Consider the following 62,482-nt stretch of genomic DNA (forward strand, 5'->3'; position numbering starts at 1 on the left):
GAACTGTTGATTAGTGAGAGTAGTGGTGGGAGCTTGTGAGATGATTATAAAGTGTTGTGGCTGCAGAATGTTTGGTGTTCCTATCACCCCTGCAGTGAGAGCCAGCTTGAGGAGAGGACAGTCCCTCTGTCCCCCTCACCAGGTGCTAGTGATGGCATTTACATACGTTCCTTTCTTATACAGACAGTGGCTGTGCTACACAGGCTCTGTGGACAAATCAGTGTGAAAGAGTAACACTACTGAGAATGGCTTATTTGGCCAGGTGGGCAAAATCAGCTGCTCCTGTGTGAGCAGTCTCAAGCATGCCCAGTGTGCCCACAGCTCCCAGGATCTTTCCTGGCAAACCCTTAGACCCATCCCTGGCCATGGCAGCGAGCACACCTCTGAGTAATGCCTGAGCATGGTCAGAGCAGTGAGGGTGGCTTGCTTGCAGCAGCCCTGCTTGGGAGGATGAGACAATTTGTCAGCATAGATGTAAGCCACTCAGTGCCAGTTGGCCCCTGCACCTGGGAGCGTTCCTAGGCACATCTGATTTATTATTATAAATAATCATACCAATAATAATTCACAAATAAATTGTGAATACCGCTGTGGGATACCTTGGCAGTGTGTGCATGGTACTATGTGGCCCAAACCTATATGAATATGAAAACATCATTTTTTCCTTTAAAAATATGAGTACCTGCTCATATATTGGAGGGGTGGGGAATCAGCCCTCTACTAGTCTGGCTGAGGAGGCCATTCCCTGCTATGAGAGCACCTGGCAGGAGATGGTTCAGCTGTGCACTGATCTGCTGCTTAATGGATGCAGAACCCGTTTTAGGCAAAATGAAAGCGAAATGGACACTACCTGCAACCCAGCTGAGGTGCCAGGAAGCCTGGTGCTCTTCAAAGTAGTGGAGTGGGAGTTAAATGGCACAATATTTACAAGGGTAATGCAAAGAGCTTTCACTGGCATAGGCTTAGAGCACCCTCAGTTTCCAGGCCTGGCACAGGCAACTAAAGAGCTCATCTGTCATCACTGGGAGCAGTCCAGAAGAGGTAGGCATTGAAAGGGCTTTGTGTGCCTGGAGCTTTGTGTGGCAAGCGGCAGTGCACAGTGAGACAGGGTAAGGAAATGTGATGCTGCATTACTTTGTCACATCCGTGCCAACTGGCAACTGCTTTACGCAGTTTTGAAATCTGTTAAAAGTTTGGGTGAGCCTGCCTGTTTCTTGTGTTTCCTTATGTACTTATCTGCCAGCGGAGTGTGGAACTATATGGTCTTCATTAAAGCAAGTAAAGGCTGAAATGAAACAAAGAATGAAACAACTTTGTTAAGAACTAAGTAGACAGCAAGCAAATTTTGCAAATGTCAGCAAAGTGCCAGTGATGGTGCCTGTGGAGAGGATGCCAGCCCCGTGCATCCCTCTCAGTGATGGGGTTACATGTTCCCAGTATTTCTGCTCTTCCCCTCACTGTTGCAGTGGGCAGAAGAGGAAGAAGCCCAAGCCCCTGCCAGTGCCACTGTCCTGATGGACCCCTGCCCACCACAGCATTTTCCAGGGGGGTTCTCAGGTTGGAGTGCAATAGTAAAGAAAAGGTGGTAGAGCTGGAGAGATCTGCGGCTCAGTCCCCTCTGCTCATGCTTCCTCTCCCTTCAGTTACACATGTGGTGCTCTGATACCACCTTACCCTCTCTGGCCATCAACAACCTGTCCCTGACTCCTCTAGCTCCTAGCTCACGGAGGTTGCTGAGCTCAGACTCAACCTCTACATTCCTGTAGTTTCTTTGTTTTCTTCCACTCCCCTGGTGGTTGAGGTCCTCTTCCCCAAAGTCCTCAGTAGCTGTTGTAGCCTAGGAAAAGTGCAGATCCTGTTTTACAGCAAAGGAATCACAGCATTTTCTTTGTCCTGGAAAAGTAATACATGAAAATACGTTTTCATAATCTTTCCTACAGCAAGATCACAGCTAGATACTTGTGGCAGTTCACTAAGCCTATATTTCTTGTTTCAATGTGTGTCTATCAGAAGTGTTTGTCACCTAAGTTATCTGACAGCAAAAACAATAGCAATGGTTTGAGAATTCATTTATATTTATAAAAATTAAGAAAATAATTTTTAGCTTGGCACAAGGCCTGGGCAAAATTCAAACATGACCTCTTCTAGCAGTTATGATCTTCATATCATAGTGCATCCAGGTTTTAATTTATTAGTAGGTGCTAAGTGTGAAAAAGCAATATTTTTTCAGCTCTCACATAAAAGTGTTTCTGTGCTAAAAAGCCTTTTGTCATTTGGTGGTGGAGCAACAAATCAGTGGATGAAGACCAACTGCAAGTTACAAGAGGGGGTAAAAGGGTAAAAATTGCAATGACATCAGGCTTCATCAGCCAAGAAGAAGAAGAAGAAGAACAACAACAACAACAACAACAACAAGGAAAAAAAAAAGGCAAATATAAACAGGGTACTGAAGAGTGGGACAGAAGCCTGTTCACAAAAGTTCTGTCTTGTGTTTTACCCCCATGTTCAGGGGGCACACAGAGGGACCAGGTACCCCTCCAGTGACTTTTCCAGTGAGCACAGTCAACAGAGTTTGTAACAGTGACCACCCAGGACCCTATCAGGATGCTGGTAATAATGTCCTAAGCTCAGTGAATGCTGTGCATAGACAGAATACAGATACACAGATACAGAGTCACTTCTGCTGTCTGCCATTTTAAGTACTGAAAAGGCAGTATTTCATTAAAGACCAGTAGAAAAAAAAAAAAAAATCCCTAGCTGCAGGCTTGGATAATAGTTCTCCATCTGGGATTGCTCTAGCTAGTGATGGCAGAGGAAGAGATTTCTTCCCTTGACTGAGACAAAAGCCATCCCATTGCAAACAGAAGCTACCAAAATCATTTCAATCACTGCTCATGGGATATTACATGGAATATTTCTTCAGGCAACATTGACTTGGCATCAGCTGTGACTCCAGTGCTGATAACGTTCCTGCCTTCTCTGCTTTGTTCTTAAATTTTATCCAAATGGTCCAGAAGACTGGGATCCAATCCTGCTTCCTCTGCTGCCTGAGCTTTAAGGCTGCTGCTAGTCTCATCCTCAGCAAGAAGTGCAGGTAGGCTGCAACAGCCATGAAATATGGCTGTGGGGCCCATGCTGGATGAAGCCTTTGGCAACCTTATGTTAGGGAAATTATCCCTGATGTCTTAGCTTGCAGGCAGCCTGAAATAGCAGCCTGGAACAAAGTCATGTTTATGGACAGATGGTATAATGCAGAGTGGGTAAAAGCCAAACAAAAGCCTATGGTAACATTACAAATAACCCAATGTGGACAGGGAAACCTCAGTCAAAATGCTTTTACAAGATTTTAGGTCTATTTTCCCACACAGCATCTCTCTGCTTTGCCACCTTTCTAGGCCTACCACACCTGTGCATTCAGCTGCAAGGGCTCTGAGGGAAGCTTTTTTTGTGTGGAGTGAAAGGCACTTGCAGAATTCCTTACATCATGGATGTGCACAAATGCCTCCTGTCCAGCAGGCTGTTTCTACCACAGGGAGGGGGGAACAAGGTGCCTAGTTAGTCACACACAAATATAATTAAATCACTGACCACAGGAAAAAAAGACCTATTTCTCAATGGGACATGGGGAGCAGTGACAGTTTTAAGGAACTTGAACTGATAAGAACTTATTGTAGGCTACATAAGCAACATAAGCATCAATCTGACCGTAGCCCATGTGGCATGCTTTGTCCTAGGACACCAAGGGCAGCCTTGGAATGCCACAGGAACACCACTTGGGTTTATGAGTTTTCATTAAAGCAGAGGGGGAACATAACTACTCGTATGGATGAGTCTGATTCTCTTCTGCTTACCTAAGCTTAGGTAAGAAGCTGTCCTTTGGGAGAAAAAACAGGATTGCAATAGTACATGTGAGAACTTAAGAATCAGACTTGTCAATCAGAGCTTTCACTGCATGGGTAGTACAGTGGTACAGTCAGTAATGGATATAAGCTGGCATATGACCAGGATTTCTCAGTTTGTCTAAGAGAACCTCATTGTCATTTTGACCAGAATGTATCACTGCAATGTTGTTAACTGTGCCAGAACAGCTCTGTGCATGGCTTAGGATTCCTGAGTAAAACTGGCTCTGCTTCTGTGCAATGAGTATATTTCCCTGATCAATTTACACTTAAGCATGGAAAATCAGGAAAAGTGGTAATAGTATTTTTCTGGCTGGTTGTAGCTAATGCTTTCTCTGCTTTTCACTTATGGCCTTATGGGAAGAATGGTTTTGCTAACTATTGAGGGGAAGAGAGGAAAGGTACAGAACAGCTGGGTTTAATGAGCTGGAACAAATCTAAGTATCAAAGCAGTGTGTACACTTGTCATGCAAAAAGGAGTGACACGTATATAAATGACAAGGAATTTAAATCAAGATTTCAGTTACAGAGTTTACAACTGGCATTATACCCCAAAAAGACTCAAAACTTGGTGTCTTAAATTCTGTCATTTAACACAAACAAATCCAAAGCAATTCAAGTTATGGGGTATAAACTGTCAATCTATATTTTAATATATGGTGAACTTTTCATTTTGGACTATGCCATGGTTTACTTTTACAGCTATCTGTTCCTCTTCTTTTGAATTTTACATCAGGTTATCTGGATGTTTCCAAGGCAAATTCCTAGAGTGCCAGTTGAGCAATCATTTATTCTTTTGAAGACTACTCCAGAGGTGATGCATTAACATTTTTGAGTCTTTGTGCAGCATATATGTGCAGCTGGAAAGGAAAAAAAATCTTAAATCCATTGAAGAGAAATGTTCGTAGAAAGAGAAGAGAAATGATAGTTTTATAATTTCAGTAAAAGCATTAAAATAAATCATATGTTAAGAGGATCTCCATACTTCAACACTAATTCAGTCTTAAATGACAGGATCTGTTATTGGGAATACAGACTTTTCTCTGTGGGATTAAAGATGTCGATTTATATTTATGCAAATAAATTAAACTGCTTAATTTTAGACTGAGATTAACTATTTTTCATGCTGGTAGCTTGACAGTTTCTAGTATTTTAATGAGACTGGGATGAAATCATGATGGAAAAAAATTCAATCTGTAATTTATTCTTTAAATCAATGCAACCTGTTAGTACTAGGGTTAGAAATTTAATAAAACATAATGATTATTAAAGTGGCTTAGAGGAAATTAAGTGTCCCAGAAAAGGTGTTGCTTTTGCAATGATGACAATATCTGTGTTTAAAATTTGAAAGAGCTTTTCCTAATTACCCATGAAAAATTACTATTTCATTTTTATGGATTCAGTCCATAAAAGTCTCCCCCTACCATCCAACAGCCTCCTGGAGACATGTGGGCAGCAAGCGCCACTAGCAACTGTCCCCAGGCCAGTGAGATCACATAACTCCAGAGGGGATTCAGCCTCAGAGAACTTGGCTGGTCCATTTTGTCAGGTGGCTGGTGCTCAACTGATGCTTGTAAGGTGTCTCCTGCCAAAAACTCCGCCCAGCAGATGGTAACAGCTGGGTTATTCCTGACTTTGGAAAACCACAGAAGGAACCCCTATCAAGGGCCTATTGTGTGATCCCAATGGCTGAGAGGGCTTTTGTTGTAGTTTACTCAGGGTGTTTGGGAGGACACGGGTTGAATGACCTGCCTTAGCACAGCAGAATATTGGTCTGGATCCTGGGATACAGGAAACATCCCAGTGATTCTAACGGAACCTGACCTTTGTGAATGTGAAATATATTCCTTCCAATAAATGAAGTCTCTTCTTACTGCTGATGTTAAAAATATTTGAGACACTGGATATTTTTAATTGCTGTAAGAGAGGCCATTGAGACACTGTAAGGATATATAAGGAAAAGCAGAGGAGTTCCTGACTCTCTGTGGTAGTCTTTTTATTAATGTGTGGACCTATGCCACACAATGCTCCATAAAACAGATGACTATGTAAATTACTTATCTCGCTCCATATGTAGATTGCAAATGATCAGTTGAAGCTAAAATCATACAAAAATATGTTTCAATTATGTGTATAAATAAATCACATTTCCTTTTTTCCCCCCTTTTCTAGCAACAGTCTTATTTTACTCGTATTATGCTGTCAATTAATTTTTAACTCTCCAGAGGGTTCTCTGGAGCCTCATTAGCAGGTCTGTAATGGCTCATCGAGTATTTTCAAGTCCTGGTTGACATCAAATACTTAAGAATCCAAATATAAGTCAAAGAGTATTTTCCTGACTGCAACTTGAGCACCAGTTAGAGCTGTAGCACATGCTAGTTTCTGCACACTTTAAAAAATTCTAGTTAAAAAGAGTTGACTTCAACTTTTTATCTTTATTCAGAGATAAATTACCACACACTAAATCACAGTTGTTTAAAGCAGATAAGGAAGGAAAAGGTTCTGCAGGCAGAGAGATTTGTGCTATCTCATGTTAACATCAAAATAGCAAGATCTTGAATTTTTGGGGCAGTTCCACTGCTTACATACAACAGTCAAAGCACAGCTCTTATGCGACATTTTAAACTCACTATCCCTTAGAAATGAGGTTCTGGTGTTCCTGTTGTCTTCACGTGGGGCCTCTCTGCCTGTAATCCCCCATCTTTTTAGACTGAATGCAGTGCCCCGTTGGAAGCACATGGTACAGATAATTATTTAAATCCATATGACTTTAATGGAGATAAGCAGCAGGATGGGAGGTACAAGCTGCTCTTGGCCTTACTACAGGAATGACTTGACCATGAAGAGTGTAACTGTATTGCTAATTTAGAGAGCCCACACAAAGACATGTTATATCTGCCTCAAGTGCAGAAAATACTTGGATAGATGCTTTCATATCTTCTTAGACATGAGGAAGTTAATACCATTAGCTCTGCTGCTCAAAGAACTACTTGCTTAGCTGTGCTTAATACCAAAGATCCACCTGTGACTGAGTGACTAAGGCAGATGGATGTAACACACCAGCAGGCAAAGATCTATCTCTAAACCCAGGGCCTTCAAGTGTCAGTGTGAGACCTGATTTTCACAGTTCAGGCCAAGAACAATTTTGTTGCATCTTGGAGAAGGCCACAGCTTTTCTCCAGCAGTAAGCACCTCACTAAAAACCTCATAACAAAACGCATATAGGTAAATAGAGGGGAAAAGTAGGTGCAGATTTTGCTGTAGCTGTTATGACTGTAAATCACGAAGAACGTATTTCATGTGCACAACAGACTGGCATGGCTGCACAGAGGAGTAACAAAATCATCTTGAATTTATTCACTAATATTAACATCTGCCAATTAATGCTTTGTTACTGTCCAGATCCTAGATGATTCTGCCCAGTACATCCCTGCTGTAATGCCAGCAAGTTCCAAATTCAGCTGTGGCCAGGCAGCCACACCAGGCAAAGGACTGACGAGTCTGTCATATGAGGAAAATCAGAAATGGGTTTGCTCAGCCTTGAGGAAAGACCACACGAGGACACCTTATCACTATCATTCAGTAATTAAAAGGCAGTTACAAAAAAGATAAGAGACTCCATTCTTTTACAATGAGTCACATGCAAAAGATGAGGCGTGATGGGTACAAGTTACTACTAGAGAGCTTTTGACTGGAAATAAATTTTTTCACAATGAGAGCAATCGGCCATTGGCATAATCTCCATGGGGAAGCTGTGGATTCCCCAACACTGAACAGTTTTAAGATCCAGCTGGACAGGGTGCTGGGCCATCTTGGCTAGCCCATCCAGCCAAAAAAGGCTGGATAAGATGATTCTTGAGGTCCTTTCCAACATGGTATTCTATGAGTTTATGAAATAAATGAAAGCCACAAATACTGTGGGATCCCTCTTTTGCACTTGTTCATTCCAGGAGTCAAGGATTAAGGGAGCAGAGCTGAAGTAAAGCTGCTGTACTTAACAGCCCCTGATAAACCTATTCTTCTTATTTTTTCCTAATCCTGTTTTAAAGTAGTTCATAACTTGGAGCTCGCTTTTATGGCTCCTTCCCGTGAAACTTGAAAAGAGCCCCACACATTTCTACCTGCCTGCAGAGAAATTTGGAGAGTGTATTTCAAAGCTGTTGTTTCACAAGCATCTATGTAACTGAAATATTGCATTCATAGCTACGTCACCCAGCTGGAGAATACCTTGGAAAAAATCTGATCAATTATAACAAAATCTTATCATTCAAATTTCAACACTCTAGCTCTAAATAATTTGTCACATAAATTTAAGGAAATGTGAACAATCAATTAACAGAAAATAGCCAATTACATTCAGCTAGTCACATGAGTTTCTTTAGATGTGGTCCATCCAAACATGGATCAATCTCTTGAAGTTTTTCTTGTGGGAGCTGGAAAGATTTAAACCATGTATTTTTACCTTTGTCTACAGAAACTTTCCCCTCCAGACACTACCAGTACACTGCCACTGTCATTCTGGTTTTAAATACTGACATGGAACAAATAAACACTACTCCTGTTCTGTGTGTGCCTTGCAGCACAAATTTCTGTTTTGTATCATCTAAGGTCCTCCAAAACTATTTCAGTGTTCCACTTTTACCTTTTTGTTTCAGTGCTCCACCTTTACCTTTTGTTACCTAGCAGTCTTGTAGTGTGCAGGAAATGATAAATTGCTCTAGTTTCAAGTGGAGAACATCTGTGTTTGTTTCCTGGGGGATAGCAAAGCTGATATTATTTCCCTCTCTGTGTGAAGCTGCTGTGTGCTTCTTCCAAACAGCTGAAGTAGCCACTGGAGTGATCCACATTTAAGTAACCTGGGAGTCTAATTATCTAAGGAACATTCATTTGTGCAAATTAAAGGAAGGAAGAAAAATTATCAGATTTATTTTTACCATTGTTATTATTATTATTATTATTATTATTATTATTATTATTATTATTATTATTATTATTATTATTATTATTATGCACTGTGCAGTGGAAAAAAAAAACATACTGTTTCCACCTACAGTGCTCCATCAAATTATTTGGTTGTTTAGCTAATCCAAAGAGTACAAAAGCCCTTTGTTATAACAACAACAACAAAAACCTGCTGGATAAGAGCCGAAGGAAGAAGGCTGTGAATTGTTAAGCTGTGAATGTGGACACGTTTTAGGACGGGAGCTGCTTCACTCTGGTTAAGGACTGCTATCCCAGGGCAAGGCAGCACTTCCCAGGCACATCAGGACATTTCTGCACCTTTGCCCCAAGATAACTTCTCATGGTGGCAACCAACAACACTGAGATCTTTTTGGGAGTAATCCAATGAGGAAAGATGTGTTTCTTATCTCCATGCCCTTAAAGCCTACTCACTACTCCCACTGCATTGAATCTCTTTTGTTGCTAGATCTGAAAAGGCTGAAGGAGTCTGAAGTGTGTTTCTTATGATGGGGTAGTTAAAACCATTATTCTTTCTGTTGAATCTGTATCATGATCGCTCCTTTCCTAACACCCATGTAATTGCTTTGTATCTCCCAACTATGCTTTAATATGCCACATATAAATAATGAAACATCATGCAGTTGAAGTTCGCCTCTAAATTTTTTTGAACTGGCTTGTATTGAAATATTCATAGCTTTTAGTCAGCAGGACAAACCCATATCTGGCACAGTAAAACCCTGTAGTAACTCTCTTGGCATGTCCCAAGAGAGCCTTTGGCTAGGAGTTGTCTTGCAGGTGAAGCCCACACTGCTCCAGAGCTTCACACAACTCGTACCATAGTGAGTTATTTTGCATAGCAATGGCCACAATGGCCAACTAGGCCAGCTCATGGAGGGAAAACCCAAACAGATTAAAGATGGGCTCCTGTTGGAGCTGGAGAGATCTTACTTTAACATAACTGAGTATGAAATTCACCCTGGCAGGCAAGAAGGAATTAATAGATTTTATGTCTAACTGGGGAGGCACAGTAGGCAAGTGATAAACTGAGGTAATTTGACAGCAAGTTCAGCCATTCTGACATCACCCGGCAGTTAAATACTAGCAATACTCTTAGGATGACTTGTCAATCACTGACTTGACTAAAGCCTGACTCATGGGCTGATACCATTTTTTAACTTTTGTTCTGCTCCTTAGGTTGGAGCAGGAGAAAGTAAATCATATTGCCAGAAAATCCACCAAATCTAGTTGCATCCCTCAGTTAAAATTACTTATTGCTGATCTTTCTTTCTCCCATAAAAAAGATTTTAAAAGCAAACTATCAATTATTTTCTGACTACAGTAATGACATTAAAACATATTCTCTCTCCCTTTTAAATTGAGTATGCTGATCTCTACTCACAAAAAAACCCACACACTCCAAAGAAAAACTGAAAAATACATTTTAAAAAAAGGTGAAATATTCTTTCATTTCCTCTTTTGCAGATCTTGGCAAATAGATGTCTAATGGGATCGAATTCTGTTTGGTTTCCTAATACCTGAATCTTGAAAACCTTACTAAAGAGAGCCATGATTTTTGCGATATCAGTCCAAACTTATTCCCACATACAATTAATTAAATTAAAATATTTGCTATGCTTACAGAATCCGGGGATATAAGTGCACTTCTTAAGACATCCTTTGGAGGTACTTTGGGATATCCAAGTCATTTGCACAGGCTAGCAGATATGACATTGGGCTTAGGGGAAAACCTGGACCTTCCCACAACATGGGCAGCTGGAGAGCAGACAGAATGCACCCAACTCTCTTAAATAACAGTAAGCACACATAGAAAGATAGCTGAATCCTGTCCATGAGTGCAAAAGTCTATCAGGTTTTTATTCACTTGGATCCTTTTGAAACTCTGGATAAGTTCAGCAGAAAGAGAAATTAACCCATTCATAAAAATTTAAGCAGAGAGAGAGAGATGTCACTGTGATCAGTGAGTTTTCTCCTGCCATCATTCATTTTTCACCAAAGAAATCCAAAGGCAAGAATGATTCCAGGCTGTAAGAAACAGGGAAGTTAGGAGGCAGCGGGGAAGTCCTGCATCCTTATAACACACAGAACTTGTTGTAGTTTAAGTCATAGAAGACTTTCTGGAGTTCTGTCAGCCAGTGTTCTTCAAAGCAAAACAGCAGCAGAAGAAGAAAGAAATATTGCAAAGAAACAGAATGTGGGGTCCTTTTAACATACATTTTCTCATCGCTGTCACACATGCTTAGGAGAGGAAGAAAAGAAATCAGGGTAGCCCAAGTCTTACAAACAGGATGATAATGTAGAAAAAAGCAGAGACTTGGACAGACAGGACCAATTAAGCAATCTATACCTGCCAGAAAAAATATATCCTTACAACTGCAATGATTGCAATACAAGCACACAAAAGACTGATTCTTTCTTCTTCAAATGCAAATAAGACTTGGAGCACATTGTGGCATGTGGCACACACGTCTGGGAAATGAAAGGCATCTGATATTTGCTTAGCTTCCAACAAGAGAGTAGCATTTTGGCACAGACAAAGTAGCATAGAAAAGCAGGTGTGAGGTATGAATTTCACATTACCTTCTTCTATTGCCAACATTACTTGCTCTGTTACTTCAGTTGGAGTCTCATGTTTAGAAGACCAAAAAATGACATTGTGAAACAGCCAAGAGAAGAATTACACAAGCTCTGGTTGTTAAGTTGTGCACCAGTTTGAGAAAATGCTTTCTGGAAAATCCATTAAAGCAAATCTGATATGACTTCCTAGCTGTAACATACAATTGTGCTCCACACAGTGTTGGCACAATTAGACACAGTCACCATTTCTGTGGCACTCAGCTTTTTTTAAAGGAATTCATACTAAATTCATATTAGTTAGGAGGCTATTCTGGCATTAAAGACAGCTTACTTAGTTGTAGTCAGAAATTCCAACAAGAATTTTGGTCCAGTGTCACCTGGATAAATTTAATGGCAACAAACCTTTGATTCTGAGCACAGGTTTTGCCGTGGTCAGTACCGTCCCAGAAACAAGCACAGAGACAGGTTAATATGCCTAAATGTTTAATATGCAGGGAGTATTTTGGGGAAGATTTTGGATTTATCTCTGCTCCCTTATTTGCACAGAAAAATCACTCCCTGAGCACTGGAAACAGAAGGAAAGCAATGGACCCAAATGCTCTTGCTGAACAAAATGGTGACCGTATGAATCCCATGGATTGAGAGGCTCATCCAGGGAGTCACTTCCCCATGGAAGGTTGGGAGTTTATTCCTCACTTCTCTTTTCTGCACCAGCACTAACTTTTACAATGAATCAGCAGTTTTCAAGCAACTTCTTCATTTTGATTCTCTGACTGATACAACACATAAATGTTTTAAAATGCACTTATTTAACTGAGACATCTCTTTATTTAATGTCACCTGAGTGAGCTGAATTGAATTGAATGAGCTGAAAAAGAATAACTTTGTCAGGTCACTGCATCCCTTGTTTCTCTGGAATGGTTACCAAAAAAAAAAACCAAACAAAACATGAGCCTTTTCAGCCAAGGTTTCAAGCACTGGCTGACCAGAGCTGCTCAGACCATACCAAGTTCCTAAAGGGGCAGATAGAAAGGGGCAGATATCAATCCTTTATGGATTGATACCAACCAAAGGGTTGCATATCCCTTTTCTATTTCATCGAGATGTTATGGGTTTTCATGCATACTCTTGTGCTGTGCAAATCCTATGGAAAAGCAGACTAGCACTGCTTCATGTTTGACTACTTTTCCTGATGGAAAATTTTCATAAATACATACAACATTGTCATTCCCATGGCATTTTGCCTTATGGCATTTCCTGATTTTTGCTCCAAGATCTTGATCATTCCCAAGTCATGTGGAGCCAGTAATGCATATATTCAAAATGGATGTTGATAGAAGGAGCATTTTTATGCAAGGCTGTGCACTGTCACTCAAAGATTAGTATTTTAGTAAAGCTATTGGTGGCTTCATCAAATTTCTGGTGAGGATCAGAACCCTAATCAGACACTTCTCTCTGTAAAATGAAATTTTAGCAACACAGAGAATGGAGAATGGTTTAGTTACATTTCCTTGAGTACAGCTTCCTTCTGGCCCCATTTGTGTTTGTGAGGCTCCTTCAACCACAGGCCCTTCCTCAGACTTGCCCTCCCCACATTTCTAGGACGAGAAGGCAGTTTCCTAGAAGGCATCTAATTTCTTTAGACAGAGAAAAAGATGAATGTTTGTAGTTACTAACTGCAAGGATTTACAACAAGTTTGGAAACTGCTGGCTGCTTAGATTGTGGGTGGTTCTTTAGGGACTCTTTAGCCACCTGCAGCCCTCAAGCTGTTCAAGTGTAATTTGTTATGCTGGGGCTGCATTGGTGAGCTGAGGGAGGCTGTTCTACCATGGGGCCAGCTTGAATATTTAGAAGCAGGGGTATCCATGGGAGACTTCTGAAGCCAACATTGCTGGCTTGCAAAGTAGCAATGGGATGCCCTGGGAAATTACTGTCATCACACTCCCACAATCCCTGGACATTTGAAGTATGTGGACTCTGTGTAGGGTTAGAAAGCTGAGTAACAGTTCCTTCACTTGTATTTTTCTATTTTGTGACTCACTTTAGGCCTCTTGGAGGTGCTCTAAGAGGGAGAAAGAGATTGAGTCATAACCCAGTTTCCAGAAACCTTAGCAACATGACACAGTCAGAACCTCAGGTATAAGCATAGTGGGGAAAAAAACCCCTGACAGCTATGATATTGCTAAAGATAATTAGTTTTTACTGAGGAATTGTAGCACTAAAGAGTAAAAAATTGCATTATTGACATAAGTGCAGTGAAAAATCTGGTAGAGAAGCAATATCTGAAAGCAATATAAGTAATTTTCCCAGAACCTGGTCTTCTAGAAGAATGATTTTACCCATTGAGCTATTGCACAATCTATAAACAGATGAGAATACTCTGACAGGGGAGAAGGAAGGTGTACAACATAAAGCAAAAATTCACTAGTAAGTCCTGTGACATACTTGAGTACATTCCCTTGGGGCACACAATGCATGGGTGAGACAACACAGATAGGAAAGGTCAGAAATTGTGGACACAAATCACAAGAAGGAATAAAGAAATCTCCACTCATGGAACACTTTAATGAGATGAAACCTCCCTTCACATCTTTAGAGTTAATAGGTATTGACTATGTCCCAAAAGCCTGCAGAGAGGGGGAGACAGGAGGAGCTTATTTAGACAGTGGGAAGCACAGAGGATTTAAAATTCAAATGTGTCACTACCAAACAGAACATATCAATGACTGAAATAGATTATGTATATATTTGTCTAAGACTGGGAGAAGAAACCTGCTTGATTACAGACATGTAGATGGAAGCCCTACAAAAGGCAGAGCAGTGCTGTTGGCTATTGCAGGCAGCACAGGGTGCAGCAACAGAGACCTTTGGCTCATCACCGCTGCTCCACAGGAGCTGTCTGCTGTCATAAATGTGTTTGGTGAGAAGCCACAGGCAGTTGCCTCTTTGCTGTGTGCTGCTGCCTCTCTCAAATGCTGTGCTCCTTTCTGTGCAGCCATGGCAAAAGCATCACTCTTATTAGTCTGGACAATGGAGTGTCTGTGGAGACAAATCAGTTCTGTGCCTGCAGCACGGGAGCAGGCTAAGACATCACCTGCACTTTAGTACTGCTGATAAACTCAGCTGCTGCTGCACAAGGGATACAAGGATAGACTGTGCCCCCCAAACCTCACTTTGTTGCTGTACCTCTACAGAGCTGATGTATTTTGCCAGAAAAAGGTTCCTTGGAAACTGATGTTTTATCCTTTGCTTGATGATATGGATTAGCTGGGAGGGATTACAGTAAATGAATGTATTCTCTCATTACAGACATGATGGAAATTGAATAAAATATCTGAATTCACAGCTTCTCCTCCTTCCTTTTGAAGGGGTTAATTCTTAAACATTTGTTTGTACCTCTACAGAGCTCTAGAGCTTGGCATGGTCATACCAGTCACAAATGTTTGATTTCTAAGTTTCTCAATGGGGCATTGATAAGAGACACATTTTCTTACTGCTAGAAATTATTTTTGGAAAATAAATTATATTTTATATATTTTTCTATATTTCAGATATTAAATATTCTTTCTATCTTATATATTTACATATAGTTATTAATCTCTTTTTTTTTACACACTGCCCATTCATCAAGATAAAGGAAAAACAGCATAAATATAAATGCATTGGAAATAATTCTAGTTTAGTAGTTTTGATCCATCAGGATATTTTTTACCCATCAGTACTACAGAGATAAATGTGACTGACTTTAGTGAAATTTGATCCAACAATTTCAATAGGTGAACAACAGTATTATATGCACAAAACTAAACACAAGTGTTTGAAATCTCTGGCTTGCACATTCTCTGTTTAATATGTCACACAAGAAATTGGGTAAAAGTAAGAAGTGAATTGGTTATCCTAAGGTCCTGAGATGCTTAAGTTAATTAATGTAGTTCAAGAGGGATGAAATGTGGATATACTGTCAGTAATTCAAGACTGGGCAAAAATTGTGATGATTTCTTCTGGTTTGAGTGATACAGAGCCAAATCTTTGATATTTTTGAAACATTAGGAATCTCTGTCTGGAAAATCTGACCATTTGGAACTAGCCTAGTAACCAATACTCTGCGATCTCTTATCATCAGGGCTGAAGAGTGACCACTTACACTGTGCTGATCAGCCTTTACTGATCTGTAAAGATCAGTAACACTGGGTCCTCACAGTGTCCAAGGGGAGATTGAGACTCCTTGACCCTGACTGGAACTCTGCCAAGAGTAAGAATTATTATCTTTTTAAAATAATACTTCATGAAGCCATAGGCCACGGAAGACTAAGGGCCCCTAGGCCAAAAATCATTGCTTTGAGAAATGATACTTGCTTCATTCCTGTATTAACTGGTAATATATGCCTGAATAAAACTCACCAGTTCTGCTATTTATATGGCATTTCATATTCCTAACTTCATCTGTGTAACATAAATTTCCTGGGAACATCTATCTAAATTGTCATCTGCTGCCTGTTGTTTCTATAATGTAGCTTCTGCATGTATAACAAACAACTCTTGCAGTATCTTATTTGTTCTCCTCTATCTTCTGACATGTTGCTTCAATTAGTACACAATAATGTAATCATTACACTGCTATTGTAATCACATAAGGAGATATCTGACAAAAACTTCAGAATGGCTCAGAACTTTATTCTATTAATTTCTGCACTAAGTCAGTGCATATCACTGACCACACTGCACCTGGAATTCTTGTGGGACAACACCTGAATTGTGCTCTTCCTGTGCTAAGCAGGCTTTTAACAAAACTTACCTCTTTTATTCTAATACAAGGTAAAACCAACAGATTAGTTGCTGGGGGTTTGGTGTGGGTTTTTTGTAACTGAGCATAGGACTGCAAATGTAGAATGAGCTTCACAGGAAGGATGCTGTGGCATATTTAAATTTACAACTAAGAGTATTTTTATCATGGCCTCTCAGTGAGTCAAACTACCTTTTAATTGGAATTATAATACTAAATGTGGTAGCTTGTCACTGACATTGATACATGTTTGAGTTTAAAGAAATATGGTCTTCTACTCATATAGGTGGTAAGAATACTTTACAATGACTCTCTTGAGGAGATACCTTTTATTTATGTTAAGAAATAGATTAAATTGTATGAAACTTGCTACAGGCAATGGTTGCATAAAATTTCCCCATTTTGATATCTAGTTCCTTTATGTCTGAATGTTTAGACTCTTTATGTTTCAACTTTTATCTGTGTTAAGTAGGTATTCTATGGCTTATGTGTAGGCCATGCCTAGATACATTCTTGACATATATAAAAGGGAAGTTACAACTGGTGCATAAATAAGCTTGTAGAATATAAAGTGAAAGTTCTTGACATGGAAAAAATGAAAGCAGAGACTATCTTGGCTGGACACCACGTTCAATTGAGCAGAGTTGTTATACTTTGCTGACAATGCTAATAACTTAAACCATCAATCTATAGGCACAGCTATTCTTAGCAGAACACAGTGAAAACAAACTGCTTTGCTTATGGTATTCACAGCACTGAAGCATGCCCTTAGCAAAGTGGTACAAATGTCAATATGCTGCTGAGCTCCTCAAAAACCTCTAACAAGTTATTTGAAGAACAGACAAACCTTCTGGAAGTCTTTGAAAATATAGATCAAATTCTAATACAACTGCTTTCCCCAGATTCTGCACTTGTGAAAAATCTGTTCCCTCTCAAACTATGATAATAACTCTTAGTCAGATCTGTTAAATGGGACTGTGCCTGTGACACTTAAAGTAAAAATACTTGCATTAAATCCACCTGGAGCTTCAAGAACAGATCCCAGACCTCAAGGACTCAGGTGTTAAACTTGAGTGCTTAGCACTCATTTCAGCTCACCTTTGTGCCTTTTGCTATTATGATAATCAACTCTCTTTGCTGGAAGCAAGTGCATATTTTGAATCAACATAAAAATCCAAAGGATAACTGCAGATATTTAATGTAGTATTTATTAGATGGGGAAGAAAATGTACAAAATAAAGCTTCGGGTATTATCCTCAAGAAATTAAGTTACAAGTCAGGAATTGGCACAGTATGCTCTCAGCCAGTTAAATGCTGCATATTATTTTAGCAAACATTTCTGCTGGCAGTTGTTAACCTCAGGCAATAGAAATACATGTTTGCAGAGGAGTAAAGAGCAACTAGGGAATCTGTTTATTCACTCCCATAAGAGCTTTTCTGAACTGATATGCAGAGTTATTATTTCAGAATTAATTATAAAGTAGGCCTATTTAAGTGGCATCTTTGCTAGTCGATTTTATTTTTTGTTTTTATTTTTGAAAACCACATTAACAGCATACAACTATTAGCTGCTTTATAAATAAAATGCAAAATTTGTTGTACTATTAGTAGAAAACTATGCTTGACTTCCACAATTTTCAGAGAATAAAGGACCTTTAGCAGCTCTTCTCTTTGGGAAAATATTTTTAAAATTCAGTAACTGACATATGGTGTAAAATATTCAGTTCAAAGGAAGAAACAAAGCCAGACAGAAAACACAGACTGGCTTATATTTTTATGACTATAAGCAGTGTTCCTCCAGTATGGTAGGGAATTCATTCCAACATGCCCTTCAATGTGGCACTAGTATTTTATAATGACTTGCTGCAAGTCCTTTGTGATCTTGACTGTCTCTCTGTCCATTGCTCTTTCAAAGATATGCTCCATGATATTGCACCTGTCAGAGTGGTTTTCTGTTCCCAGAAATAATTTGCTTCTCCTGTCAGGCCCAGCACAGAGTCTTTGTCTAAGAGCCTCTCCTGGGTGGTCATCTGGAAGCATCACCTCAGTGCAGAACAGGCAGGCTGCTGGCTTTGTGTTGGTTCACTTCTCCTCAGCACTGCCTACTGCCCTGAAGGCAGCATTAAATTTTATTCCTGGACTACACAGCATTACAACTAGATGTGCAGACATGACATTTTGATTGCTAAATTCCAGGCCTATTGACGTTTGTGACAAGGCTCAGAGAAAAAGTCGGCAGAAAAAGGATAAAGATGCAGAGGAGGCAATCAGCTGAGGACAGTCAGAGATAAGGAAGTCTCCAGAACCCAGTAAACACAGGGAGGTGTTACACCACACCTGAAATGCAGCATTGAGAAGCCTCTCTCATGCAGCATTTGAAGAGCAGTCAAAAGCCAGGGCCAAGGCATGCCCAAACCATGGAGAAATTAGATTTCAAGAGTTCTGAACTGTGGGCCATTCTATAGTCAGAAAACAGAACACAAAGTGAAAGCAGCTAAGTAAGAAACAGGAGAAAAAGCAGAAGACTCTTCCCAGGATCTAAAAGATCTGGAATGATCAATGAGAAAAGAAGAAAATTTACTTAGTATAATTAATGCTACAGACGTTTTTCTGCATAACTTCATTTCTGCAAGCTTTCTCTGCATAACTACACTGTAAAAAGCGTGGCTGCAGTTTTTCCTTGCTGTATATGGTACTTAGAGATAAATCATTTATAGGCTCGTGGCTACACTTCAGTGAAACTGATGACATTAAAGTCTGTAGACTTGGGATGAGGCAGTATTTATAATAAAAAAGATCCACTGAGTGAAAGGAATACTAAAATAGTTTCCATTATAATAATGTATCTTTTGATACTTCATGTTACTATGCTTTAGGAATGTGTGTGATTATCGCTAGGTATAAGAATCATGAATCATTCAGACTCCCAAGGATGTCCTTGAAGAAGAGTCTCAAATGCAGACACTTGAAAGTTCCCAGACTACCTGCTGGAGCTGTAGAGACTGATTCAATGGCTTACACAGACAAATTATCAGTTTTCCTGAAATGGCAGAGGTCAGTTAGAGTTACTCTGGTATAAACTGACGACAATCCAATGTACTGTGCTTAACCACCACGTGGTTTTAAAGGCAGATGAGAAAATGCTTGGGTTGTTTGTTTTGGGTTTTTGTGGGTTTTTTGGGTTCTTTTTTTTTGGTTGTTATTGTTTGCTTGGGGTTTTCTTTTTTGTTTTGTTTTTGTTTTTAAATAGCTGTGTCACTTTGCTGCTCATTTATCTAATTTAGTAGCTGTAGAAGTTCACATTCTCACTAGAATTATCATCACCTAAAACTATTGCATTTAGAGTAGGTGTCAAGAAAGACTTGGTTGTCCACAAGTGGGGCTAGCATCCAAGGAAGTGATATTCCTATTTATAGGGATGAGTAGAAATTTCATATCAGAGATACAGACTACTCTTTGAAGGGAGAAATAGAACACAGAGCCTTTCAGTTAACAGATACCTGTTGTATGGTGTCACTGTGAATCTCTCAGACTTCAAAAAATTAAAAATTACTTTGAAATATCAGAGTTCGTTTTCAATTACTCTAAACAGATGGCTTAAGGGGAAAGATACAAATTTTACTGCTGACAATAAAAGTAAAAAAATTAACTGATCTGACTGTGGAAAGGAGTAAACAAAATTTTCTCTTCATTTAATTGTGCAATGTAAGCTAAACATTCTTCTTAAATTACTATCAAAATGCAATAAGAGCAAATATGAAACTGTTTTGGTCGTGCATATTTTTAAGTCTGTGAGTGCCACAGTACCAACAGTGTGAAAAATGGAGCCCTTAGAACAACCAGTGATCATTCTTTTTTCTCCTGTCCTTTATTGGTGTTATTCCTTCAGTGTTACCATAGAAGTCGATGGAAAATTTCCCGCAGATTTCAAATGGAATACATTGAGCTCTTTGTGTTATAATGAAGAAAGAGATGTTGAAAATTCATAAATTACTTTTGCCTTCCAAATGCAAATTACTCTTATTTACCTAGCCCTGTGTCTAAGCCTACTATATAGGAAGAAATCCTATTTAAACCAGCTATTTATTGGTTCCAGTGAAGTCTTTTTAAAGATATCTCACAATAATGTATTTTTCCTTTTTTTTTTTCCATAAGGGTAGACCATAATATATAACACACACATATATATAAATATAAATAAATAAATAAATACATAAATAATTTTTTTATTCGTTTGAGAGACAGAATAAAAATTTAAACATATCAACTATATTGACTCCATTGTGCTCAGTTTTGCTAGTTAATTTCTTGTCCAAATCTCACTGAATACAATGGTTTTACCCAATGCCTATGAGAGTTTTTTAAGGAAGACGACTTGGAATATACAAAGATAAGCTTCTAAACATAGGTTACCCATTCCAAGAGATGATGGCTGTTTAATGCAGTTCCCGTAGGTCGGGACGGTGGGGCTGTTTGGATATTGCACAGACATTCCCAGCGTGTGCTCGAGCGCCGCCGCTGCTGCCCCAGCCCCCCGCAAGGTCCCGGCGCTGCGGAGCCATTTGCCAGGGAGGCTCCTGCCATCTAGTGGCACCCGGACACACGGCGACACCGGCACGCAGACAGACTGACAGAGCCAACCCGGTTGGAGAAGACCTCTGAGTCCAACCTGTGGCCAAACACCGCCTTGTCCACTACGACACGGCACCAAGTGGCACGTCCTGTCCTTCCCTAGACAGGATGGTAACTCCACCACCTCTCTGGGCAGCCCGTTCCAGTTCCAGTTCTTGAAGAATTTCTTCCCAATGCCCAACCTGAACCTTCCCTGGTGCAGCTTAGGACTATGTCCCCTTGTCCTGTGGCTAGTCGCCTAGGAGAAGAGGCCAATCTTCAGCTGGCTACCCCCTCCTTTCAGGGAGTTGTAGAGAGTGGTCAGGTCACCCCTGAGCATCCTCTTCTCCAGGTTTAATTCAAGGGCTGGGAAGCAGCTCCTGGACATAACCAGTCATGAAAAAACAATGTGTTCACTTCCAGCAGCAGTGCCTCTTGCAAATCTCTCTCCTCCCTGATGTATTGCAAAACACTGCCTCTAATTTATCTTTTGCTGATCCTTATCTTCCCCCTCTACTCACTCTTGTGAAAACCCACCTGGACTCCTGCATCCAGCTCTGGGGTCCTCAGTACACACAATCCTATAACCACAGGATTGTGTGAACCAATCAGTCAACATCTCCATCTACCTGATGGAGCAGGTCCAGAGGAGGACCACAAATATGATCAGAGGGATGGAGCTCCCCTCCTACAAGGAAAGCCCGAGAGGGTCATGGTTGTTCAGCCTGGAGGAGATAAGTCTCTGGGGAAGACCTTGTTGCTCCCTTCCAGCACCAAAGGGAACCTGCAAGAAAGTGGAAGAGGGACTTTTTACAAGAGCATGTCGTGACAGGACATGGAGGAATGGCTTTGTGGGAATGGCAGAGAGTAAGTTTAGCTTAGATTATTAGGAATAAATTATTTGCTGCAAGGATGGTGAAGCACTGGAACAGTTTTTCCAGAGAAAATTGCGGATACTTCATCCTTGGAGGTGTTCAAGGGCAGGTTGGAGGGAGCTTTCAGGAACGCGGTCTAGTAAAAGGTACCCCTGCACAGGGAGGGCGGTTGGAACTACATTAAAAAAAAAAAAATAAACTGCCTTCCAACCCAAACCAGTCTATGATTCTCTGACACAGGAAGGAGCCAGGCCCCGAGCGCCCGGGTCATCAGACGAGGCTCGTGGGGCCTGCAGCCGCCCGAGCGAAGGGAGCGCACCCGCGGGCCTCCCGCCCCCACGGCCGCGGCTACAGTTCCCAGCTGCCCTCGGGGCGGGCCGCCGCGGCCGCTGCAGCCGAGAGCCCCTGCGCGGGGGCTGCTGGGAGCTGTAGTAGGGGGCGGGGAGAAGATGGCGTCCAAGGTGAGCCTGGTGCTGCGGCCGGTGAAGAGTATCGTGGTTCGATTCTGCCCCTTCGAGCCCAACGTGGAGAGCACCAGGTGAGGGGGCTGCGGGGGCGGCCCCGGCCCGCTCTGTCCGGGCTCCCTCTCTGTAGACGCCCCGGCGCCCTCCGTGCGGCGCCCTTCCTGCGGCCTGCCGGGCCGCGCGTCCTGCGCGGGTTCCGGGGTCATTCCCGGCCGCTGTGCCGAGGGTCCGTGCCCTGCCGTGCCCCCCTCTCCCAGGCGTGTGCGCTCAGCTTTAGCAGGGGCTGACCCTGTAGTGAGGGGAGATGTCCGCTCCGGGCGCTGGTAATGGGCAGGCGGGGCAGCAGCTGCTCCTCTATCCCCGTAATTAATCGCTGGAGAAATCGAGGGGATCGAGGGGATTGAGGTGCTTCTCCAGCGATGTTCTAGAGAACACACAATTCCAAACGATTCTGGGTTCTGCACCAAACAACTCCAAAATGACGTTTTGCAATGACTTTACAGGCACACCCACTTTTAAAATTAATTTAGTAGCGCAGCTTAATTTAGAATATCTTTAAGCTGCCAGAATAGCAGTTTAAAGTAGCTGTCACGCATTTCAGAAATCAACAGGAGACCAAAGATGTCATATAAACAAATGCTGTCTCAAACCCAAACAAGGAAACATTGGCAAGCAAATGATGCATAAAGAAAAATGAAAATGCTTTTGCTGTTTATTTTTTTATTATTGTTACTAATCTAGCTAAGAGAAACATAGAAAGTGTATACACTAAAGCTTTGAATAGTTCTTTGGTATGCTTTTTTACATGTTAGTATGTAAGGAATATATACTGAATTTGGATTTTTGGATTTTAAGAGTGATTCTCTCATAAGAAGTACCTACCTGAACTTAAGTACTAATCCTATTTTGTTTATATTTTGTTGCCCAGCAATATTGAGATGTGCAAATTAATTTTAGAAGTATGTTTACTTCAATGTCTGTCTACAACATACTTAATATGTTTTTAATATACTTTCAGAAAATTTCTCCAAAGTATTTACCATAAAAAAATCCAAGCTACTAATACAAACTGTGAAGTGACTGCTGATGTGAGACATGATGGATCTGAACCAGTTGTAGATGTTATGTTTGGTAAGGAGCTTGTTTTTAAAGCAACAAAACCCCCTGAGTTTGTGTTGTTACAGTGTTATTGTATTCTATTTTTTTTTTAACTGTGATTTTGGTTTTTCACTCCGGTCCATACTAGATGTTGAACAGCTGGGAGGAAAAAAGAAAGAGGATGTCACTAAAAGCCTGATGTCTAGATAAAAGTGTATATATGTCTCCACTGTTGTTAGATCTCAGGTTTCTTAGATCCAACAACTGACAGCACTGGAGCTGAGTGTACTTCAGTAGTGATGTACTTATATGACTTTGCAGTCAGGTACAATTCCAGGAAAGTAAATGTAGCTCTGTTTTTATATAATAAACTGTTCTTTTTTTTTTTTTTTTTTTTGTTACCTGTGGTGGAGGCATCTCAGTCTTGAGAAGGCTGAATACCTTCAGTTGCTTATGCAACTGAGTAACTGTAATTTGAAGGAACTGCTCAGATGGGTGAGGCTTTACTTGTGCAGATGGACCTGCAGAATGAGGTCAACAATGTACAAGAAATTTCTTGGTTTCCTTTGAGGGTATAGGGAGCAGGCAGGGAATTGGTGGTGGAAATTTCATCAGTTCTGGAAGCGTCCCAGATTCCAGGCTATGAACAGATGGCTCTAATCTGCTTTTGTCCTTTTCTCTGGCTGCATCTTCTTTCCTGCTGTGCTGTAATGGACCAATATGTCATGTAGCCCATTAAAGTTTTCATTAATATTGATTTCTGCTACCTTCTTATGTTTAACTGTCCGTATTTTTAGTGAATTGGTGGAAATGTCAAAAGTATTGAATGGTCTTTGTTTTGCTTAGGAAAGTCTGCCTATTTCAATGTTAACATTGCTTGTCTCTGTCTCCCCCATGCCTCTGTATTTCTCATCCTTGTGATGTATTAAGACTAAAGCTCTGTGTTTTTTCGCAGTGTAAACCCAAACCAGTTTATCTCATTAATGCCAAGACGCCACTAAACTTTTAATTTTTTAGAAGCTGATTTTTCCCCAGTGAAGTGTTTGTAGCCCTTGTAGTTGGCAAAAATGAGGCTGGAACATGGATGCCAGGCATGGTATTTCACTGTATGGGTCTGGCTATCGGTTTTGTATTTGCAAATCTTGCAAAATAATTAACTTGGGTAATATTCACCTTCTACTGCTCTTTGCCTGTTTTAAAATAAATTCTTTCAGAATTCTAGAAATCCTAGTGCTTCCTATGTTTTTTTACATTATAACCACAGGATTGTGTGAACCAATTTGTTGTTTTGGCTGAAGAAGCATGTTAAATGGGCCACTGACAACAGGCTACTAAAATGCTTAGCCATGTGTGGGAATTGTGCCTTCCAATGCCTTACTTGCCTTTTGTGAGATGACTTTGGGGGCAGAATATGAGCTGTTTGTATCAAATGTGTTCTTACTCTAGGCATACCTAGAGAAATGTTTCAGATTTTTTGATAATGCAATGCAGAAGTGAAAATTAAATGCATATAATGTGCAGTTTGATATGTTTGTTTGGCAGTGGTGCATAGTCAGGTTCCTTGGTAGCTGGAGCACTTTCTAATCAGACAAGGTGAACTGTAGTTGGGTTTATATGTACAAAACAGCTGCACACCAGAGTAGTTGTCACTTTGTGACTTGTCAAGGTTTTCTTCATTTGTAGTTGATGGAGATCGACTGATAATGAAGGGAGCCCACTTGACGACAGGGGAAATGTTAACAGCATTGGCATCCAGATGTAATGCAAAAGACCTTAAGGAAGAACAGAAAAGCAAGAAGAAGAATCCCTGAAGAATGGAAAACCAGCTGTGTTTGCATCGACATGTGTTAGAAGCAGCAGGCTGCACAGAAGGCTCTTTGCTATGCAACAAAATCTGAGAGATGGCCAAAAGACTTTAAATGTTCCCTGCCTTCCCTTGGAGGAGGATATACTAAATCAACAGATCTTCTAACATTAGTGGGTCAGAGTGGCATAAGATGCATGAATGCATCTTTCTAAGCAGCTGCATGTTGGACTGATGTCATATGTGTTTGCATTTCAATGTGAATAATGCCCATTAGCTATTAAATTAATACTGCAATGAAGCCAGATCTCTTTGGACATTATTTCCTACAAAATTTCTGAAAGTGTAAGGCAGAACATTTTTAGAGTGGTTATTATTATTGTTTGAAAGCTATTCAATTTATTAAAAATTTGAAGAAAAAGTATTGACTTAGGTGAGGGACAGCAGGCTGCAAATGTAGAGTGGTTTTTATACTACTATGTTTATAATACATCATGTTGCTAAGTCCCTAACATTTTCTTCCTCTTTTTTTGAAGGAAGTGGGAAATTTGCTAAATGTAAATTTAGCTGAGCTATTAAAGTAACAAGGTTATGGGACTGTCAACACACAGTAGAGTTACTCATCCTGAATAAAAGTAACTAAGTTTAGCTCAAGTTAGTTTTTTTGATAATTGGAGAAAAGGGATATCTTTGAAGTTCAGTTTTGTCACTCACTTGGGATATTTCATTAACTATTTTAGAAAGATCAAAGGCAGAGCTTTATTTGGTGTTTATAGACCCATGTCCAACTCTGTTATTTATTAAAGTAACTGCTTAGGTGTCTCATCTGTATTCCAAAGCTCTGTGGGTTTGGAAGGGTCAATCTCTCCCCAGGCTGTGCAGGTGAAGGTGTCAGCTCCACATGTGTGTCATGTGCATCAGTTTTGTTCGTAACAAAAATGTAGTTCCAGTTTTGAGAATTGCAGGTGTGGTACTCTTGAGAGGCTTTGCTTCTGCCTTTTTATAATCAGATGCCTGATTTCTCTAAAATGAGTACATGTGTTTCCAAAGTTGGCAGCAGATTTAGGACACAAGTCTGAAACTAGTTTTACTTTACTTTTGCCAAGATTATTAAATGGACACTGTCCATTCTGAAAGCAAGGTGGTTCCAAATAGCACTGTCAAGGTAATTCTTTGCAAGTTCTTCATTAGAATGTTGAAGTCAAGGTGATGTGTTGTGTTGGAGAAAGAGAGCTGTGCTGAAGACATTGGGTGTTTGCAACAGTGTGAGATAAGATGATTTAATGAAAATTGGATGCGGGAACAAGAGTTGTGAATCAGTTTGTCTGGGATAAATACCTTCTCTGCACTGGAACCCTTTTTTTTTTTTATTAGGCCACCAGCTCTTCAGAGTGGTTTTGGAGTGCAGATCTGCTAAACGTGCTACTGAGCTTTGTTGCAGCAGAGGAGTTATGACAATACCTGAAACAGAGGGTTTTAAATCCTGTCAAGCTACAGGAGTACCGTAGAAGGAGGAGCAAATTGAAATAAGAATGTTCAAAGGACAGGTTGTTTTGTTGTTTTGTTTTGTTTTGTTTTTCCCACAGCTTAGAATAACATCATATACTATGACTTTATCTGAAAAAGCTTTGCAGGAAAAGTGAAAATTGTTCAAGTGGAAGACCTACACGCAATTATTATTCCTCTGGTTAATCATATATTCATATGCCCAAAAGCCCTCTTACTGTAACATATCAATGATTTTTGAGGGTTTGTTTTCTTTCTTTGACAGTCTGTACATCAGTGTACAAAACTTGTGTTTTAATTTGAATTGCCTATATCCATCTTAAATAGCCATCTATAAGTGCTTAAAGAGTTAAACAGGAGTTGAATAAATAATCATTAATTATTAATAATAATTAAGTTTCTATAGTATCTGTTTTGGCCCAAGATTGGAGCTTATATTTATTAATAGAAAAGGGAAAAAATTAAGATCCTAGCTAGTTTTTAATCACCAAAATGAATCCCTTTTGTTGTCAAAGAAAGGCAGTTTATGTTTTTACTTTGCTAGCATGGATAGGCATTTTGCTCTGTAAAAACACACACTTTTGCTTAGTGCTTTCATTTGAATCCACACATGCCCAACCTTCCTGCTTCGATTAGGCCAAAGGCCTGCCATGTTGCCATTGAGAGATCACCAACAATTCAGGGGGTGGGGTGTAGGCTGGTGCTGCTTTTGAGGGATCACCAACAATTCAGGGGATGAAATGTAGGCTGGCGCAGCTTTTGCTGTGAGTGCTGGGAGCTGCAGTTTGCAGTGGTAAAGCTCTGATACGTTCTGTGCATGAAAAAGAAGTAATGACTGGGTTTTTAATATGCAATATGTAAAGCAAAACCTACAGGACAGAAAAATCAAGCTAAAAATGTGCATCCTCGAGACTACAAGATACTGGAGTGATATAAACAAGCAAGATGAGCAAGAAGGCACTCCTCTGATGATTATTATGCTAATATGTAGAAAGTTTCTCTCCCTGTATCATTGAGATAAAGGTACGGATTTATTTTTCAAGTACATTAAAGATAATCCGTAATGACTTTCTTCCCTGAGCATTTAGATAGCTTTGCTGCAAGCTGCTCCTGCACTCCCAGCCCCTGCAGCTGATTGCCCGAAACAAAGCTCTGACAGCTCCTGACATGCACAGGCCAGCACTGGGGATGTACAGGGTATTAAGGTCACTCATGCACAACAAAGCATGTCTGGGTGAGCATTGACTTTGCATGTTGTTTTTTTTTCAGCCCACTAATCTTGATTATTGTATCCCACTGAAAATGTGGGTGCTTGCCCAACTGTAAAAGGAACTGGAACAGACCCTAAAAAATTAGGATTGCCTACATGCCTAAATACCATGGCCACAGAGAATGTCTGATAGCAGGTGATGATATTGAAATGGCTAAATCTCTAATGCCTGGAGATTTAGCAATTATTAGAATCATCTTAGATCTTTTCATTGTACAAATACCTGTTTTTTTAGATGTTCTTATCAGTGCATAGGGAAAATAGTCTTGAAATGGATGAATACGCCATTCAGATAACACAACCTGGCTGAGGTATTCCCTTTTTAAGTATCTGCAGCACTGTTTTTAGAAAAATAATGGTATTTTTATTAAAGATTTCAACTAGGAGCAGCAGTGTTAGAGAACATTGCAAGTTCTTCGCCTCTGCTTGAATTTTAAATGACCAAGGAGTTTATGTGGTATAAGGAAGCCAGAAAAACCCCTCGAAAGTTGAATATCCTGGGACTGTGTTTAGCAATTCTCAAGATGCTTGCTTTCAAGTGTATCTCCTACACATGTATACAGTCCTTACAGTTTTAAGAATTGCTGGCTCACTGCCCACCTCACCAACTCCATATGCAACCAGTTTCCCTGGATGCAGGCCCTGCCTTTCCACTGAGTGGCTTGGAGTCATGTTGAGACCAACATATTGCCTATCAGTGATGCCTTTTCCAGATGCATTCCTCTGCCTTCTCCAGCTCCTGGCCTAATAGTCTTTTTCCTTACTGGTATTGTTTGATCTCATCTAGGCTTGCCTTTTCCCCTTTGCAGGCCTGAGTCACTCTTCTGAGCCCTTTTTATTGTTTGTCAAGAGTGTGCAGTGGCTTCAAGCAGCCAAGGTACTCTGCTGCTGGTAGACCACTCCATGTTCTCTGCTTCCTGCTCAGCCTTGCTCTGTAAGCTGGTAACTGTTGAGATGGAGCAGCATGAACCACTAGAGGTGGTATTTGGCTTCTGATTAACTTAACAAAAAATGGTCTTTACACTGAGCTGGTCTTCTCAGGATTTTACAAAACTAAGGATGTGCCCAGGGATGGAAGGCAAATGAGCTGCTGACCTGTTTTGATCATGACTCCTGAAGTTCCAAAGAGGTACTTGAAAGCAGAGTTAAGGCAAGCCTAGAGATTCTGTTTGACTTAAAGCAGTCTACTACCTACTGGCAGTGTTAATAGCAGAGGTTAATAGCACATCAAAGGAGATCTTTGCATCGTGCTTCACTGGAAGAGGTGAGTTTGGCTGGTTTCCATATGAATGAATATTTCTTTTAAGGCAAAATAGCTGGAAAAGTGGACCAGCATTCATGTTTGTGAAGGGAATGCTTGGTCAATAGGAGCAAACCTGGGAAGGACATCCTTAGTGGACAGATTTTCACAATTCAGTCTGACAATCCCTGCAGGAAGTTCAGAGGACAGGTAGGAGGCAAAGCAGCAAAGCAGCAGATTCTTTCCTTACTCAGGCACTACTCCTCTGTTTAGTTTGAACCCTCCACCCTTTTTCAACACAGAGTCAAAGACCAGCCTTACTGTAAAAATAACATGGTTGGCATGCAAAGCCAGCAAGTTTGTCCTCTCCAACACAGTTCTTGCATGGATGCACGGAATTATCTTTTCACTATTGGGGAATCTGAGTGGTTCAAGTCACTTGCATGAATAAAAGAAACAATAAATATTTCCATCGAGTTTTTAAAGTATCTTTTAATAAATGAAGATTTATAGAACTTAACTTCAAAATTCATGGCTCAAATGAATTTCAGAGTATTTACTGGGAATGAGAAATTTAAGGATCAGGTGATTACTTCTTTCCTTCAAACAGCTGGTATCAAGTATCAAGTTCATTTGCACATAAAAGAAAAGGTGGCAGTCAGTACCAAAAACTTTTGGCAGAAGCATAGGAACAAATTAGAGAACTGCAGTGTAATTTCCTACTTCCTTACAGATTTTCTCTGGTCTGGTTGTTAGATATGTAATATCAAATCTCGAGATGGAATCAGGGTTGTAAACCCAAATAGCATGAGACTTTTCAAGTCTAGAAGAGCAAGCTGGAAAATACCTGCTTGTCCTGCATGGTAGCTTGAGATGCCAGAGGCAAGAATTTTCTTAGAAGACTTTTGAACACGAGTCATTTAAGTCAACCCTTTTTGCGAACTTAGCATGTTGGCAATGGGAACGGGATAATAGTAAAAACTAGCTTTAGCTTCCAAAGGGTTTTCCCCCAATGTTCTTCTACAGTCCCTGAAAAAGTAGGTCTTGAAAGGTGAGTCAGAACTGGAAGCTAATACATTGAGCAGCAGCCCGGAGAGCCTCTCTTTTCCCTCTGTGTGCACTTGTGAGAAGGCTTGTGCTGTTTGGTGAAAAGGAACCCCCTCCAACTGTACCTCAGGTGTTTGACACCTTTTCACCCAAGGATGAAGTCCTCTGGGAGCCCTGGCCAGGTAGACAGCCTACACATATTCCTAGCACTGACTATATGATTTTGGACAACAGGAAGAGGAGCAATTGCAGCCCCTCTCCAGCTTTCCTGGGAAAGGTGTTGGTATCCATATCACAATGAGAATGACCTTTCCTCTGCGGAGTGTGAGTCTCAGGCTCTGCCCTTCAAATTTCTGTACTGTGATGCTCTCCTTTGTGACATCCTAAAAATGAGAAGTGTGGTTATAGCTATAAATGAAACATTGTTTTTTTCCTGAGGTTCCCTTCACAGCGCCTGATCAATATCCTCAGTAATGGAACTCTACTTATGATATGCAATCAAGGAAAAAAGCTAAAGCTTTATATACCACTTAAAAATCCAGCCGGAACATCTGTACTTTATTGATTCCAAACTTCATAATCTAGTTATTTATCATTGGTAGAAATATTTGTTTTATCATTTCCTATTCCAAATAATTTTGACATTCCTTGTCCTTTCCCTTATGTCCTTATTGTTCCAGACTACACAGAAAGGACAAAGTTGAAGTTTTATTTGTCTTTATTTACAGAGACATGATTTGGGATGATTCTTTTTGTATATCTGATGTTTCTAAAAGCCATACCAGGGTATTTGTTTTCTGAAAGTCTCTTCTGTGAGCAGGTATTCCTTGCTAATGAGCTTTTGTTTTAGGTGGATCAAAGGCTTTTTCAGTGCTAAAACTACAGCTATGAAAGATTTGTAGTCACCCTAATATGACTATGCTGATTATAAAATTCTGATGATAAATAAAAATATTTTTATTCTTATATGTGGATGTTTGGTGTTCAGGGTAGATACTGCTGCTAAATAAAAAGGACTTTTCAAAGCTTCCGAAGTTAGGTACCGGCTCACATATCTGCAGTCACTGGGACCTGGGCTGGATCTGACATCCAATTATTTTTTGTCGAGAATGAGAAAAATGAGTCCTGGAGTCTTCTTCCAAGTCACTGCAGGCTTCTGGAGTTTTCTCTCTCATCACTGAAGTAGGCTACAATCGGTGAGCTGTGACACCATTGCCACAGTAAACTTTGCCCTAGAAGCATTTCCCTTTAACCTTGCTTTGGACGTGCTGCTGACAACGTGCGGGAGCTGGGCTCAGGCTGCCAGCGCGCTAATTGCATTACAGTAATGCTCTGTGGCATGAGCAGCACCGGGGCGCCAGCACACGTGAGCCTGTCCACCCCAGCTGCTGGCTGCCCAGGGCAGATGCAGCAGTCTCAGATCCACAGCAAGGATTCTTTGGACCCACACTCCATGCTGGAGAGCAATATGGCTTTGTTTTGACTCAAAATCAGATGTATAGCACAAAGCTTATTGATAAAACAAAGCTATGCCCAGCTCTTCTAGCTCAGAGGTAATGAAATGCGGATATGCCGGGAGATCTTGTGCGTGTTGACATACAAAGGAAAACTTGCAGGTTCATGCGTTGTTGCTTCATAATCTCTGGTCTAGTATTGCCCAAGCAAACATCTCCTGAGTGGCAAAGCTTCCTTAGGCCAGCTAGGCAACTGTAGCACGTGTCTCATCATGCCTGCCCAGCGATGACATGACTGGGAAGGGAAAACCACACTTGTACAACAAGGAAACAGAAACAAAACTCTGCTACCTATGCAATTTTTCCCATCCATGCCTTGGGGCTGAGTAGCAATTATTCATAGACTGCTTTAACTTTTTTTCCACAGCTAGGGATAGGACGAAGAGTAAAATTTTGGCAGAGATGTCCAGTTTTCCTGACAATTTTTTAGGGCTTTCTCAAGAGGTTATCTTATCTAAAAGAAGACTACCACTTAGAAAAGGTGGTCTATATACACAGTTTGTCTGTATTATAGAAGGAAAATTAGATCCTCTCTGGCATAGTAGAGCATAGCTCTATCAGATTGGGTTCCCTCCAAGTTAAACATATGGGCAGTTTAATGAGTAAAGGTCTAGGGAAAAAGTTACACCTCCTATGGAACCTGTTTAGTGATATGTTGCAGACGAGGAGGTGGTGCTCTGCCCTGCCCAAGCAGCAGGTATTGTGACTCCAAAAGACAAAATATGGCTTAGCTGGCATGCAGGAGGTGAATCTATGGCTACGTGAAGAGAAACCTCAAACACTGCTGGCCACAGCTTCCACGTCAGATGAAGCATCACTGCATCTGCCCGAAGGAGTAGAATGAAGGTCTCTCTGCACATTGCCTTGCACTTGGTAATGAAGAGCTGTAATACCCTCCCATCCTACAAGGTGCAAGGGTTTGACTACTTCAGGAAAGCATTCACCCTGGTTAGGCTCAAGCTGCCAAGGTGGTGGTTGCTCCTAAATGTGGCTACGTGCTTGCCGTGCAGCTCATTTCCTCAGAAAAATTTACACTTCTCATTGTCAATTTGATTCTCCTTTTCTTGGACAATATATAGTTCATTGTGGAAATGACCAAAACTTCAGAGAATTTATTCTGTCGTCACTGAAACAATAATATGTGGCATAGGGATTCAATGCTGTCCATAGGTAGCATGTACTTGCTGCTTCTCTTTTCATAAATCTAAAGAGGAGACTACACGAACACAAAAGGTCTGATTCCTGTCTCAAACCAGTCAGGAACTGAGATTTACAGGATTGAATCCCTGTGGCTTAAGCATCTCTGGATATCTGAACATTTTAATTTGCCTCCCAAAGTAGGAGCCTATTTGGCAAATATATACTGTACTGTTGCGATAAGAAACAATGTATATTTTGTAGCTCAGGTCCTGAGCTACAAGTAGCTCAGGCTACTTGTACCATACACAAAAGGATACATCTCAGGCCCCTATAGATACTTCATTTTCTACACGGACAGTTTCAGCACTATTCTGTTTCAAAGAAATTTTGAGATGTGGCATTGATGATACCACAGCTAGTAATCCATATCACTGGATTGATAAATTTAAAAATTAATTTTAAAACATTAGGACTGTGTAAGAATTGAGTGAGTTTTTTTTTTTTTTCACTGTTTACTAACAATCTGCATTTCAGAAAAGAGAGATAAGAGTCTCTTTTCTTCTTGTATGAACTTACATGCCTAGACCTGAAAAATTTGTGAGGAGAATAAATCAGACCAAATGACTTGTGGGAAGATTCAAAACTGTAGCAATGTTGAGCACAGGTGGGTAACTGGATCTTCAGGTACTTCAGATCCAGGAATACTGTCTCACCACTAGATGGGAATAGTGGATTTTACATCTTCTGCTGCGTTATCAGCACTTATACCTGACTACCATTTGCATATTGTAAGCCATCTGCAGGCAGCACTGCAGAAATGTGGATCCAAAATGATTTGCTAGTGTATGTGGAGTAAAGCCAAGATTTCTATTTCTAGAAATTGTCCCTGCTTTACAAGACTGAAGACTTCCTAATTCCTAAAGGATGATTCTGTTTGATCCCTAATCTAATGGCTTTTCATTTATCCTTTCTGTAAGCAACCAGAGAACTGCAGCGTGGACAGCATGTTGATTCAACTATCATGAATTAGTCAGTAAACATCACCCTAATTTAACATTTACTCTGAAATCTCTTACACAAGACCTACACAAAATTAAATTAAAAAAAAAAAAAGTGGAAGAATGTTGAAAGTTCTGTGTTTCAATATACCTACTTAATAACACAAAAAAAGAAGCAATGTGACTTGCTGTCTTATGAGCAGAGGCTATAATGTTGTTTGCATATTAAAAGCAAGCATATAGTCAGAAAAGCAGAAAGTAATTAAAGACAGCTCTGTAGGGAAGGATAGTTAGAGGAATTTAAAAAAAAATCAGTTCAAACATTATCTGTTTATTTTGTGTATGACAAATCTGACTTTCTAGAAAGTCCTGAAACTTCTAGCTGCTGTGTGAAGTTGTATCACAGCAAAGCATAAAGGGAAAGGTCCTCCTTGCTCCAAAACATTTGGCTTTATGGCACTTTCTCATATTGTGAAATGCTGGAACCAGCACAGAACTTGCCTCGCTGTCTTCTCTGGTTTTGATGGTTTCATCTCAAACTCCTTTATGAAAGTACTAGCAGAGAAGTGTAGTAACTGTTATTCTATTAAACAACCTTGAGATACCAGATGTATCTTCACATTTCTCTTTTTCCAGACAGGAGAAAGTAGGTGTGGTTTTCATCCAGTGCAATACAAGGCCAAAAGAGGCAGAGATTGGCATAACCCTGATGTTAGAAACAAATTTTGGGGGTACATTGAAATCGGGATTTTTTTTTTTTTTTGGTGACTTAATAATAGCATCTTCCTTACAGAATATGACAGTAAATCACTTACCTGAGGGAATTTGACAAAAGATTGGTCAAAACCTCACAGGGCCTATTGAGACACTATATTTTATAATGCCACTTCTGTGCCACTGTACAGTAGTGGCAGCTGCAGCATTTTGCTCTAAGAAGTAGGAATTGCAGTTCAAGATGGACTAAAACCAAAATATCATATCTCCATTTTTCCTATGCTAAGGCATGAGGTTGTATTCAGGCTGTGATTTTTCCTGAGTAATGCAAGCACCCACATTAATTCTGTATTTTGATTGATTTTGTTTGCTAAACTGACCACTGTGTGTATGTAGAAGGTCTGCTCCCAGGTCACAGTAATTATGGATTGCTGTAGTTCAATAGTATGTGATGTACCAGTGGGAGTTGGGGAGTTGCTGGGGAGGTTGGCAATCAAACCAAATAAACTGCTTTGGGATGCCTTCTTGCTCTGTCTCTGTGCCATATGATGATTTTTTGAATTAGTCTTCAAAAAAAACATGGCGTGTAATAAACAGTATAACTTGGCATTCAGAAGCCAGCTAGGAGCTCACGAGTACCAGCACTCAGCATGCTGCGCTCTTGGAGCACGCCGGATGGAGTTTGTGTTCGATGGAGCGCTGAGGCCACAACATCCCTCGGCGGGACAGCTCTGCAGTGTCCCCCCGTTCCTGGGCGTTCCCGTGCTGGGGGGCGTTTTCTGTGTATGAGTGTGAGTGTGTGTGTGAGTGTGAGTGTGTGTGTGAGTGTGAGTGTCTATTTGTGCATCTGAGTGCGAGTGTGTGAGTGTGAGTGTGTGTGTGAGTGTGAGTGCGAGTGTGTGTGTGTCTATTTGTGCATCTGAGTGCGTGTGAGTGTGCGAGTGTGTCTGCGCGAGTGTGAGTGTGAGAGTGTGTGTGTCTGCCTAAGTCTGACTGTCTGTGTGTGAGCGTGTGTGTCTGTCTGTGTCTGTCTGTCTGCGTGAGCGTGTGTGCGGGCGGAGGGCGGGCAGTGCCGCGGCGTGCCCGCTCTTGCCGCCGCCGCGGGCGGGACTCGCCGGGCGGGGGCTCGGCGGGGAAGGGGCCGGGGCGCGGCGGGAGCCCCATTGGCTCTTCCCGGCAGCACATGTTGCCGGCCCGGCTATAAAGGCGGCCGCGGCCGCGCTGCAGCCCGTCCTTCTGCCTTCACGCTTCTACAGGGACGCCATCAGCTCCAGTGCCGCCGCTATGGCCATCGACGCGTTTTTGGGTAAATGGTGCCTCGTCTCCAGCGAGGGCTTCGAGGAGTACATGAAGGAGCTGGGTAAGAAGCCGGCGGCTCCCCGCCCCCGAGAGGGAGGGATGGATGGATGGATGCCGGGATGCTGCCCCGGGGATGCGTTGTCGCTGCCGGCCGGCGAGGCTCTGTCCAAGGTCCGCGGAGAACATGGTCCGGAGCCGGGCCCGAGGGTGGCATGCAGCCCGGCCGAGAGCCGCGGGTGGGCGGCGGCTGCGGGGGTGATGCCGGGATTCTCCGGGATGCAGCGCCGGGGGCTCCGCGCCCTCTCGGCTCCGGGAGCAGAGCGCTGCCGGCAGCTGACCTTTCCCGGCGGGAGAGCTGCCGCCTCTGGCTCCGCGTCCCAAAGATGTCAGCAAACCTTTTTGCATCGTAATGCTGGTGCCTGTGAGGCAGGTGCCGGCACCAGCAGGCACCTTCCCGCCGCACAGCGCTGCGCCCTCCCCGCCGCCGCCTCCCTCCGCAGCGGCCGGGATTAGCAGCTGGTGCCGGCAGCCCGGCTGCGATTAGGCCGGTTCGCCCCTCCCTCACCGCTAATGCCCGGGCGGGGAGCCGGGGCTGCCCGGGATGGGGCTGCGGGGTCGGAGGGGGGCGGCTGTCGCACGGCAGAGCTGCGCCGGGGCCGGGCTGGGTCACCCCGCCTGGGGCGGCCGCACGCAGACCTGCTGAGCCGGGGCTGCCTCCCCGTGGAGTCACCTTGGGTGTCTCCTCCCGAGAAAGCCAAACTGGATCAGCTGCCTGTGGGTAACCGGCAGCCGGCTGCCCTGCCGGAGGCTGTTTGCCTGTTTGCTTCTGTGGGTAGTCACACCTTTATCTCAGGGGGATGGTCCTGGCTTGTTATCCCTCCGTCCAGGCTGCCCTGCATTGTGTAACATGAAGTTACCGGATGAAGAACACATCTAACAGACCAGGAGCCTCATCTGCAAGCTCTGATTTACCACTTTCCTGTAAGCATCCTGGCTGACAGGTGATAGATAGCTGGCAGTATCTATATGGCCCAGGAGCTATTATTTTCTTCAATTTATTCACAAATGAAAGGCATGATATTTTCTCCAGAGGCAGAAGATATAGGCTTATCCTTAGAGGGAGAAGAAGGAATTTAGGTCTTGCGTTCTTCATGTAAAATACAAAAAGCATCACTGCATTTACTATGCTCTGCAGACAGTGGTGGCTGTAATTATATTTTGGGAGGCCTGCCAGTATGTGATAGGTATGATACGAGAAAGCCTTTTTGACTGAACTCTTTGGGAGACTTTGGAGGAAATTCAAGAATTTTATGCTCTGCTTGTTTGAGCCATGGATTAGGATGCCTTGGTGCCTTGATGTCCAATGGCCAGACCTAGGCGTGTGCCAAGTTGCAACTTCAAAGTAGAAATTAGGTGCTGCAACTGCAGAGCACCTCCCATGTGTAGGCAGCACCAGACTGTTGTTTGGATTTAGATTGAAATCATAAACCCAGTGACTTTTCCATTTTACATTTACAATGTAGGCAATTAAATTTATGACAAGTCATATTTTAGGAGCCAGTCATTTACTGGATTTCACCTTTGCTGGCTACTTGTGAAACTCTCTGCCTTTGATCCTATTGATGCACCATAAATGAGACCACGCAGATTCTGCTCATTCTGTGTAAAAGAACGTTTGAGGACAAAGAAGTTGGAATTTCACTTCTTGCCATATGGAAGACATGCAGCTCATCTCTGTTTAGTTGGATCCCAAACTGTTGCTGATGAAATAGCTCCCTGATTACTCTGGCTTGGACTACAGCCACAGAATGTGTGTGGAGGTTACTGTGGCAATAATTTCCAGTTCTGATCAGAAAAGCTGGACTGAGGATAACTGTTTTTTCTCTGTGAACTCAAGCTTAAGGCTAAATCCTGGAATCTCATTTGCGTCTGGAGAACCAGGGTCTGGACAGTAATTTATTTCCCTCTCAAGGACTCAATCCTTACCTCCACATACCAGGGGAGTGCTCTGCTGACACTTGACAACATTTTTTAACAACACCAGTTGCAGAACCCAGGCACTCCCTGACTTGGTGGTACTTTCTGCCCCCTTTGGTTGCATATCAATTCATGGTTCAGATATGCACTTCCCAGTTCGATGGATTCACGTTTGTTGCCTGCTGCCCTCTTATTTGTATTTTCATCCTTCAGATCAAAAAGATTCAAGTACACCCCCCAAAGAGTGCATGCAGGTGCTGAAACAGGGTGAATCTGAAGTTTTGAGGGCTGCTGTCTCCAGATCATGACGTTTCAACCATTAGCAAATTGCTCATTTCTCCATTTCTCTGTCTTTTGCATGTGTGTGTAAGCACTATTTTTTATGATAATGATTTTCTAATTCACAACTCCGTACTTTGTAAACAGGATGTAAAATATGAAATTTAATTAAAAATGGTGTACAAATTAATGGAACCTTATTTATTGAGTAAGTTTGAATAAAGTGGGTTTATCTGTCAACAAAAATAATTTGTAGACTTTTTAAAGTGTTCAGAATTTGAAGAGAATAATTTTATTTTACTTTAAGGTTTTGCATTTGTTTTCCTTTTTGCTTTTATTTCTGTTTGAAAAAAAAATCAGTGCTCAGTTTTGGGATATCTAGAAATCCTCGAGAGGGCAAAATAAATTTAACTTTAGGTCTCTGAGGAAACAAAAGAGTAACTCTGCAAATAAGCTTTTTTTCCTTCCTCATCTGTGGAAAATTTAAAACATCCTCTTTCTTTGTGGCTCTTGAGCTTTGATTCTCAAGTGCCTAATTAAATGGGAATTAGGTATTTGAATTCTTGTGTGGCCCTAAGCCTCAGGGTTTAACTGACTTTGTGACACTCTGTGCCTCTCCCTTGCAGGTGTGGGTATGGCTATGAGAAAAATGGGAAGCATGGCCAAACCAGACGTTTACATTATTCAGGATGGGGACACGATCACCATGAAAACAGAAAGCACCTTCAAAACTTCACAGTTCAGCTTCAAGCTTGGTGAGAAATTTGAGGAAAATACATTAGATGGCAGGAAAACCCAGGTCAGTATACTAGACTTTCTGTTGAAAAAAGGCAATTCTTTGGGTGTTTTACAGAGGGAGGTGCTATTTTAAAATTACTTTTGACATGCACACTAACAGTGCTTTATTCAATGAGCAGTTGTCTCTGTAAGTCTCATTGAAATATTTTTTTTAGCATGGATTAAGCAAATTCCAAAGAGGGAGAGTGCTGAAATCAATAGTCTTGTGTATTTTGCTGTTTTCATTTTGTAGCAGAAGCATTTTTTTTAGTAAAACTAACAGACCTCTAAATCCCTGCTAAAGCCAAATGTCACTTCATTTGAAGCCTGTGGAAAAAAATGCCATTGATGTTTAATCAGAGGCAATTCAGCCCTAGGGTTAACCTTTCTGCTCTGTCCCATATTTGCATAACAAGAGAGCCCGGTTCAGTGTGGGGTGGGATCATAGACAGCAAGGTAACCATGTGAATCACAGGCACTAAACTCCAGTTTTAGAAGGCAGAATTTCTCCTTGAACCTAGAAGGGAGAATATTTATCTCAAAGGAGGTAAAATGCAAAAGATATCTTTTATTTCCTCTCTGTTTATTACCCCCCTCCCTCCAGCCACACAGTTTCAGTTCATCTATTACTGCAAGATCAGATAAATGCTACACAAAAGCTCAAAGCCCATGTAACAAAGACATAAACAGAGAACATCTTCTGCTACTGTTAATATGCTGTCAAAGATTTGTCTGATGCAGAAATGTGTCAGAGCAGTGCGTGAATGATCAGTGAGTTAGTTAACTGTATGAAGAGGATTGATAAAATGTTTAAAATAATTTCCAGCATTGTAGTTGTCAATGATAAAATTATTATTGAGTGGGCTGGGATGGGAATCTTTCATTTGGAATAAGGTGTTGAAAAGCCTCAGTGCTGCCCAAATGTCATGGGGAAAATATTGACGGTCAGGTTCTTCTTTCAGACCCTTGTCAGCTTAAAAGATGATGGGTCATTGATTCAAGAGCAGGAATGGGATGGCAAGAAGACCACAATAACAAGGAAGCTAGTGGATGGACAATTGGTGGTGGTGAGTTCAGTCCCACTTTCTGATCCTCAGGCACTGCTGGTTGGTAGCCTGAAATGTAACTCCTAATGTGTCTTTTTTCCCTGTTGGTCTGCACTGAGAGGTAAATTAATAAATCCATTCTTTATCTTCCAGGAGTGTGACATGAACGGTGTCAAGTGTGTTAGAGTCTACCAGAAGGCATGAGGACATCTTCAGGTTCAGTAGGAACTTGCTGCAAACAACTCAGTTCAGTGGACAGAGCTCCTTTTCACTCCATATTTTCCTTTTCCCTGTTTTCTAGTATTTCAATGGACTGAGTAGCTGAGTGCAATTCTTTTTAAAGGCCGTGATGTAACTATTATGTAACTATTCTGAACTTTGGCTATTAAATAAAATTGTTGAATATATGAAGTGGAAACATTGTTACTAGTGGAATTTTAAGTGAGGTTTCAAAAAAAAAATTTTTGGTTTTAGGCTCTACTACAATCTGCCTTCAGCACAAAACAAGCCAATATATCAAACATCCCTACTTTCTAGGATAGTAAAATTTGAAATAGGAACAACTCCACAGCCCAAACTTTGAATGTTTTTTCTAACTTCCATGTTACAAAACAATTGTGTGGGTATAAATACGAGACAATCTAAATTGGTGTTTAAGTAGAGGAATGGATTTTCAGGGTTAGCTTGGGTTTTTTTTTTGTTTCAAACCCCCAGTTTTCTTAATACATAACACCCACAGTATTTCTCAATATATAATACCCAGTTTTCTTAATCTCAAGATATACCAGTAAGCCAATGAACATGATAAATCTAAGCAAGCACATACACACTTTCTTGAAAGGAAGCCTTATTTTAAGAAGACTTTTCCTAGCAAAACTCTTATTACTTGTCTAGTAATGTTCTAAAAATTCTTAACCAAAATTGCTGAAATACTGCCTAAAACCTAAAGCTGCATTTTTTTTTAAACTTGTTTGAAACACCTAGCAATGGAGTATATATGCTTTGAAGTGCCATAATAAATAATCAGAAATATCAGTGTCTTGAGTATTACTTTTACAATGGTTGGGAAACAGAGCTTATAATGCTACTATTCTGCCAAAGAGATGTCAGATGAGACAAAAATTTAAAGGATTTAGGTGAATTTCTGTGATACCAGACAAGCATGTCCTAAAAGTGAAACCATTTGGTGACAAAAAGGTTTTTATGAATTCAGGAGCCCTGGGGAATGTGCAATTGCCCAGGTCCTGTTTGCTGCATCTATCATTGCAAAATCAATTTTTACTTCTGAGATTTTAGCTGCTCAGTGCATGTATCATATTGCTGAGCTTACTCAAATAGAAAATTCTGTTATGTTGTGTTCATTCTGTGAACCATAGAAAGTGTCTTTCCCCATAATTTTGGACCATTTATCTTTTTCATAACTTTAGGACTGCTTACAATGTCATCCCCTTTACCTCTGTGACCTGAAAGCATTTAGCCCTGGAGAATATTTCTTGCAATTTCTTTCTGTGACTCCTTTTTGGATTGTCCTTTTTCACAACATTTTCTAGTAGTATTTTTCCTCATTTTAATATGAACCCTAAAGCTAGAGGATTCAGTCTTACACAGACATTAGAAATAGAAGGAATCTACCCATAGATGTAATATGTAAAACAAACGGATCTGATAAGGGACCTACTAAATTTCAGATCAGAAATAGACTAAACAGCATCAGGCATGATATGAAAATCCTGCCTCCCTTCCTAAAGAGACAGTGTTGCTGCTCTCAACTGGGCGTTAAGCCTTCTATGAGGTCACTGCTCTATCACTTAGCCCTGCTTTGTTTACTCCTGATCCTGGGTAGTGTTAATTGTTTATCTTTCATTTGAATGGAAAAACAGTCCAATGTCTTTTCTAGGACATCCGTTTTGATTACAATGAGATCACTTCTTGTAAAACAAAAGGCAGAAGAGTGTCTTCTTACACTGATTTCCTTTGGAAACGAGGCTTATAAAGTCTGTGTATCTGTGCTCTCCAAATTCAGGCACATGTGAAGTAGAGGCTAGAGGTCCCAAAGATAACTATTCTTCCTTAAATGCCATGAAAATAGGTGGCCTGATGAAGGAGATGGACCATTAAAGTACCTTGATGATGGAAAGACTGCACATGGAAGTGACACCTTGACATTAAATGGAAGTAAAACATTACAAGAGCTCTTGGCAGACATAAGTTATCTTAAGCACAGAAGCTGACCAATGATAAGAGGCAGATCAAGAGGAAACTGTAATTCTTTAGAGCTAATTCTCCAGAACTACATAGTCTCACATATTTATTTGCTTTATTTTGATGTTAGCTCCAGCCTCAGTTGCCAGCAACTTCAATGTAAGTGTACTGTGACCCAGAACTCCCATATATACAGCCTGCTTGTGTTAGATTAGACCATACACTAAAAATGATGATTGTTCTATAGTACTGCAAGCTAAAATTTATAATGTTCAAGACTTGAAAATATATTTAGTTCCCAGTTTCCTCCTATTATTTATTATACTAGAAAAAAGCTTCACTCTTTGTGAGTTTATACACGCAATATTCCCATCAGAGCAAAATAACCAATTGTCCTGACATTTGAATAGCTGTAGCTCACTGTATCACATATGAAGGCAGAAAATAAGACTTCTGAGTAGAACTGAAGAAGAAGAAGTTGTGCGTTATCCAGCCAGGACTGCTTTATAATGATAAAGAAATAAACGAGGAGACAAGTTTTGTTGCGACATTTTAGTGCATGTTTCTTAAAATACTTTGCAGGGATGAAAGAATCATGTTTAGCAAATGAAGCTGCAAGTAGATTTTGCTCAAAGAGAAGCAGCTTCCATGTCCAAAACACATTCATTTAAAGTCACGAGTAGTGTCCCATTTATATCTTTAAATCTCACTGTCTTCTCAAATTGGTGTAGTTCTGCTGTTCACAAGGAAGAGGCTGCTGTTGATGTGTTTGCTGGTTTGTGGGTGAGTGGGTGGGTAGGTGGAGTTTTTTTGGTAGTGAAGTGGGATAAAGGAGTAGAAAATGAAGTTGTTGAGTAATTTAGATCTGATATTTCACCACATTAGGGAAGTGTCTTGTTTGAGCTTTCCAGGAACACTAATGAAATGGCACTGTGCTCTGTGGACCGTGTGCTGGCTCTGTACAATGCTCAGACTATTAAGGATTTTCCTGTTATGGTTTGGTATTATGATTTATTTCAGAATTGTTATCCTACTTTGCCTGCAATCTCTGCAATTAACACTGGCTTTTCCTCTTCCTCTCCCCTTCCTACCTCACACATGCCCTCCACATCAAAGTTTTTTAATAAACAAAGCCCATGGTAGGAAACATCTCAGTTTTCTGAGAATATGGTTTGACTGATAGATGTCAGCTGTCCAGAAAAAAAAGAGTGCTTATTTCTTCAGGTGTGAAGATCAAGTGTAGGAAGACAGTTTTACTCTGTCATTGGACACTTGGGCTATATTAACTGAGACTCAAAGATCTGAAAAGCAAATTAATCATTGAATAAGCACTCTTTTTTTCCAGGTTAAGACTTAAAAAATCTAGTATTGAATAAACCACCTATCTACTTCTACGTAATATTATGTTCTATGAATTCTGTTGCTTCTTAAAGCAGTCCATTCAAAGTAACTTTTATTAAGGTCAAATGCTGAAAATAAGTGCCCTGTAAATATTTCTCAGGGTCCTAAGAGAGACCTGGTTCTCTGCCCAGAAGCCCCATTTCAGCTCAGCCTGAGGTGTCAGTGTGTGCCCGAGCTGGTTATCAGAGGATAAGTCTCCAGCACAGATATCTTCAGATTTTACACAAAAAAATCATGCTTAAAACTAATTTCTGTGAAGGAACTGCCATGTTGTTTATATTCTACATAAAATGGCTCAACAAAAATAAAAGCAGTAATGCAGACCAGTTCCACTCAGACCTTTGTTGGTGATTCCTTCCTTGCCTGAGTATGTGCTGGCACAATGAATGGCTTATAAACCTTTGCACTGTGTTGATTATTTGTGATTGTAGGGAAAAAAAAAGCCAGTGTGAGAGTGGGTGGGAACAAGTTAACATATATTAATTATTCTTTGATGCCTAATTTCAGTCCCATTGTTCAGCCCTGAGAGGATTTAGCACTATTTTCTTACGTTTTGGAGAAAATCCAGCATCTGTGTAAACACATTTTTGTCCCATGGTTCTTCCAGCTTTGGCTTTTCAGCCCTTGCACATCAAATTAAGTTTTTGTTGACACTTCCCAGAATGGTTTTACTTCATACTATTATTTCAGAGGAAAAGGAAACACTACGAGAGACCTTGCTCCCAAGAGTGAATTTGGTTTCCTTTCCAGCAAAAATGTTTTCAAAAAAATCAATTCCCTCTCCCAGGTGGTCCTAATTACATGCTGAAGATATTTACATGTGAAATTCATTATAGTTTGAGAAGAAATGTAAAGCTTCTGCAACACATGCGACCTAGAACCAGTTTCAAATAATGTCCTACAAAAATCTGCTGAATCCCAATTAGTATTATTGACACTTTAAAATAAATAACATGTTTGTCATTAATCAGAGATTTGCACTCTGAAATTAAATACCATAAGACAAACATCCCAGTCTGAGGACCATGCATACCACTTATCTAGGACTGGACTTTTTGTTCCCCCAGGCAGAGCATCTGCTTCCCTTGGGAATTCCTGCTTGAAATCATTGAGTCTACCTTCAGAAAAGGTGTTACCTAAGGGTGAGCTCATTGTACAGCGCAAGTGTCCAAGAGAAAATTGAGTGCAATTTTAAAGCTAGGAAGGCAGGGAGTTGCTGCTGCATACCCCAGGGGCATTCGTGTTCTGTGGCTTGAATGTCTGTGGCATGGGCTTCTGGGGCTCTGTGATAAAGTCCTGCATGGTGATCAGCAAATTCAAAAGCATACAGAGTAGGATAGCCTGCATGGCTTGACCTCCAGGGAAACCTTGAACTGAGATCAGAGAGTCCATGACAGGGATTCCTAGAGTACAAAGGCTCCTTGGGTACATGCTAAGTTGAGCTGAAGGCAACTCAGACTGACTCTTCACTCTAGAAATTATGACCAGGCCTTGTTATGGCAATTTAATTCAATAAGTAGCAGTAGAGTATACCAGTAGGAATTATTCCATTTTATTGTCTAGTGTACTTAAGGCAAAATATTAATACTATCTATTAGACTGTGTAAAGCAGTGTCTGATACTGGGATTTGCTCTGGGTTCTTTCTATTGTCTCATCTCATTCTCCTAAACTGCCTTGCTTTGTCCAGACTTATACAAATAAAGTTCAGAAAAGGAGACGTTTCTATTCTTTGACATTTATACTTTTCTGTTGGTGAGATGCAGAATGAAAATGCAAGGTGCATTTCTCTGCTGGGTGTGTTGTTTGAATAACTGCATTCTTATTGCCCGCTGCATGGAACATGGCCCTGCTGTAAAGGGCTAGCTTAACTGTTGGCTGCTTTTCTGAAACTGTGACAGAGCAAAGGAAGCCAATTGAATAGGACAGACATCACACATGCCTCAGTGCCTTAACATCCTCACTTCTCCTTCCCCCTGTTGTTAGCACAACACAGTCCATGCTTATCTGAGCCTAAGAATTCTCCTTCTGTATGCTCACTTTCTTCATAAAGGTTATTCTTTTTTTCCTATTTTAAAAAAAGATTACTAGGTCACTCAGACTCTGGTTCTGAACATCCAGCTGTTGGGGTAAAGTGGAACAGGTTTTAAGAAAGATAAGAATTAATATGTGTATCTCGTCCAGTATCCCCCTCTTTATTTTTTTAAGCTTGTTTTTCTTTGCTCTGTTTTTCAGCACCAAGAGAATGACAAAAACTAAGTGCACAACTTTCCACTCCAACTACATGCAATGTTATACATGGCAGCCATCTTGAAAGTCTGATTTTAAAGCAGTAAATGTCTAAGCAATATTATCCAGAGATTTAATTGTTTCCACGTGCTCTTTGTTCTTATGCTTGTGCTGAAGTGGTTTCAAGCAAAATTTTCTGCAGTATTTAATCAGTATAGTCCTGACCTAAGAAAGTAGATAAATTTGTTTTTATGCAAAAAGCCAATCTCTGCTGAATTAATTTTTTAAAATAGTGACAGTGCTACTAATTTCTGAATGTAATTTGTGATAATCAAATGAAGTAAACAACTTCATCTGGAAAGACCTGTTTCCTTTATTAATCTGTCAGCTAAAGCTCCACAGACCTGGACAAATTTCATCATCTCTGGATGGAGCTGGAACTCGAGTTTCGAGCTGGAATGCAAAAATTTATAGCTTAATTTTTGATTTCTGCCTTGTTATCATCTTAATTTGCAGGGTTCTGAGATTTTCTCTCATGTTTAGATCTGCTCCCAGTTAGTCATATCTGTCAAATATACATTAATCTGGGAAGTTACTCGATTATATCCCGACCCTGTGATCAATGTTTAAGGCACAGTCATAGGTCTGCAGAGGAGAAGGAAGGAAAAAATTAAAATTAAATATACCTTGATATTACATGACCAAAATAATAAGTTTGTGAAGAAAGGTCTCCCCTGATATTTTTCTGTTACAGAAAACACAAATTTGAAAAATTACCTATTCTTGGAAAATGAAGTGTACCAAACCTTTAGGAATGTTTAAAACATCTTAGATAAAGCTGTGAAAACTCAGGCCATCACCTATAGCTCTAATTCATGTAGATAGTGACTTATTTGGATACGGCTAGTATCCCTCCTTGTGATTAAAAACTCTGTCTGTGTGAGAGGTTGTCCAGACATCTACTGGAATTTCCCTTTCCTCCAGCTGATAATCCTTTTGGTCAGCTGTGTCTTTATTCCACTGTAACTGACTATTTTCTGAGCAATAAAATAAATTTTTTTTCTCTATTCAGTGAGATTTCTCTGGTTGAGTTGTACTCATCCCTTCAAATTTCAGGAGATGTTTTGCACTCTTCCATGCTTTCTTCTATAAATTTTACTAGAGAGTTAACTTCTGCTTTGAGGCTGAATCCTACTGACTAGGATTTCTGGGCTGGATTCCTGCTAAAATCAAGAGCTAAGTGCATTTATTATAAAGGCACTGATAGCATCTTGTGAAGAAACAGCCTTTGATATCAATGGAAAGCCTTGCATTACTGCAGTGTGATTGGATTAGGCTTTAGTAACTGAAAACTAATATCAGACACCAAGACTGAATAATTAATTTTAAGAAATATTACTGACTCTTTAAATTATAAAAATTTCCTTCTTGATGCTTGTAATACTTATGATGGGAATAGAGTTCACCGGGAACACAATTTGAGTGGCACATAAAGTTTGATAAATTCATATATTCATTTATTTATTTTGATGAACCTAATATTTAGAGCAGAAAGGAGAGATCACTGCTGCTGGTATGGTTCTATTATGCTCTCACTGTCTTATTCTTGGAATAAAGAGTAGCATGTGGAGAATGAAGCATATTTTATTCTCTTGGTGTAATTTTTATTTAATTACCCTATTATAGAGAAAATATTTCCCTACTTGCCTTCAATAGTATCAACAGATTTTAGTAGAAAGACTATGCAGTTGCATCAGAATATTCAGTTAACATTTCACTGTTAACTTTGATCTACTTTTTTTTTCTTTAATTTAATGCTTGTTGGGACATCTTTTGAAGAAAACACCAATAAAACATGTTGTAGAATATCATGTCTGTACAGTTACCTCACGTCACAGAAAACAAGGCTGTAATTCATTTTTTACTATCTTATACAATGGGTGGTTATCCTTGCAAGTCTTGAAATTAACTTGACATAATAAAATGCCAGTTTTTAATAAGCAGAGCAACTTGCTTTGCATGGTAATTTGCATGTAGATGCATCAAGGAGAAAAAGGAAAATGTTATACTACATTATTGCTGTGAATCCAATGGATTTGGAAAAGCCAGATTTATTTAGTGCATAGGTCTCATTACCATCAAAATTATGCTAAATGAGATATCTCTTATGACTCCAATTATTCTTTGAAACATACACTTGGAGGTGATTTGATGTAAATTCAGATGTTATTTGAGAATAAGAGGTTGCATGAATAAAAGCATGATTTTATTAACACAGTTACTTGTAATATTGAAGCCAAGAAGAACCAGTGCAAGTTTTCTCATGTGATGTGCACTTCAGAGGTGCATTTCACAGGCACACTTCTTGTAGGGCAGAGCAGCAGAACCTCTGTTTTTATAACTTTGCCTTTCTATCAAATAAAACTGTGCCTCTTGAGAATTCTGGTGGGCCTTAGAAGTGATTGGTTTTTCTAATGATCAGTGTCTGATTTGGCCAGCCATGGAGTTCTCCTTCAGATGCAGATGCCGAAGCACTCACTGACCCCTGGCAATAAATTGCATTTACTGTTCAAAGGTTTTATTTATGCAAAAGGAAAAAATTGTGAAGAACTGGTAAGAATTGGTAAGCGACCACGGCATAGGTTCTGTCCCCTTTTTGTCCTTCAGTGAGGCTAGGTCAAGCATTTTACATAGTGAAAGGACTCTTCAAAAGGTAAGCTCGAACATTTTACTAATTTTGCTTATCTTTATATTAGGACATTTAAAAGGCTTTTGCTTATTTCTGTTCTGTAACACGATGGATGTAGTGAAATTAATTCAACTTTCATTTTTTTATAGGTCTTTACTAGTTAATATTCCCACGTTGTAAAAGAAGAATTTCCAAAGGATTCTTTATGAGTATTTAATGTTCTACTGCTGTATAGTACATTTATTCTAAATACTGAAAGAAGTTTAAAGCTGAAAGGATTCAGATGCTAAGCTCAAGTATAACTGTGCAAATGAAGTTTTATTCTACTGAAGCCAAATACATGATTTTCTTTTTTATGGAATGACTCTTAAGTTAACACTCTCCTAGTTTCTTGTATGCTTTTCAATAGTTTGATATCCTTCCTTCCTTCCTTCCTTCCTTCCTTCCTTCCTTCCTTCCTTCCTTCCTTCCTTCCTTCCTTCCTTCCTTCCTTCCTTCCTTCCTTCCTTCCTTCCTTCCTTCCTTCCTTCCTTCCTTCCTTCCTTCCTTCCTTCCTTCCTTCCTTCCTTCCTTCCTTCCTTCCTTCCTTCCTTCCTTCCTTCCTTCCTTCCTTCCTTCCTTCCTTCCTTCCTTCCTTCCTTCCTTCCTTCCTTCCTTCCTTCCTTCCTTCCTTCCTTCCTTCCTTCCTCCCTTCCTTCCTTCCTTCCTTCCTTCCTTCCTGCCTCCCTCCCTCCCTCCCTCTCTTCCCTACCCTATTTTCCTTTTCTTTTACAAGACATGTGAGGTTGCAAGGAAGAGCACTGTTCTTGATTACTATTCCACTTATATCTCAAATAAGTGTATTATAGAAAAAATAATAAAAAGAAGAAGGAAGGATCTTTAACAAATCATTTAATTCCCTCTTCTACCACAAACCTGAATCAATGATGTCTATGTTGTTTCTGAGAAGTAACAGTCGAGGTACTCTTAAAACACTTCATGAATGGAGATCCCACATTCTTCAATAGTAGTATTATTCAAATATTACTAAAGAAAAAGATAGGTCCCCCTTGTTGCAGAGTTCAACCCTGCAACATAACTTATGAAATAGAGGACTATTTCATAAGTTAATGTGGGTGCCAACATACTGATATGTATAAGGTATTTTTCTTCTAATCATTCTTCACAATTAGACAAATGCTTTCTTGGCAGCTCCCTCTCAAGATTTTTCACTCCATGGTTTTGCTTCTGTCTTTCTTACAAGCTCTGCCTGTGCATGCAGGACAACTCTGTCTGGTGTTCTGCTGTTTGCATTGTTGACAATGAGTAGGGACTGATAAGGTCCTACTATCAAACTGATTGTTTCTCCAGGTTCTGTTTACTCTGGGTTTACGTAATCCAGAGTCCATTCAGGCTTGGGATGTGCCACAGCAGCATGCTGAGGCTGTCCCTGTCACTGGTGGTGCTGTGCTCTGCACAGTGACTCTGCTTCTCTGCTGACCCAGGGGCTCCGAATTTCTTGGCTGCCCTGCAAGCCTTAGAATTCACGTGGGAAAATGGGAGTGTGGTGCTGAGTGGAATGAATTAATCCAGATTCCATTTTTAACTGCAGTTATGTGGTTTAGGTTGGGATGAAGAAACAGATGGTCCTTTAGAAAATCCTGAAGAGCTTCACTTTCACCATCTGATGTATTACTTTTTCCATATGAGAAGAATTTGCTAGAAAAATACATTAATTTCTCCTAGTACTTTCTACAAAGGGACACCTAAAAAGTTCTCTTAGAAAAGCACCTACAACTAAGCAGTCCAAGTAAAATTATCATTTGCAAAGTCTGAGAACAGCCTGGGGACTGATGTAGGATCTTTTGTTCATGTACTTCTTCTAACTGCACTTAAATAGTGCAGTTACTGCGGTTTGAGTGTTATTCATTTATAGACAAACCTTGCAATAGCATCTATTAGAAGCTATTTGGGCTATAACAGCTGTTGCACCATGTGGAGTCAGACTCTTCTCACCAAACCTCAACTGGAGGGCCAAGCCGAGGTGCTTTGCTCCTGCCACAGCAGTGATGAAGGGCAGACATGACCTGGAAATGCCAGGTGGCAGTCTGAGGAGTAAACTGCCAAGCACACGGTGAATACACTTAGCTATCTTCCAGGGACACACATGGTACCCTCTAGCACTAGAAGCATGACACAGTAGGAGGTCCAGAGCCTACCCCTCATCCCACAAACCTCACAGGAGTTGCGTGAATCACACAACGTGCTCCAAATTCATGAGTCACACAAAGCACATACAAACTGTTATGGCTGGAACTGCATGCTTGCAAGGTGTGTTTTACTAGATCTGTTGTCTAGCTGTGCAAAAATTGTTCATTTGTGAAGTCAGTTGTTTTTGGTTTTGTTATCCCTGTTAAAGATCTTTAGATGGGTATTTTGTGTTAGCAGACAGCAGCACAGAAATAGGCACTGTCATTAATTACCCGTGAATAGCTGTCTCTGACGAGTTTTGTGTTATGCTGGACTCCATTGTTTAGATTTCTTTTAGAGACTTCTAAAAGCCACTGGATGTTGTTGTCTCTACCATGAAAAGCAGTTTTCTTCTAGGAATCTCCAGCACAGGAGGTTCTTGAGATTTTGTCCTCTTGAGTCAGCAGCTTGGGTAGAGCTGTTGAAGAGCTTTGCTCTGCAACAGCAAGCAGGTTAAGCCTCTCTAGGCGCCAGCCCCCAGTTAGCCAGCACAGTTTCTGCTGTGCTGTCCCTGCATCTGACCATGACACCCAGTTCACTTCTGTGCATCAGGTGGGTGTGTGCTCTTGATCCGGTCTTTTTGCAAAGTTCATGAATTCGAAGGGTTTTGTTAAGCTATTGACACAGACTTTTCACAGTCCATCTGAGCTCTGAGTCCTTCTAAGTTCAGCCTTGGGAAACACCCACATTTTTCTGCAGAATATTCAGAGTATCTTAGATGATGGAACATTGTTGAGCGTCACATTTAAAGGATGATTTTGTAAAGATACAGAAACAAACTGAGTACAACACTTTCCTTGGTTTTCTTTGGTAGTTTTACTCTACCCCAGGTGTTCTTTTGATTCCAGGTTGATGCCATCACTCACAGCTCCTGTGCTCACCTCCTGTTTCATGAAAAGGACTTGGAAAATTGCCTGATCATCTCACCCAAACATCTATAACCACCTAGTGCCACCCCACCTCAGAAGTGTTTAATATAGCTGAATTTTTCCATTGTTTACATGACGGGTTGCAAAGGGCAGTTGCCTCAGACAGGTGTGCCTCATCCTCAGGACAGAATTTGTTCAGCTGTGTGTTTTCTTAGATTACTGTAGTAACTGTCTTCCAGTAGGATATTGAATCCTTTCCTCCTTTGACTGACCCACCCCCTACTTCCTCTTCCTCTAGAATATTTGCATTTTTCTGCGAGGACCACTAGGTGTCACAAGTACTCACAACTAAACTATAAAATCCTTTAAAATATTAGTCCAGACATCTTGATATTTCTCTAATCAATGGGTCCAAGAATTTTGGTATAGACCTGACATGTATGTGGGGGCTGCTGGATGTAATAAAAAAGTCAGATACTTCAAGCTGGTGCTTACAGAACAGATCCATGTTGTTTCATAGCAAACAGTTTAGCATTCAAGGGAGCTATACCCGTTGTGAAAGGACCTTAATTCAGCTAACCAGAGAAAATTCAAAAGTTGGACCTGATCCGAAAGATCAGCAGACTGTGTGTAACACAAGGAAATATGCTGGTGAAACAGGGTGTATAGAAGTAGAGTAAAGAAAGAGCTCCACCCTGAAAAAAGGTTATGGTTAAGAAACAGAACAATCCCTTGGTTATATTTAGATAATTTTCCAACTAAATCTGAGTTTTACATGCCAAAAACAAGACATATTTTTCTTTTCTTCTCCCTCGCCCCTACTTCCAACCTTCCTGTTTATAACCAATCATTGTTGCCTACCAGTTTGAATTTGACACTAGAGGAGAGGATGTATTCTCAAGTTTCCCAGTGGGAATCACAGTACACCACTAGTTGACTCTGTGGGACCCCACAACACTGATCTGTTCTGAATCAGAACAGAGAAGAGGATATTTCCTCTTCTCTGGAAAGAGGAAGAGGATATTTCAGTTGTTTCAAATGTCACAAAGCCTTAACTCTGTTAACCCACATTTTATTTGTTTGTTTGTTTGTTTGTTTATATTATAGGTGTTTCCGTTTCCAGGAGTACTTTTCTACCTAAAAACAAGCCTCCAGCACTCCCCCAGCATGCAGCACATCCACCTACAGATGCACTGCCCGTCCTTTTGGTGCTTTTGGAGGCATGGCTCAGTGCACCATTATACTGTGCACTGAACAAGTGGCACAAGAGAATATTTTCTATGTAAGTGGAGGGAACCCCAAATCTTTCCATCTAGGACCTCAATGCAGCTGAGTCCTGTGGAAGGCACAAGCCTTTGCAGCTTCCCAGTGACACCTACTTACATCAGTTAGGTCTGGAGCTGCAGCAAGGCACAGGAGTGGAAGGAGATGAACACAGAGGATGAGAGCTATTGTCAAAAGGAGTATGTATGAATATTAGAATAATGACAATCCTGCTTCTGGTATTATAATCCTCAAGATCACCCTATATCTTGTGGCAGGATTCTGAAGGCACTGCAGTAGGAACTGGATTCCTTGTGTTTCTTACCTCTCCAATTCCTGTAAGACCCTTTCTATCAATTTCAAAAATTCTCTGTAAATTGCATGATTTTGTAATTCTCTGTAATTTTTCTCTGAAAAAATTCTCTGTAATTGCCAATGGCTCTGTATCCTGTTGTCTGCCATATCACTGGAATGATTTATTTTATTTATAACTGGATAACCAGCATTTTTAACTGGTTAGATAGCATAAAGGGAGATATGTAGGAAACAGCCTTGATGAAAGGTTTTAATACTTCCATGGATCTGTTCTGAGCAGATTCAGAATTATACCTTTCCTCCTTTTTCCATATTGTAAAAAATATTTTCCTCAAAATTGGAACAGTTTTATACAGAGTAATTTAAAATATTACATGCAGTTAGGGGCTTGATCAAATGTGGCATTACTGCATGACATCCAAACAGACAGACAGTGTTATAAATCTGGAGTGGTCTATTATACTGTTGTTTTAAGGTGGCAAGATGGCATAATGGCTTTGGGCTATACCAGATGGTGAATTTAGGCACTGAGAAGTCCTTCTCAGCTCCTGGAATAGAATGCATCACCCTGAAAGAAGCAAAGACCATTCACCCCTTTTCTAAAATAGTACTTCAAAGATAACGATTGACATCGTCATGTAGCTGTGAGTTATTTCTTACTAAAGCTGCATAATGCTTACTAGTAATGCCATACGGTTCACTATCAGTCAAATTAATCATTCATTCAAGACAGCTAATTTGCTTCTAAATGCACTATTTTGAATGAATGCTGAATATTATGAACTGTAATTAAGTAGCCACCTGCTGCACCTTTATGACATTATGTTTGGCATATTGCTGCAATAATCTAAACTGTGCTTCAAGGTAGGGTTCAGCTCCTGATAATATTTTGTTAATAACCTACCATGTAAACAAATACAATCAATTATGGCAAGAGTTAATTGCAGTGTTGAATCATTTTCTTACAACACTTAAATAAGTTATCAGATTGATTCAGAAAGATTTTGAACTTTACTTGTATTTAAATGAAGGTGTGTCCTGAACCGTAATAGGTGCAATGACAAAGATAAGATTAGGGAGGTACCTTTGTAACAGGGAAAGACTTTTGCTGCCCAGTGCTCTGTGAAGAACAGGCATTTTCCAGGCAGAAATCTATGTCTATCTCCACATATGGGGCCTGGCCTCTTCAGGGATGTTTCTTCTATTTGCCAACCAGAAACAATAATTGAAAAAAAGAATGTTGCATTTTGCTACCACTGGGGTGTGCCACTTAAAAGGATTATGATTTCTGCCCAGTAATTCATTCTCCTGCTGCTTCATCCCAGACCAGCGCCCTTTCCGTTCACATGGAATTTCTTGCACGTGAAAATCAAACCACTTTGCAAATTGCTGAAATCAGTCATCACTCTCTTCTTCTAAGAGAGAGGAAACAAAGAATGAAGAGGTGCCATTTCTTGGCCAGTGCCACTCAAACATAGCAGTCAAAGACCAGAGGAGTGTCTGTGTGCCTGCTGGCAGGGTTTATTGCTCCTGAAGCCTGCCATTTGGATAGTCCTTTGCTTTTAGCTATGTAATTAGTCTCTTTGCCTTATCAGCAGGAAATCTCCAACATTTGCAGACAAGTTCCTCCTATCTCCCTTGCACACCTATTTTGTAAGAGGATATTCCCCCAAGAATATCTCCTTCCTTCACTGGTGAGGTGAAGACAAGACCTATCTGAGATAGCCAAGTTTTAGATGATGAGTTTTAAAAGTGAGTTGAATCCCACAACTAGAGCACTTCATAACCCACTGCAGCATGTTCAAACTGGAGGAGAGAAGGCTTAGGGAGCACCTAAGTGCTCCCTTATAATATTTTTGAGATTACCTAGAAAAGAGAATCAATCTCAATACCAACTTGCATGGTGGGATAATGAAATAAAGTTATCATAATACGAAATAGGGCAGTGTCTGACTGGATAAAAAGAAAAATGTTTCCCTTCTGAGAACAGCCATGCAGTGTAAGAAATTTCTCAGAGAACTAAGATCTCTGAGCCTGGAGATTTTGATCTGTCAAGATGGATCAAGGCCCTCAGCTGCCTGGTGCGAAGACAGAGCTGCCGCTGTTTTGAGTAGGGATTAAATGGTGACTTCCCAGAGTCTCTTCAGGCCTAAGTGAGTAGGGAGGCTGTGTTGTCTTTCATGCTGAAACATCACACCAGAGATATTATGCCCACATATCAGAGGCAGACTGTGAAGGTAATGCAGGATCTGGACAAGATATAACACAGAGGGTTGTATCAGATGTTGATAAGACACCAGGATCAAATTTAGGTTCAGCTGGCACCTCCAGAACAGAGTTTTTGGAAGCATGTCTGTTCTTATGAGAATTTGACATGGCGCAGGTGTGGTAGCTCTTGCCTTGGTGTGTGGGGAAAATGTAAGAAGTAAAATCTATTTTGGAATATGAGTGAGAATGAAATTTAAAAAAAAATACGCAGAAAAAAGATAGCATGCACAGGTACATGGAAACATGACTTAAGGAGACTCAAAGAATGGCTGATTGATGAGCATATAAATTAAGTAAATTGACTACACTTCATTAGCTTTAAAATGAAATACTTCCTCTGAAGACAGTTGTTAACTGAGTTTTTTTTTAAAGACTTGATTTGAAAAAATGTAACTCAATATTTGCAATCAAGAATGAAAATTAAATTATACTGCAGGTGGAAAACTAAAAGATGTTTTAGTAACAGAGGCCAGTCAGGGAAATGTCTCACAGGCAAATGCTTGAGCCTGCTGGAAATAGGTGATATAAACTGGTATAAAGAGAATATTAATGATAGGTCACTCAAATTCTGTGCAATTTGAGAAATATTTAGTCTGTGCCCTAAATTCTGCAGAGTTACAATCTGGAGCACTCTTGGCCTTTGCCTTGGGGAGTGATACAATGCAAAGTTTGTGCACAGATTTCCCACTGGCTTTTAGAGCAGACTCACACAATGAAAAAGAGCCAAGTCAAGGTCAGAGTTTGATTTCTCAATGCATTGCTAGCATATTTCCTATTGCAAGTAAATTGCACAAAAATGGCTATAAATAGAACAACTCAGCATACAGACGAATGAACAAGTGCTTTTAACTATTGAGAGTCACGTAATTATGTCCTTTTTTCTGAGCAATAAATGAGAAGAATGCTATAAAGTGATTAGTGAGTAGGACTGGAAGACACTGACACTAATCTTCTGTATTGCTTTCAGCAAATGGAATTACTTACACGTAGACATTCAAAGCCATGTGCTTAAGTGCCTTCTAACATGTGCTTTTATCCTCTGTGCATTTCTTTCTCATCTGAGAGGCATAATGGTAATACTTCTCTACCTCATGGGCATTTACTAGATGTTCAACATTAAAAAAAATGGGGTCATAGAAGTAGTTGAGGGAAAAGGCTGTAAGAAGGAGAGCAACTTAGTAATTTGTTAATAAAATTATACTAATCACTTCCTCCCAGTAATTTTATTTAAAAATACACAACTCTCCCCCACCTTCATTAATCCTACCTTAAATTATATTCTTTGCCCTTATACTAACTGAAATACTAATGTGGCATGTGCAGAAACAGATATGGTCTGCTTTTTTGTCCTCAGATTTAGATATGAAAAACAAGGAAGTTTTTATATTTACAATTTTTCCCTTCAGCTTTCCTGGAAGGGAAGTTTCCCTTGCTCAGTACTGCTTCCAGGTACTGCTGAAAAAACAGCCTCAGGGAACAAGGCCCAAACCAAAACTACTCTGAAAGTGCCCAATGTGAAAGGATCCTGACTTCACCATTTTTCCCTTTCATCACTGATCAGGCTGATGCCATTGTTAGCACTTCAAATGATACCTCAATAATCAAAACATAGTGGGGATATTACAATGCTTAGAATTCAAAGCATTTTCATCCCATGGAATCAAGGAGGCTACTTAACTTAAATTTAGAACTTATTTTGCTCTCTTCTGTGCTGTTTGCAAGGTATTGGAAGTTCCTCCTCCAGTCTCTACCCACTGCCAGAAGCTCCTGTGATGCCATGATCCCCTGTTTTCAGGTCAGGCCAGTGACTGAAGTTAATTACATCCTTCTTGCATGGGAGGAACCATATTAAGTTGTTGATGTTTCATTTTACTATTTTGAAATTAAAAGACCTCTGCAATCCATAGAATGCATAGGCAAGCTGCAGAAGTATGATGTGCAACAGTGTATATCATCAGAAGTCCTGAACACACTGTTGGACTAGCACCAACTTTATTAAATGCAAGGCTCTTAGTTCAGTTGCAAAACAATTCCAATTCAAATGCAAAACTATCATGTTCTAAATATCTAAGGCTTTTATACATATCTCATGTCTTCATATCAGCAGTGGACGCCCTTCTGGAGGTCATTTTGTCCAACCTGCTGGTTGAAGTAGGACTACCACTCTCAAGTGGTACCACATTACTAGTGTCAAGTCAGCCATAGATTTGTTTTAGCAGGGTCTTGAAAAGTCCAGGGTGTTGACTCTATTTGAATACACCCAGAATGATGTGGTTTTATGCTGGGCCAGGTAGAATGCTGTATAAATAGAAACAGCTTCAGTTGCATTGGCTAGGCAAGGGCCAAACCCAGAAGCAAGAGCATCTCACTATTTCCTGTATAGAACATTTTATCCAAAGAGGAGTGGAAGTTTGGTAGTTAGTGATAATTATTGTGAAAATGATATGCCACTAGAGATTGTCAAGTATAGTCTGCCCAATGTTCTTCTAGGCAAAATAAAACTCAATGGCATTTTGTAGTCAGGGTCTGTGCAAGAGGTGCAGCTGTCCCCAGGTAACCTGCTTATTGCAGCTATTGCTCTCTGGTAAGTACTATTAAAAGCTCTTTTTTTTTCACTGGAGAACAGTATAAATAAATGATTATCACCATCCCCAAAGCTGTACTAATTGCCATTAAGTGGGCTCAGAAGGAAACAGCTTACTATTATCATCCAGACAGCCTACTAGAAACTACACAGTTCCCAGTTTCTGAGAATGTGCACTTTTGGATGAATGGACAAGCAGTGCTGGCTTCTAATGCCTTATGGTGGAGGGGGCTGAATTACTGAATTGTGTGTTCCTCTCTGAAGGAAAAATGTCATTTATAATGTAGGTGTGTCACATGTAAAACTTTCAGTAGGTTTCTTCAAACTCCAATTTTTGCCTTGCTGAATGCTTCTCTTGTTCCTAATGACTTTCATCTTCCTCCACAAATTCCACAAAAATTGGGCAGGAGAGATTTCTTCCAGTCAGAAAATGGATATTCCTTAACACATTGCCTTCCATAACAAAGACAAAATTTATCTTAAAAGTGATATAGAAAAATGATACAGCCACAGCAGTGGATCCTCTGTGTACAGAGAGTGAGTAAAGCTATCTGTCTTCCTTTCCCAGCCACTGCCATTTGGCTGTGAGCTGCAGAGGAAACTTCTCAAATTTGCTCTCCATACCTGAAGCCTTCAGGTTATTACCGATTTTCTGAATCAGCACTAAACATAGTGATGATATTTTTTTGGGCCTCATTCCAAATATAAAAAGGAGTCAAAACTAAGAATGCCATCTTAGGGACAGAAGAAGAGCTGCTATCATATATCTCTTACCTTTCCCCAAAACTGACCTGTGCCAGTTTAACTTTTAAACTGAGGCTGTAAGACTAGAAGCAATTTCACAGAATCACAGAACTGTTAGGATTTGAAGGAACCTCTGGAGATCTAGTCCAAATGCCCTGCCAAGGCAAGGTTACCTGGATCAGGCGACACAAGACTGTGTCCGGGTGGGTTTCTGGGTTTTGAATGTCTCCAGAGAAGGAGACTCCACAACCTCCTGGGACAGCCTGCTCCAGTGCTGTGCCACCTTCAGTGTAAAGTGAAAGTAGGTGAAATTTATTTTGTTTTAATTTATAGCCTTTGCTCCTTGACCTTTTGCTGGACATCACTGAAAAGAGTCTCTTGACCTCCATCTTTGAGGTATTTATATGTATCGATGAGATTCCTCAGTTTTCACCAGACTAAACAGGCCCAGCTCCCACAGTCTCTCTTCATAAGAGAAGTCCAGTCCCCTCATCACCCTTGTGGCCTCTTCCAGACCCTCTCCAGCAGCTCCTTGTCTTCCTTGTACTGAGGAGCCCAGAAGTGGCCACAGCACTCCAGATTTGGCCTTGTTAGGGCTGGGCAGGTCACCTCCCTTGGCCTGCTGGCCACACTCTTCCTCAGGCACCCCAGGACACCACTGGCCCTCCTGGCACAAGAATACACTGCCAGCTCATGGTCAGCTTGTCATCCAAGACTCTCGGGCCCTTCTCCACAGAGCTGCTCTCTGGTAGGTCAGCCCCCAGCCTGCGCTGGCTCTTGGGGTCATTCCCCCCGGTGCAGTACCAAACACCTGCCCTTGCTGAACCTCATTAAGTTTCCTTCTGCCCAATTCTCCAGCATGTTGAGGTCCTGCTGAATGTCAGCACAGCCTTCAGGTGTATCAGGCACTTCCCCAGTTTCATATCATCAGCAAAACTGCTGAGGGTACCTTCTATACCTTTGTCCAGGTCATTCATAAACAGGTTGGATAAGGCTGGACCTGGTATTGATCCCTGAGGAACACCATTGACTACAGACCTCCAAGTGGATTCTGCTTTGCTGATCATGATGCTCTGAGCTCTGCTATTCAGTCAGTTCTTGATCCACCTCACTGTCCATTCATCTGCCCCACATTTCCTGAGCTTACCTAGAAGGATGGTAGAGGAGACAGCGTCAAAATTTTCCTGAAGTTGAAGGAGACAACAGACACTGCTCCCGCCTTGTCTATCCATCACAGCAATCAGTGGCCATCATGGCTCATCACAGAAGGCCATCACATTGGTCAAGCATGATTTCCCCTCGGTGATTCCGTGCTGACTACTCCTGGTGACCTTCTTTTCATCTCTATGCTTGTTGATGACCTCCAGAATATCCTGTTCCATCTCCTTTCCAGGGATGACAGTGAGGCTGACTGGTCAGTGTCTTCTCAGGTCCTCTACCTTGCCCTCTTTGAAGATGGGGATGGCTTTGCTCAGCTTTTCCAATAAGTATTGTTTGTTGCTTTTTTACTTTTTGAAATAGTTATATTCAGGAAGATTTTATATATAATTTCTTATTAGAAAAATTGTAATGCTCACTTTGTTTTCCTGTGATACTCATTCTTCTGTGTAAAATTAATTTGGTATTTTGAATTCAAACAACACTTCATTTTTAATTAGCCCGTGAAAGTTAGAAAATGAGGAATTTGATTATATGAAAATGAGGTTTACTTCCTTCATAAAAATACTTCTAAGCCTTAGAAATCAATCCTTCAGACTTTTTCATCAACATTACATTTTATGGCACAGGCAGGTAAAGCTTGAATGAGGCTGCAATTTCAACCAGATCTCTGAGAAATATAAATAGCATTAATTTTCCGATTGCTTTCTACAAGCTAATTTGTGAAGTATTTCCTGTGATTGCAACAAAAGTAAAGCCACACGGGCTTACTCAGTTGTTTTGTTTGGGGTTTTTTTTGGTCAGAATTTATGGTAATGCCAGAATCTCAGTCTTTAATAAAAAAAAAAGGCAATTACTGTCTAGGAAGAAACATTTCATCTCTCTGGAGATGCACTTTTGTTGAACTCATTCAAACTGAGAATTCTCCTTGCAAATGGCTATTTGAGTTTAGTTCCTTTTTCTCCTGCCCATACAGTGGAAAAAACATTTTTTTTCTTTTACTCAGATTTTTGAACCTTGTTGTCCTGTTGTTGAAAGTAAATTCTATTTAAATATCCATAACTGAAGTGATGAGTACCTAGTTATGTGTGTGTAGCCATGGAAGAAAGAGGAGAGCAGGTTCTTTCCTGCCGATGTGCCACATTCAGGAGATGCTACGGAGACCCTTTATGGGAACAAGCTCTTTCTTGAGAGATTGCTGTGAAGCAGTTTGACCTGTGGGACACATGCTGGTGCTCAAGTCCATGCATGACAGAAACATGTAGTTTTCTGTGGAAACTTTCTGTGGAAAAGCTGCTAATCAGGGGGCACCATTTCTACCATGTCCCTCCTTGCTGCAGTGCCATGCAGGCATTTCCCATCTGGAAAGGGAAAGGCATGAAGCCTACATGAGTGCTGAACAGGGAACTGACTATTCCTGCAAGATGGCACTTGGGGACAAGGCTGTGCCTGGGCACGGGGAACCACCAGCCCTGTGGATGGAGATGGCTGCACCCAGAGCAGAGACCAGCGGGGCTTAGTGTAGCTGCTGGATGCTGGATATGGATGCTGGACCTTGGCCTTCGAGGACCCCATGGGAAAGCAGCTGGGCCTGGGTCAGCTCCAGCTCAGAGAGACTGCATGGAGATAGACCATCCAAAATTCCTGCTTAGGCATTTTCAGGCTCCTGTTTTCTCTTGATAGCATGCTGGCCTGGAAATAAGGAACAACAGGAGGGTGAAGAGCCCCTCACCCACTGCTGGGTGGTCTCTAGAGCCTGGAGCAATAGTTGCCATTGCATGAGTTCCACTGAATAGCCATGGAAACTCTGGAAACCTCCCTCTTGGTCCAGCAGCCCCAGCAAACGCTCTTTGCATTTTAGCTGATTTCCAGACAGCGGTGGCTTTGCTGCGCCAGTGGGTGTCCGAGGTGTCTGGCTGCAGCTGACCAATGGTCCAGAGTGGGAGAGCTCTGGGGTCCTGGCTCTGCCTGGGTGTCCTGGCTGACCACAGACACTGCCATGGGCTGGCACACGTGGGGTGGGAGAGGGACAGGCCCTGGGCTCTGCTGGATGGAGTGGCTGAAGGCCTGGTTATTACCGTGGGTCTTCTGGGCAGTCAGGCCTTGGTGAAGCGAAGGAGAGATCTTGACTCCATTTCAGAAGGCTGGTTTATTATATTATGATATATATTACATTAAAAAAAAACACACTATAACTATACTACAAAGAACAGAGAAAAAGATTCATCAAAAGGCGAGACAGGAATAGAAAGGAATGAATAACAAAGTTCTGTGACTCCTAGAGAGTCCGAGAGCTGCTGCCTCCTTGCTTGGCCACCAAGTAGAAACATCCAACATTGACCAATCGAGGAAGAACCTGCTGCATTCCACAGTAGCAGATAAATTGTTTACACTTGAAGCTGAGGCCCTCTCAGCTTCTCAGGAGAAGAAAATCCTAGCAAAGGGATTTTCATAAAATATCACAACCACACCTGGTGGCACCCATTGCTCTGGCTCCTGGCAGCTGCACTGGATTGAGGCCTTGCACTCACTCCTGTGTCCAAAGACATGATCCCCTAGCTCCAGGGGTCTAGGACATCCACTCTGCCTCCTGTGTCCTGAGTACTAGAGAAGCCAGCACGGCCTTCTCCCTCC

General features: G+C 40.8%; 2 protein-coding genes across 2 annotated transcripts; both read left to right on the forward strand.

Moving 5' to 3' along the window:
* The first annotated feature begins 22,117 nt into the window (after positions 1 to 22,117).
* MRPL53 (mitochondrial ribosomal protein L53) lies at positions 22,118 to 25,393 on the forward strand. The gene is made up of 3 exons (XM_038129368.1): positions 22,118 to 22,264; positions 23,209 to 23,321; positions 24,972 to 25,393. The coding sequence occupies exons 1-3, from the start codon at positions 22,176 to 22,178 to the stop codon at positions 25,097 to 25,099; spliced, it is 330 nt and encodes a 109-aa protein (XP_037985296.1). The 5' UTR covers positions 22,118 to 22,175; the 3' UTR covers positions 25,100 to 25,393.
* Positions 25,394 to 35,586: 10,193 nt separating this feature from the next.
* LOC119697963 (fatty acid-binding protein 5) lies at positions 35,587 to 40,931 on the forward strand. The gene is made up of 4 exons (XM_038129372.1): positions 35,587 to 35,881; positions 38,703 to 38,875; positions 39,816 to 39,920; positions 40,053 to 40,931. Exons 1-4 carry the CDS (start codon positions 35,806 to 35,808, stop codon positions 40,101 to 40,103), a joined length of 405 nt encoding a protein of 134 aa, XP_037985300.1. The 5' UTR covers positions 35,587 to 35,805; the 3' UTR covers positions 40,104 to 40,931.
* Positions 40,932 to 62,482: the final 21,551 nt, after the last annotated feature.

Source organism: Motacilla alba, chromosome 2 (genome assembly GCF_015832195.1).
Source record: "Motacilla alba alba isolate MOTALB_02 chromosome 2, Motacilla_alba_V1.0_pri, whole genome shotgun sequence".
Taxonomy (NCBI): Eukaryota; Metazoa; Chordata; class Aves; order Passeriformes; family Motacillidae; genus Motacilla; species Motacilla alba.

Coding starts and splice junctions, on each gene's coding strand:
- LOC119697963 (XM_038129372.1), top strand. CDS start 35,806: ATGGCCATCGACGCGTTTTTGGGTAAATGGTGCCTCGTCTCCAGCGAG. Junction 38,876..39,815: donor TAGATGGCAGGAAAACCCAG/GTCAGTATACTA, acceptor TTCTTCTTTCAG/ACCCTTGTCAGCTTAAAAGA. Junction 39,921..40,052: donor TGGATGGACAATTGGTGGTG/GTGAGTTCAGTC, acceptor TTTATCTTCCAG/GAGTGTGACATGAACGGTGT.
- MRPL53 (XM_038129368.1), top strand. CDS start 22,176: ATGGCGTCCAAGGTGAGCCTGGTGCTGCGGCCGGTGAAGAGTATCGTG. Junction 22,265..23,208: donor CCCAACGTGGAGAGCACCAG/GTGAGGGGGCTG, acceptor ATATACTTTCAG/AAAATTTCTCCAAAGTATTT. Junction 23,322..24,971: donor AGTTGTAGATGTTATGTTTG/GTAAGGAGCTTG, acceptor CTTCATTTGTAG/TTGATGGAGATCGACTGATA.